The sequence below is a fragment of the Protopterus annectens genome, chromosome 6.part0 (assembly GCF_019279795.1).
Source record: "Protopterus annectens isolate FY-2018-M chromosome 6.part0, PAN1.0, whole genome shotgun sequence".
NCBI classification, from domain to species: domain Eukaryota; kingdom Metazoa; phylum Chordata; order Ceratodontiformes; family Protopteridae; genus Protopterus; species Protopterus annectens.
In genome coordinates, this window is record NC_056737.1 from 1,489,373,176 (window position 1) to 1,489,445,264 (window position 72,089).

Sequence of the window (72,089 nt, forward strand, 5' to 3'; positions counted from 1 at the left end):
TCCCAGCCCCCTTCAATAAAAACATCACACCGAATGACATTTGGCAACCTTTATTAAACTTCCATAAACATGATTGTTAAACAATATTCATTAATTTCAACCAAGCATGATTATAGGTGAAAATACCATCCATGTAACATTAACATAGGACAACGTGACCCCGTTCATCCTGATCAGTAAGCAGTGTCCATACCTCCACTCACTTACTTATTAAGCAGCGTACCACCACTCACTTCAGTTACCATTTATTGAATTACCTCAAACCAAATAAGCAGCTTACCTCCGCTTGTTCATTTACTTATCAAGCAGTGCAACTGCTCACTTGCCTGTCCTTATCAAGCAGCACAACTGCTCACTTGCCTTTGCCAACTTATTGAATTGAACACCACCATGCCCACCTTCTCCACCCACCAGCCTGAACAGGCTGTTCCCCGTCTCTCTGACAAACTTCCAGCAATCTAACCACCATTAAAGCATTAGGCCAAAAATCATTCGGTGTACCTCATCCTCACTAACCAAGCTGGATCCGAGTCATCACCTCCTAAAACCCTATCACATAACTAGTGAAAATATCCAGTTACCTAAACAGCAGAAAAACAAACCTCTGATACCTCTCCTAAGGTAGCAACCTAAGCCTCATAACCAATGTGCATAAACTAAATAATCCTTATCTCAAAACCAGTGAAAGCCTCGCAAAGAATTCAAGGGATTTACCAGCCAACTGGACAACCAAACATTAAGCCCACTGCCACTGAAAACCACGCAGAGGCAATTGCATATCATCATGCCACAGTGAATCCCATTTACCACCCAATTAATGTTACTATTCAATGTTAAATTTGGTACTATGTAAATCTGAATGCTTCTGTATACCCCTTATATTTTGCTTAAAATGTAACTGTGGCTTACTCCCTGGACCTCTGCTTTAAATGGACATTTATCCAGTCAGACTTTCCAAACATGGCCTACTTCTGGAAAATTCCAAAAGCATGCCTCACTTAAACTCTCTATCACTTCCATAACAAAGCACCCTGTTCCCAAAATATACCAAACACACTCTCTTCCCTACAATGCTTCCTAAAATACTACCTGCAAAATTCACTCAAGCATAAGTGAAATGGTTCTTGTGATACTCCATCTACACCTAACCTCATATGTAACATTACCAATAACTACCAGAACCTATAAACACTTTCAGCTTTCCATCAGCAGAGCACATCATGGCCCTCTACCAACACAGTCAACTGAAAGGGTAACTGAAAATGCACCCCAAGAGTTCCGTCCAATTCTGACATGTCTGTGTATCAAAATAAAATTACCTGAAACCTTATTACCCACCACTCCAGTGGCCTAACCCATTCCATCGCAGTTGCATCCATCACTTTTCAAGAGCGCTTCCTTTGGGCCTCCCACTAATGCCCACTCTGCACTCCTCATCTGTAACCTCATTCCAGCAGCAGAAAAAATTCCATCAGCTGATCTGCAAAAGAAAAGACAAATGTAAGCTCTGTACCGTCACAGCCAAAATTTAACTGTAGACACTCCCAGGGGTCCCCTTGCTCAACTGCATAGCCTTTACCCTACATTGTATCCTCTAGTCTCAAAAACCCAGAACCAACTTATTCCCCAACAAGACCTTTGCCATCAGCGAAAGAACTTAATGCAGTAAACAGCTCTAAGACCCAGACAGCAGTAACTGGAGAAATAGGAATAGCTGACTGACCTCATAATTTTCATGCAAAATTCCCAAAATGCACTGTGTGGGTCGACTTAATTTAATGCTCTGCCCCTCCCACAAAACAATCTTAGGAGCCTTTCTGTAACCAGCACTCAAACAATCCTGCATACTCACTTACCCAACTTAACACTAAACAAAAGTACCTCTTCCTGTGGCAGAAGTGAAACCTTTGTCAGCATCTCATGCACTGCTATAATCTACCAAGGCTCAAACCACAACCTGTAGCCAGAAATAAAGTTACGGTGCTTAAACAGGTAAAACACCCCTTGAAGAAGCACCCCTTTAATCCCCCTGATCACCCATTCAAACCTTTCCTCCCTACAAGCTCTATGACCTCTTCCATTTAAAGCTGGTAATCAACCCATTAACCCATGTCTGTGCCCCATCACAATATACTATGGCCATCCCCAACCACCAGCAATAAGTTAGCTCTAAATAATGGAAGGATCCGGCCCTAAATGAACATCAATCACCCATAGCACCTACCAACTTGATAGAATCACAAATCCTATACTGCCATGAATTCTCTGAAGAGTATAAGCCTGCATCTCAAGTGTCAGGCATTATTTTCTGACTTCTTGATGATTTGCTAAGCCAACATTTTCTCTGTTCCACTTTAAGGGACAATGCTCCTCATGATGTAGATTGCTGGAAAAGAAATAATCACAGTTAAAAGAATTTCAAGCCTTTCATATTTCTACCCATAAAACCGATTATTGCCAAGAAATAACAGAAGTAATCTGAGAAACAAGAGAAACCCACAATAAGCCAAGTTCTAAACCCCCCAAACCTGTCTACCTCACTGATACCCCATAGATCCATGGACATATACTGACAACCTCCCTAAATTGCATTTCACTTTTCCAAAACCACTGCTAAATTGATAGTATAATGGGTTTTGAGTACATCGGTGTCCATAGGATATGAGGACTAAACTTGCTGGCAGCCCTATCCATGCCCTCTACACACCTCTTGTATGATAACAGACCAACTTTTGGACATTCTGCAAAGATCTATGCAGTAGAAGGTGCAAGTTAATGTGCGCAGCCCAAATAAGAGTAAAAATCTGGACATTCCACTTAAATCTATCATCCGCAAGTCATAACCAGGAAAGGGACAAGGACCTGGATAACACATCTCTTCAAGGTGAAACACAAATATATGCCACTGCAATGACCTGCCCCCACGAGGAACCACCAAGTGTAAGCCTACAATTTTAATACTTCATTACGGTCCTTCAAACTCCCCAGTTCTCTGTGGTAGAGTGCACCCTCATTTCTGAATGCAAAAAGTTTACCATAATCTTTCTAGTCCCAGTAACATCCTGTCATAAGCCCAATGAAAATAAATGGCAATCCACTGCTCCCACAACCTGCCCATTAGGTTCGCCATAACTGCTTCACTACAGTAATTCCCGAGCAATCTTTTAAACAAACAGCTACTATAAACTTGTCTTGCATGAAGGATGCAGCCACAATGTAAATTAATCCAGGGCTTCTGCACTTTGACTGTGCCAGGTGTGTATCCAAAAGACTATTTACCTGTGTCCTACAATATTTCTTGACCGAGGAGAACTTAAATCAATCAGCTATCATGACTGAGGAAAACCTAAATCCGTGAGATCTGTGTTTAGCTCCCATTGTATTTCATTGTAGAAGTAATAGACTGTAGTTTTCCATTACACCACAAGGTGGAGCTCCTTTTCAGGAATATAAAAGACAATTTCGAATGTGAAAGAAGAGACTGGAAAACTAGCTGAAGGAGGGAAGATTAAAACACCTAGATGAAGGGAAAAGGGCCTTGCAGCATGACTGGATTTTCTTTTCTAGTGCTTTGGGGCAGGGAAGTGAAGTAGTGATTATGTCTGTCTCTTGCTGAAATCCTGGATTATGGTATTTTGTGGAATCAGGAGAGAAGCCTGAAACCAGTAGCTCCACGCCTGCTATGACGCAGCAAGAAAAGGAGTTCCCTTGGGCCTAGTACCGAGAAGTCATAGATGATTACCAGAGTTCTGGTAGGTGATTTTCTGCTTTTCTCATCAGAGGAATAATGGTGTCTGATCACTAGGACATTCTTGACTGAGTGGTGAGAGGCTCTGGCTGTCATTTTATATTTTTATAAGGTTGTGCCCCCCCCCCTCAAATGCTTTGTGGATTACAAATAACTGGGATCCATATGAGCTCCAACTTGGGCCCCATCATGCCGGCAGCAAGACTGTAAGTAGTCATTGGCCAGTGAACAGGGTATAATAGAGTGTCTTATAGTGGGTCTGTTTAGAATTGATCAAGGGGGTAGTGCTACATGGTTAGTACTGCTAAATGACATTGCGTTTTCTCATATTTGTTTTGTTGTATTATAAATTCTCATTGTTCAATGATGATGCATTTTGCCATGTTAGTACTGCTGCCTTAAAGAATCTTTAATGCTCAATGACATTGCATTTTCTCATATTTGCATTGTTGCATTATAAATCCTCATTGTTCAATGACATTGCATTTTTCTCGTGTTAGTACTGCTGCCTTCAAGAATTTTGCTGCTCAATGACATTGCACTTTCTCATATCTGTACTGTTGTATTATGACTCTTTTATTGCTTAATGACATAGCATCATTTTTTCCCGTGTTTGTATTGATGCATTATAAAGCTTTACTGCTCACTGATATTGTCTTCTTTGTGCATGTTTGAATGTCAAGACCTTCTTCTGTTGAGCTCTGGGGAAGAGGGTGAATGTATCTTTGCACTGCATGCATATCACACCTTGCCTTATTGCTAACTGGTACACTGTTGAAATAATTTGTTTATGGGTGTGCTATTGCCTTTTTAAACTAGGAGTGTCACCAGAGTCAGGTAGGAAGGAACCCATATCTCTTCAGCTATACCTGCAGGTGTGCTACATTTGGGGGCTCGTCCGGGATTGCCTGTACTGCCTTGAACTCCACACTATTCCCCTGTATGTGTGGAAAGCAAATCCAGCAGTAACATGAATCCAGAAGCTGCAGCTTCACTGCACAGAAATACTATAGGGCCTGAAGTTTTGAATGCTTTGGGAGGAATTGTAGAAAAATGTTTAAAGCCTACACAGCCATTCACTGGGTTTGGCTACTGCAAATTGCATTTCTTTTCTGGCAAACAACCCACATCTCAGGGAGAGGAAGATTTTTAATCCTGGATGGATCAGGCTTCACAAGTCCTAGAGGAGTGGGATATCCCAGAATCTCTGAAGAAGCAACAGATAGCTGAAAGTCTAAGGGGATTAGCTGTGGATATCTTATGCAACCTAAGGATGGGTAAGCAAGATTGCATGTCCAAAGACTATTTAGGACTACTGCAGGATGTGTTTGGAAGAACCGAGAGGGCTGCTGACCTACTGTATCAGTTTGAACATACATACCAAGAAGTTGGTGAGAAACTATCTGATTACATTAAGTGATTAGATAAAATGCTCCACCAGATCATCCTAAAGAAGGGGGTGGTTCCATAAGTAGCTGACCAAGTACGGATCGGACAAATTTTACAGGGAGCTCAAGCTATGGACCTCGTTGTGTGGAAAATGAGGATGAGAAACAGGGAAGAGACTCTAACTTATTCTCAGTTGGTTAAAGAGGTGAGGTTAGAGGAAGCCCTGTTGGAAGCCAAATCTCAGTGTTCAACAGTAACAAAAACAGTGAGAGAGCACCAACAGGAGCCTATAGCAGTGCTCACTACTCAAACAGGAGTCATGGCCCAGAGAGTCCGCAATGTAGAGGTGTCACAGTTGCAGATGCAGGTGTCTTTCCTGACCGACACCATAGCTCAAGTCACCAAGACAGTTGCAGAATTGCAGAAAGCCATGGCAACTTTAGCTGAAGGGAGGAATACATTAGCTAGAACCTCCATGAAAGGAGTCAGGGAAGAACTGAATCAGTCAATGCTGAGTTCCTACTGAATTTTGTTTTCGCTGTAGAGATGCAGGGCATATAAAGTGACAGTGTCCTAATGCAGAGAACATGAAAAGAGTGAATTAACTATTATTGCCTAGTGCAATGCAAGGAAACTTCAAAGGGCCTCAGTGAAGGAGCCAGCTGAGTACCCAGTTACAAAGAGCTCCATAAAATCTAACATCAAGAGACAGCATCCTGGATTTCCTTTCCACATTAACCCTTGCAATAGGGGAGAGAAACTACCTACTATGTACACTTCTAGTTCATCTGAGGTGAACAACTGAATTGGAAAGCCATCTCAGCCAAAATCTCAGCATCTGAGACTGCAAAGCATTACTAAAAAAGAGTCTTATCCATTAAAATGGCGAGGTCAACCGGTGGTACCTCAACCACATGCTGACTGCCGTACAGCTGAACAACACCGGAAACAGAAACTACCCGAGGGCCTACTGGGACTGTCCCCTGTCATGTCAGTAAAAATAGAAGGAGTGTATAGTAAAGAACTGTTGGATACTGGTGCACAAATCACCATTCTGTACAGAGACTTCTGCCAAAAATACTTAAAGCATTTGCCACTTGAAAAGTTAGAAGATTTGGAGATCTGGGGGCTAAGTGACACAAAGTTCCCTTATGATGGTTATGTCTCACTCAAGTTAGAATTTTCCACTTCAGTTGTTGGGTCAACAGAAGTTTTTGAAACACTTGCTGTTGTATGCCCCAGACCAAAAGAAAAGGATTCAGCATCTATTTCAGTCGGGACAAATACTGGCCTCGTCAGAAGAATGCTAATGCCTCAGTTGACCCAGGAACACCCAACACTACATCCACTCCTGAGACCAGTTTTCTGTGCCCTTCAAAAGGAGAAGGATAGTAAGAAAGATGAAACTGGTCATGTGTGGACCCTATCTGGGAAAGAGCATATAATTCATCCTGGTCAGGTCACCTGCTTGAGAGCCAAAGTGAGGATGTGTGGACAAACAGTTTCCTCTCATCTCATGATGGAAACAGATCCAGAAAGTGACTTGCCACCGGGGCTGGAACTAGTCCCAGAAGTTTGGCCTGTAGATAAGTTAAAGCATCCTTATAACACTTTGCCTGTGGGGTTGAAAAATAAAGGAAGTACTCCCATTGTCCTGTGTTCACAAGTGCATTTGGGAAATGTTTATGCTGCCACTCCCTTACCTGCTTCTGCATTGACAAGGAATGAGAGCAACGCATTAAAGCTAGAAGATACAATGTTTAATATGCCACAGTACACACAGTAACCAAATGACTAAGTGCTTTCACCAGGCTCTAACCACTGGCTTCTTCAGAGTCATTTGGTAAAACACTTACATCTCTTTAAATATAGAAACAGCTAATTGTTAAATTAATAAATAATTAATTAATTGTTTACTATCCAATCAAAAGTTAAATTAGTAAAAAACATCAGTGACACACAAAAATCCACCTGATTTTAAAACTTCTTAAACTTTGGGGTCTTTAACGTTCCATTAAATCTTACTTAACATAGTTTATAGGCAGGTTAACCAAACTAAGCACATTTGTTAGAAAAATTAAAATTTAACCAGCCAATATAAAACACTTGATATACATATGAAAACCTACTGTTTTAAACTATATATTGTTCAACACCATAAATTCAATGAAGCCATTTCCAAGTTAAATACAGTTTGCCTTAAGTTTTAAAATAGGCTTCAAGGAAATTGCATCATTAAGACCGGGTGACTGTAAGGCATTAAGTCTAAGTTGCCAAGTTGTTTCCAAGACTCCAACTTTGTTATTAATGTCACAGCCCCTTTTCACCCATAACTACTCGATCAATGATAAAAAATACAAACTTTTTAAAATTCTTGCATTTACTTGAATGTAAATAAAGTGCATTGTGCTCATCTTTTCTATTAATACTTCTCAAATGATCAGAAATCCTGTCACGTAATCTACGAATGGTTTTACCCACATAGAATCCTTCACATGAGGTACATAAAGCAACATAAACAATGTGTTTAGTGTTACAGTTACATGACCCTGGATATGGAATAGTGTATTTATAATCATGTACACAAATATATGGACTTTCATGAATATATCTACAATATTTACACATCCCACATTTCTACATAGAAGACTTTCTCCCAGTTTTAACTTCATTTTCAAGGATGTCTTTTAAGTTGTTTCCTCTACTATATACAATCAATGGTTCAGCTCCAGGAATTGACTTAATGTTGTCACTAAAGCAAAATTTCCATGCATTCCTCAGACTTTCTACCAAGTCATGGGCCCTGTCATTATATTTTAATATAAATGCAGCTCCTAATTTTTCCAAATTCTTTTCACTGTATGTAACCGGAGTCACTTTCCTTAATATAGGAGTGTAAAATGTTTCTCTTTTTCTCATAATCTCCCTTTTGATGTTTAATAATAATTTTAAAGGATAGCCCCTTTCTAGGAACATCCCTATCAACTTAAACATTTCATCCTTAAATGTTAAGTTGTCACTAACCAACCTAGATGTCCTTACCATCTGTTCCTTTATAATCCCTTTCCTTTGATGGTAGAGGTGACAACTATTGAAGTGTAGAAGTGAATTAGAATATGATTCCTGTCTATAAATATTACTGCATAAACCTTGTGGTGTTTTCTTAATAGTAATGTCAAGGAAATTAATCTCTTCTTGATGAAAAAATGTGTAAATTTAAAGAATCCCATAGTATTATTCAAATAATCAATAAACTCCCCAATACATGTCTCACCCCCTTTCCACAAAATTAATACGTCATCTAAAAATCTATTGTATAACAAAATATTATCTTTGTAAACAGATGAAAAAATGAATAGATTTTCCCATGCTAATAAAACCAAGTTAGAAAAAATTGGAGCACATTTTGCTCCCATTGCTACTCCAGATAAAAAAATCCAAACAGTGTTATTAATGAAGTTGAATATAACTATCTATCAGTAAAATTTCCAACTTTGCCAGTTATGTTTGGTATTCCCAAGGTCCACTAAGAAGTTAGTAACCCACCATTTAGACCGATTGTGGCAGCTAGGGGTTCTAAGGCTGAACCCCTTGCTTCCTTTGTGGACAATTGGTCAAAGACAGTAGTAGAAGAAGATGGACATATTCTGAGAGATTCATGGCACTGCCTTAGAGAGGCTAAGACAAGTCAAAAACAACAATGACTTTATTATTTTTTTATATATTTTTTTAACAGTGGATGTAGTTAATTTAGTCACAATTATTCCCTATGAACAAGAATTGGCTATGTTCCTTGAGAGTCTTATAAAAAGTAAAAAGGTAGATAAAAACAAAATAAATTTGTTAATAGACCTGGTGGAAATTATATTGAAAAACAACTTCATTAACTTTGAAGGGGAAATATACCAGCAGGTATCTGGAGTAGCAATGGGAGCAAAATGTGCTCCCGTTTTTTCTAACTTGGTTTTATTAGCATGGGAAAAATCTATTCATTTTTTCTTCTGTTTACAAAGATAATATTTTGTTATACAATAGATTTTTAGATGACGTGTTAATTTTGTGGAAAGGGGATGAGACATCTATTAGGGAGTTTATTGATTATTTGAATAATACTACGGGAGTCTTTAAATTTACACATTTTTTTAATCAAGAAGAGATTAATTTCCTTGACATTACTATTAAGAAAACAGCACAAGGTCTATGCAGTAATATTTATAGAAAGGAATCATATTCTAATTCACTTCTACACTTCAATAGTTGTCACCTCTACCATCAAAGGAAAGGGATTATAAAGGGACAGATGGTAAGGACATCTAGGTTGGTTAGTGACAACTTAACATTTAAGGATGAAATGTTTAAGTTGATAGTAATGTTCCTAGAAAGGGGCTATCCTTTAAAATTATTATTAAACATCAAAAGGGAGATTATGAGAAAAAGAGAAATATTTTACACTCCTATATTAAGGAAAGTGACTCCGGTTACATACAGTGAAAAGAATTTGGAAAAATTAAGAGTTGCATTTATATTAAAATATAATGACGTGGCCCATGACTTGGTAGAAAGTCTGAGGAATGCATGGAAATTTTGCTTTAGTGACAACATTAAGTCAATTCCTGGAGCTGAACCATTGATTGAATATAGTAGAGGAAACAACTTAAAAGACATCCTTGAAAAAGAAGTTAAAACTGGGAGAAAGTCTTCTATGAAGAAATGTGGGATGTGTAAATATTGTAGATATATTCATGAAAGTCCATATATTTGTGTACATGATTATAAATACACTATTCCATGTCCAGGGTTATGTAACTGTAACACTAAACACATTGTTTATGTTGCTTTATGTACCTCATGTGAAGGATTCTACATGGGTAAAACCATTCATAGATTACGTGACAGGATTTCTGAACATTTGAGAAGTATTAATAGAAAAGATGAGCACAATGCACTTTATTTACATTCAAGTAAATGCAAGAATTTTAAAAAGTTTGTATTTTTTATCATTGATCGAGTAGTTATGGGTGAAAGGGGCTGTGACATTAATAACAAAGTTGGAGTCTTGGAAACAACCTGGCAACTTAGACTTAATGCCTTACAGTCACCCGGTCTTAATGATGCAATTTCCTTGAAGCCTATTTTAAAACTTAAGGCAAACTGTATTTAACTTGGAAATGGCTTCATAGAATTTATGGTGTTGAACAATATATAGTTAACAACAGTAGGTTTTCATATGTATATCAAGTGTTTTATATTGGCTGGTTAAATTTTAATTTTTCTAACAAATGTGCTTAGTTTGGTTAACCTGCCTATAAACTATGTTAAGTAAGATTTAATGGAACGTTAAAGACCCCAAAGTTTAAGAAGTTTTAAAATGAGGTGGATTTTTGTGTGTCATTGATGTTTTTTACTAATTTAACTTTTGATTGGATAGTAAATAATTAATTAATTAATTATTAATTTAACAATTAGCTGTTTGTATATTTAAAGAGATGTGAGTGTTTTACCAAATGACTCTGAAGAAGCCAGTGGTTAAAGCCTGGTGAAAGCACTTAGTCGTTTGGTTACTGTGTGTACTGTGGCATATTAAACATTGTGTCTTTTGTTTAGTCCTGTGTGGCTGTTTTTATTTTTTGATTTTGTTTTACAAGTTTGGTTATATCCGTTTGGATTTTTCTACTTTTAAAGCTGGAAGATATTGAGATAGGAGGTGGTCTCTTGCCCCCTGAGTGGCTAACCAGCGTTAAAGAGCTACTAATGAAAAAGAAAAATTGGTTTTCTACTAGTGAACTAGATGTGGGCTGTGCAAAAAGTGCAGAACACTGAAAAAGAGTAAAAGAGGACCGGCCCTTCAGGGAACATTCCAGAAGAGTAGCCCCAGGAGACCTGGAGGACTTAAGAAAACATTTGGAAGAACTAAAAGCCACAGGAATAATTCGAGGGTCAAGAAGCCCATATGCCACTCCCATTGTCATTGTCAGGAAAAAGAATGGGTCAATTCGCATATGTGTTGACTATCATGCTCTGAATCAGCGAACCATTCCAGACCAGTAAACAACTCCCCGGATTGAAGAGGCTCTAAATTGTCTGGTGGGCAGTAAGTGGTTCAATGTGCTAGACTTAAGGAGTGGATACTATCAAATCCCTATGCACCCAGAAGATAAAGAGAAGACTGCTTTCATCACCGCTTTGGGATTTTTTAAATTTGATCACTTACCTCAAGGTTTATCAAATTCACCGGCAACTTTCCAGAGAATCATAGAAAGAATAGTTGGAGACATGCATCTCTTGGAAGTCTTAGTCTACCTGGATGACATCATTGTCTTTGGCAGGACCCTAGAAGAGCACGAAGAAAGACTGATGAAGGTATTGGACAGGATTGAGAAGGAAGGCCTGAAGTTGTCATTGGACAAATGCAAGTTCTTACAACCTTCAGTGACATATGTGGGATATGTAATGTCTGCAAATGGAATATCCACAGATCCCAGCAAAGTTGATGCAGTGATATCTTGGCCCAGACCCAAAACTATCACAGAGCTGAGATCCTTCCTGGGGTTCTGCAGTTACTATAGAAGGTCTGTGGAAGGACTTTCAAAGATAGCAAGACCTCTCAACCATTTGCTCTGAAATGATGAGAAAGCAGATGAAACAGATGAAGATATCCTTGTGAAAAAACCTAAGGGACTGAGAGGTTCTAAAGAACTCATCGAGAGTCATCGGGCTCCTGAGTACAAAGAGTCATTTGAACAGCTTAAGTATTGCCTCACACATGCCCCTGTGCTGGCATATACTGACAAAACAAAGCCATACACTTTACATGTGGATGCTAGCAGAGATGGCTTAGGAGGAGTCCTTTACCAGGAGTATGACAAGAAGCTGAGACCTGTGGCTTTTAACAGTCGGAGTTTATCCCCCACAGAAAGAAACTATCCTGCATACAAGTTGGAATTCCTTGCCCTAAAGTGGGCGGTAGTGCACAAGCTGCATGACTATCTCTATGGGGCTCAATTTGAAGTGCAGACTGACAACAATCCTCTGACATACATCCAGACCACTGCAAAGCTAGATGCTGCTGGCCACAGATGGATGGCAGTTCTATGCAACTATAATTTCAGTTTGAAATACCGCCTAGGACACGAAAATGGAGATGCTGATGGTCTGTCCAGAGACCTCAGGGAGATATACACCCTGATGATGAATGGGTGGAAATTACAGTGCCAGGGGTGAGAGCTGTGTGTCAGATTGCAACCTGCTATCAACACATTGAATGTTGGGCCCAGAAGTTGGGTCTGTCTGCAGCAAACATACCCCAAGCTTACTGTAATCTGGTCACTTTGCAGGCTTCATTGCTACCAGCTTTGAGTAACAGTGACCTCAGGAGAGATCAAAGTGAAGACCCCTTAGGTCAGCTGGTGGTAGCTGCTTTAGAGAAGAAACAAGTTAATATGCTTCACATGGATATTCATCCTCTGGCAAGACTTTTGGCCAAAGAATGGGACAGACTCTAGATACAGAATGGACTAGTGTATAGGAGATCTCCTAGAAGACTCAGCAATGAAAATGGCAATTGTTGCTTCCTCAGAAGTATAGAGAAGTAGTACTCCAGTCATTGCATGATGAACATGGTCATCTTGGTTATGACAGAACTATGGGTCTGGTACAAGACAGGTTCTACTGGCCATGCATGAAACAAGATGTTGAGGATTATTGTCGTACATGTCTTTGCTGCATTCAGAGAAAGACTCTGCCAACCAGAGCTGCCTCATTGGGTCAAATAGAAAGTAGTGGACCCATGGAACTGGTCTGTATAGATTTTCTGTGCATTGAACCGGATGAAGGTGGGATCAGTAATGTGCTGGTGGTGACAGACCACTATACCAGGTACGCTCAAGCATTTCCCACTCGCGATCAGAAAGTTATTACAGTAGCGAAATTACTAGTTGAGAAGTTCTTTGTACACTATAGCCTACCAAAAAGGATACACGCTCATCAAGGACATGATTTTGAGAGCAAGCTTGTCCATGAGCTACTCACTCTGTTGGGAGTTCAAAAAGCCGCACCACTCCTTATCATCCTCAAGGGAATCCTCAGCCTTGTTTCAACAGAACTTTACTAGACATGTTAGGGACACTATCTGCTGAGAAGAAGAGTCAGTGGAGTAGACATGTAGCCACAGTGGTGCATGCTTACAACAGTACTAAAAATGATGCTACAGGATTCTCGCCTTACTTCCTCATGTTTGGAAGAGAAGCTCATCTTCCTGTTGACATCACCTTTGGAGTCACAGCTCATGATACACCAGTGTGATCTCACAGCAGTTATGTGAAGAAACTCAAGAAAAACCTCAGAAAGGCGTATGAGCTTGCTGAAAAATCAACAGGACAAAGACATCAGCGAAACAAGGCTCACTATGACAAATAAGTAAAGATGCATGACTTGCAGCCAGGGGACAGAGTTCTTTTGAGAGATTTGGGACTACAAGGAAAGCATAAACTAGCTGACCACTGGGGATCTAAGATTTACATAATTTGTTCTCAGCTACCTAATATCCCTGTCTACCAAGTTTGCCCTGAGGGGAAAGAAGGACCAATTAAAACCTGGCACCGAAACAACTTAATGCAGTTGGCAAAATCAGTGAGACTCATGAATCCGGAACCCAGAATGGCTCAGTGGAAGCTTAACTCAAGGTGATCCAGAAGGCTAAGGCAGAGATGAACTATCCTCTCCAATATTCAAGAGCCTATGCTTCTTCCTGCTGAAGGATAGGAGGACAGTGATGATGACTGGGGTTTCAGTGGGCTTTTTTATGAGGATGTTCAAGACCCTGTGGGCTGTAATCTCAATGTAAATGCACTGGAATTCGTTCCTTGTCATTTTGAGCAGCCCAGACCTAACAATAGACTAAGTAATTTTTATGTGCCTCTTACAGATACTGCGTTCCCTGCTATGCAAACCTCAGAAAATAGTGCTGAGGATAGTCATACCGTTATGGAAAATGAAAGTGAAGTTATACAAGAGGAGATCTTAGAAGTAGACAATATGCCTACTGAAGAACTAGACATTGAATGTGATGTGAGTGACAAAACTTCCGAGCAAAATTCCTTAGCTGTCTCTTCCAAACCAAAACTGCAGAGACTGATTCGGCCCCCACAGAGACTTACCTATGACAGTTTGGGACATAGTACACAGGAACCTCTGACCACAGCTCATCTGAGGGTCTGTGCTCATAATCCCTATGCATCCTACTCCAGTGGTGACACCCCATCTCAAGTTAAGCATAAGGCTGATTACCCTTGGTGGAATGTATCTTTTGAATGCAAAAATAGTGTTCAGTTGATGATGCATTAGTGTTTGTAAATATTTTCTGCTAATCTACTTTTGACTTGGGGGGACCCAAGATTTTCAAGTGGGGGAGACTGTAGCTCTCACTGTATTTCATTGTAGAAGTAATAGACGGTAGTTTTCCATTACACCACAAGGTGGAGCTCCTTTTCAGGAATATAAAAGACAATTTTGAATGTAAAAGAAGAGACTGGAACACTAGCTGAAGGAGGGAAGACTGAAACACATAGCTGAAGGGAAAAGGGCCTTGCAGCATGACTGGATTTTCTTTTCTAGTGCTTTTGGACAGGGAAGTGAAGTAGCGGATTGTGTCTGTCTCTTGCTGAAATCCTGGATGATGGTATTTTGTGGAATCAGGAGAGAAGCCTGAAACCAGTAGTTCCATGCCTGCTATGACTCAGCAAGAAAAGGAGTTCCCTTGGGCCTAGTACCGAGAAGTCATAGATGATTACCAGAGTTCTGGTAGGTGATTTTCTGCTTTTCTCATCAGAGGAATAACGGTGCCTGGTCACTAGGACATTCTTGACTGAGTGGTGAGAGGCTCAGGTTGTCATTTTATATTTTTATAAGATTGTGCCCCCCCCCCAAATGCTTTGTGGATTACAAATAACTGGGATCCATATGAGCTCCAACATGGGCCCCATCATGCCGGCAGCAAGACTGTAAGTAGTCACTGGCCAGTGAACAGTGTATAATAGAGTGTTTCATAGTGGGTCTGTTTAGAATTGATCAAGGGGGTAGAGGGTGTTAGTACTGCTAAATGGCATTGCATTTTCTCATATTTGTATTGTTGCAATATAAATCCTCATTGTTCAATGATGATGCATTTTGCCATTTTAGTACTGCTGCCTTAAAGAATCTTTACTGCTCAATGACATTGCATTTTCTCATATTTGTATTGTTGCATTATAAATCATTGTTCAGTGACATTGCATTTTGCTCGTGTTAGGACTGCTGCCTTCAAGAATTGTGCTGCTCAATGACATTGCATTTTCTCATATCTGTATTGTTGTATTATAACTCTTCTATTGCCTAATGACATTGCATTTTTTCCCGTGTTTGTATTGCTGCATTATAAAGCTTTACTGCTCATTGATATTGCCTTCTTTGTGCATGTTTGAATGTCAAGATCTTCTTCTGTTGAGCTCTGGGGAAGAGGGTGAATGTATGTTTTCAGTGCATGCATATCTCACCTTGCCTTATTGATAACTGGTACACTGCAGAAATAATTTGTTTATGGGTGTGCTATTGCCTTTTTAAACTAGGGGTGTCACCAAAGTCAGGTAGGAAGGAACCCATATCTCTTCAGCTACACCTGCGGGTATGCTACATGTGGGAATTTTGTTTTCCATTAATTACTCTGGGAGCCTTACAAATGTATTTAATGTGCTCTTTGGCAGAAACTCATTGCTAAATACATGCCTACATAATATGGATAACCTCCCCCCTCAAATTGCTAGCCCAAACTAATGAAAGCATTACTTGCCATGGCATACAACTGTTTTTTTTTTTTTTTAGGAATGACAGCAGATCAGCATTATCCTTTAAACCATTGCATTAACTAATGAAGATGTTATACTTTTAACAAGTGGATTTCCCCTTTATGTCCAAAGGTCACCAACAAAACATTGCCGTTACTATATGCAGCGGCATCAGCATATCAAGTTTAATTTTGCAGTCAGCCTCCACATTTTTCATTGACATACTTTGAAGAGAAGACCTGTACTTGTTATAGCTCCTCTCTACTCAAGCACTTTTGTATGGTTGAAAGGGGAGTAATCACACAGTCCTTTCAAATCTACAGGGTTTCCACTTTCACCCGTAAAGGGTTGAGATTCACTAACTACCTACACCAGGAACTCAAAACTTCCCCCTCCCCCTTTTCAGGTGTTGCTCAACCCGCACATCTAACACCTGCCCGTTATTTGTCTCAATCCCCAGCCAGCGAAGAGAATAAAAAAAAGTCACTTACTCTTTGCAAGGAGTGGCCCATAGCTCTCTAGTTCCTAGAGCAAGAAATCTGAAAGTGAGAAATATGTATGTTTGAGAAGTGTGAAGCAAGCACTCCCCCTGAAATCTACGCCACTAACCGTCAGCACCGCATTTTTTTTTAATATGTATTATTACTCCCTCCCTAGTCAATAGTTTCATCAGCCATTCAAAATGAGGGGTTCTTTTCGCTGCATATTGGAACGTAACAGTGGCATGAGCCCATCCACAAGAACTGCAGTACTGTCATTTGATTTGTACTGGCTAAATGCATTCGAGGGTCATTCTAAGTCTAGCTGAGCTCCTCTTGTGAGAGGAAAACCCTGCACCTTGTGTTAGTCAAGGTAAACACTCTAATCCCCTAAAATTTAGAGGGTATCTGCTATTTATTATTTGCCAGTTACAAGGAACAGAACATTTTGCATATGGGTGTAGCAACTTTTAAAGAATTCCAAGAAGAAAATTAAAGAAAGTTGATCTACAGTGTGAAAGAGTTCCATGTGTTAACCCACCCTATCATCTGAGGCCTTGGTAGCACTTTTGACCTGTCCAAATTGTGGAAGGACACCCATAAATATTCTTAACTTTGCTTCATCCCTCCCAAAACTGGAAATTATTTGGAGAACTTCTAATAGTGCTATCATTTAAAAACAACAACAAAAAAAGTCGCAAATTTGGGTTCTTTTCCATAACTGTATTGTGCTTTGCCCACAATGATTGCTCCAGATCATTCAAGTTTATCTAGTTTATGGTGTAAGATTGTTTGACAGCACCAAATCACAATAATATCTTCAAATTAACTTCCATGGTCATGCTTTGTTTGTACAATGGCAGTAAATTAAACTCGTAGAGCAGAAAAGTGCACAAAACAAAACGTGATCTGTTTACTGCACCATTTACAGTTGCAAAGACAGCTATCAGTAGTGTAATTAGAAAAATAGAAATATTTCAAAATGGGACAGCCAGTGGGCTGCTCTTCTCAGAATTTAGTCTGTCAGTGCTTGGCATTCATTCAAAACCAGTAACGTGATGTTTGGGTCACATTCAGTGAGTGAGAAACTCCGAACCTGCTTAAATTATGAAATCTGGGCAAATCCACAAGTAGTGGGGAAACCAAGGTCCAAACACATTGGGCATTCTGCGAAAGTCGAATGTATTTATTTATTATTATTATTATTATAATTATTATTATTATTGTTATTATTTTTTTATTTATATATAGTAGTACAAATGAAACACACCAACCAGTAAAAAACAAAGAATAACCACGAAACTGGAACCACACCAATGTATTTTAATTTAGCTCTTTCGTCTTGACAATGCAAAAGACTTTATCAGAATAAAACATAATTGGAACAGCCACCTTATATAGCATTCAAAAACACCTGATTGGACAACTACAAACTTTCATTCTTCATTTAAAGATATAGTACAGTAAAACCCTACATGACATTATCTATACAAGGAGTTAAAAATACATAACATATAATCAAATATGAAAATATAAAAATTTCAAAATAATATCAAAAGCCTTGCTCAGGTTAAGATAAGTAGTATGCACAGAGTGACCACTGTCCTTTGTCTCTGTAACCCTTTCAAAGAAGCTTACTATGTTCAGAAGGCAGGACCTGTCCTTCATAAAACCAAAATGACTGGAGTCTAGTTCAGTAAAGATGCCTTTGTCTGCATAAATAAGTTCTGCTATAAGTTCCATGGCTCTTCATATAAGGCTGATGAGGCTGATTGGTCTATAATTACCTGGATTTCTTGATATAAGACATACCTCCAAACTGTCCCGAATTGCTCGGTTTTTACCGAGTTTTGGGGTCCAAATAATGGGGTGCCACGATTCCCGAGTAGCACCCCTTCATTCCCGATTTTTTTAAACATTTTTTTCTTTCACGTTTTTGGAGCTGAAGTCATCATGTGCGCGATGACGTCAGCTCCATCAGCCTGTCAGAATTGAGCTAGGGCACGTAGGGAACACATGGGAAATGACTGCTTTGCTTGGAGCTTGCACGCATGGAGTGAAACTACTCAGGTATTCTTTGGACAAGTTTCTATCCTATTTAAGTTTCTGCAGGTAGTTTGTGACGATATTTCTTTGAGCTGCTGCTTTGCTTTTAATATTTTCTTTTTGAACTGGTATGACAATTTTTTTGAACTGGTAGTTTCTGGTACAACATAGTTAGCTTAGCTATTTGGAGCTCAGGTATGACAATTTATTTGAACTGGTAGTTACTAGGAATCTTATTGCGTTATGAAGCAGAAAAGTGAAAATTTAATACTTTTCTGTGTTAGGTATTTTCCCCAGGCAGGTGGAAATTCACAGTAGTTAGTGCTCGTTTTAAAAAGAGGCATGTGGTTTGAGGGGAAAATGATGGGCATATCTCATTTGTCATCATTTGCTGGACTGTGAGAGGAACTGATTTATTTTTGCAAGCTAGAGGAGTACATTTTTGGGAAAAGAGTTGAATTTAATGCTATTAAAGTGGTCCCAGTGCATAGTAAACAATCATGAAATTTGGTCTTTGTGTTCCTAACAAACTTTTTTATTTTGATCAGTTTGCTCCCCAGTATTTTATCTAATTGTGGTACTGATGCACATGCATTTGATGAGTTTCTGTCCATTTAGAGGAATAGGAATTCTGCATAATGACGTATGGTGTTGTTTCTGCCTGTGGCTGGGGTTGTCAAGTTGTTTCCTATGGCATTCTCTTGACACCTAAAATGTTTGTCTATTAGCAGTTATGAGACCTATGTGCATACAACAAGATATTTTTTTTTTCAGAGATGTAATTTAGTTTTCATTTGTGGTGTCTTTGTGGTAGAATCCTCTTTTAGCAGGCTTACAAAATTATTTGTGTGGCATGTAGTAGCAGCTTAGAGAGTTTAAGTGTTAATAGCTTCTGCTGTCTCTTAACTCACTTCATGCTAAATTTGAAGGAGGCTTCACATTCTTGTTACACCATTTTAGATGTTGCAACATTCAGTTTAGTCACTCAGCAACTTAATTTCGCACAACCCCATAGTCAGTCTTTTGTAGAATTCACATAACTCCCAAGTACAGTTCTCAGGAAAACTGTGAATAAGATCCTGTCAGCACACACAAAACCTTTCCAGTTTGCAGTAGTTATTGAAGAGGGAAACAGCAATCGCAGCAAATTCATTAAAAGTAATTTGCACTATATGTGACAAAGTTCAGTTACTTTAGTGCTTATGATTGCATGTGTTCAGTAGTTGAATAGCATAGATGTAATTTAATTATCAGCTAAAGCATAAAATGAAATACTTTGGCCTGGTATACTACCTTACTTGCCTGGGCTGAGAGTTGTACAGGGGTTTCATAAAGTAACCTTTGCGAATGGACAGTAAAAGCATTGTGATAGGGCTGTCTATAAATTCAGAAAGGTTACATTGAAGTGTACACCTGTTGGTAACCAAAATTAAAATCCCTCAGGGAGGACTTCAGTTCTTTCTTGTGTTATCAGGATCATCCCTGGTGAGTTAAAAACAAATCCATGCATAACCCTTATGCCAGGTAGATATTATTATATACTAGTTAGAGGTTAGAGTTGCTGCTTTGCTTTTCAGTTTTTCTTAGAGGTTAGACATTAGTTTTATGTTTCCAATGCTTTAAGCTTTTGCTCTCAGGTCAGGTATTCTTACCCGCTACTTTGGAGCTTGTTTTGAACTGTAATGAATGTTTCCGCTGCTTTCTGAAAGAACCTTAGGTATTGCATTGCTCCGTAATGAATGTTTTCCACTGCTTTGTGTAGGCATTGCTTTAGTTATTAAGTGTGTGTGTATGTGTGTGCACGATGTCAGGGTAATCCCATGGTCTAGGTCTATAAAGGCTCCAGGGCCATTAGCCTAGTACACACCTATGAACCTATGAACCTATGAGTTAAAATGCCCCCATCTGAATACACCTGGTGGCTAGATGTACTCAGTCTCAAACCCTGTACCTTGGGTACAGGTAAAAAGAGCCTAAAGTCCCTAGCCACCAACACTTGTGAATTTGTGTCTCATATTTTTGTTCTATTCCTCATTAAATCTGTGTTTTTTCAGGAATTTTGTGGCAAATCACTGAAGGATTGAATTCACTAAATGACAGGCATTTGAATTTCAGACTTCATATTATTTTGGTAACACAAAACCTTTTATTCTAGCAATATTCTAAGTTTATAAGATCAGTATTTGAAATTTGTCCCTATTTTGGGGTGTATACCACATTATTAGCTTTGTCCAGTTTTTTTGTGCTAAGATGTTGAGAGCTATGGTGAGAAGTGAAAACTGAATTCTGTATTTCCCCCATTATTGGGTTTGTCTGAGATTTTTGTGTTAAGAGGTTGACAGCTATGATGAAAAGTGAGAACTGAATTCACTAAATGACAGCCATTTAAGTTTGTCTTTCTGGAAACTGCTGATTTGTCATAGTGGTATGTTGCTCTGAATGTAGTGTACAGGATCCTGTGTTCAATACTCACTTCAGACAGGAATAAACTGTCTAATTATGGGTGGACTGATGGTTCACAGGAAGCAGAGAATGGTAATGTCAGAGGCACAAGAGATAATATACTCAAATAAAAAAATCGAATCTAAAAGCAGTGCAAAAACTAAAGAAACGCAAAATGGCACAAACAGTGAAAACAAAAGCTGTCTTAAAAGCAAATAAAAAAGACAATAATAAGTGGTCAGAGCTTTTGTTCTTTAATAATGATTAAAATAATGTTTTCACACCAACCCAGGCATGAATACATTTAAATGTGTGCAGCACATGCATCTAGCATACTCACATTTGATGCAGAAGGGTATGGGTTCTATTCTCACATCAGGTAGATCAATTGCTGATACCAGAATGCAACATAAGGGAGTGCTGCACTCCTGGGTGTGTCACCCTGCTGATGAACATTAACCTGTGATCCAATCAGCTTTAGTTGGTGGTTGCTCAGGTGGATCTAAAAGACCTCACAACACCTATTGAAAAGAGTAGCGGTCATTTATATACAAATGAGCTCTTATTTACAACATATTTACTAATGTGCTAATTTATAGATATATAAATATATTTAAGCATAATCTCCTTTACAATAATACTAAATGTTCATCCATATTAGACCCCCTCCACTCCTTTCTCCATAGCCATCATCTGATTTTACTAAATATTGTTGTGAAAATCTGTTTACCATTAAACATAATTTAAATTATTCTTTCATTCCATCTAACCCATATGACATAAAATAACTTTGTATCTATTCTTTCAATATAGTCTTTAATTCTAGTTTTATATCTAGATTTAATCATACCCATGTTTATTTTATCCACTTCTTTTATATATTCAAAAAAATCTTCTTTACATATTTTCCCCATAACTTTTTTACTCATTCAAAAACAAATGCTCTGTAGTTTCTTCTTTTTCTTGACAATATAAACATATTCTATCCATTTTCCTTTTGTATGGCCTATTTCCTTTTAATGGTAATTTGCTGATTTCCACAAAAAATCTTGACATTCTGTTTTCTGATTACACCATTTGCTTCTGATTTTTATAACTTTAAATTTTTCATTTGTTAATTTTTCCCACAGTTTTTACACAGTCATGTTTTATCATTACATTCTTATACCATAGATTAGGTTCATAGGTTCATAGGTGTGTACTAGGCTAATGGCCCTGGAGCCTTTATAAGCCTAGCCCATAGGATTCCTGGCATCATGTCACCCGACCTTAGTTCCCAGTGCCTCTGTCAAGTACAGCCACTGGAGTGATCCCCAAGGTGAATTTTCTATTTCCCATCCACTCGTCAAGATTTTTCTTGAAGAGGGCCAATGAGGTGCTCTGTTTGACATCTATGAGAAGTCTATTCCATAGCATGGACAGTCTCTGGGTTATGAACCTGTCCCTCCAGCATGTTCTGTTGATTGTGGTAATGAGGTTGAGTTCTCTGGAGCATGTGGTGTGGAGGGATTGGGATTTCTTTAAATGTAGCATTTCTAACAGAGCTGGGTCAGATATGACTTTGTAAGTCAAGCAGAGATCGCCTCTAAGTAGGCGATGTGAGACAGAGAAGAGCTGGAGTTTTTTGAGTCTGTCCATATAGGACAAGTGTTTAAGGCCTAGGATCCACTTAGTGAGGTACTTTTGTGGCCTCTCTAGTTGTTGCAGGTGTCTAGTGAGGTACATGCCAAATGGGGAATTGTACTTGATTGACCTAATGAGGGAAGAGTAGACGGAGAAAATGACCTCTTTCTTCCTGGATGCAAAACCCTTAGTAATGAGATGTGACACATAGAAGGACATTCTGACCACAGTGGCAATGTGGTGGTCAAAAGAGAGGTTGCTGTCAACCTGTGTTTCTAGATCTCTTATAATGCCTTCTGTGTTCAGTGGACTATCATCGATGTGGTAATTCATGGGAACTGGGTTTTCCCCAAAGGGGATGACAACACATTTTTTGGCATTGATCTTAAGGCCATGGTTCTGACACCAGTTGTTGGTCTCAGTGAGGCCTTTCTGTAGGATGTCAACATCACTCAGAGAGTTAATAATAGCTCCCAACTTGCAATCGTCTGCGAAATTTGTCAGCCAGAGTCCCTTTGTGTTGGCCTGGACTTCAGAGAAGTAGATACCAAACAGGAGAGGACCCCGGACCAAACCCTGTGGGACTCCACTCGTGACTGGGCAGCAGTCTGACTTGGAGTCAGCTACTTTCACATTATGAGTTCTACCTGTGAGCCAGTTTGCAACCCACCTAGTGATATAGGGGTTGATGCCTAGCTTAGTGAGGTTTTGTATGATTCCTGAGTGGAGAATGGCCAGATCAATGTAGGCTGTATGAACCACCTTGCCTTCATCCACACCTCTGGTGACTGATTCAAAGAAGTTGACCAAGTTGAGCAGGCATGATATACCCTTCACAAAACCAAACTGTGTGGGATCCAGAGCTTGGAGATTCTGTATATCCTTGTTTATTAGGTCCATGATGATGTGGTCCATAGCTTTGCATATCAGACTCATCAGGCTGATGGGGCAATAGTTCTCAAGGTCTGTAGTCATTCCTCCTTTGTGGAGAGGGATGACTGTAGCAGTACGCCATTCAGTAGGGACAAAGTCTGAGGTGAGGCTGTGGTTGAACGGGGCACATAAGTGAGTTGTCAGTTCACTCTGTAGTTCATGTAGAACACAACCAGGGATATTTTCAGGTCCCATAGAAGCTGTATTGTTGGCATTGGATAGTGCTGTTTTACCTGTGCAGCAGTAATACTGGGTGCCTGGCAATCTACTGGTATTGTGACTGGTCCCTTGGGAGGGGGGGGGGGGTAAAGTTGGCACTGAATCTGTCAGCCATTATATTGGCAATATCTGTTGGCTCAGTATAGGAAGTACCATTGTGCAGTAGCTCAGAGCAAATCTGGGTATTGCCATGGAGATTCTTTACATAACTATAGAAAGCCTTGTGGTTATCTTTACTATCTGCTGTAATTCTGTTTTCATAGCTAGCTTTAGAAGATTTGATGAGGGATCTCAACTTTTTGTTGAAGCTGATAAGGGAGTTTTTCCAGTCTTGGGACTTTACCTTATTCTGCATCAGTTTCCTCCTTCTATTGTAGAGTTTGTTTCTGGCAGGGGACCACCCGATTGGCGTCCTTTTTTTGGAGGAGAGTGTCTTGGTTCTATTGGGTATGGCAATATCCATGCATTTGTGTATGTGTTTGTACAGTGCATTGGTGTATGATTCAGCAGTCATGCAACTGATGACCATTTGCATGGGTGCTGTGAAGTTAGCCACCTCTGTTTTTAGGAGCCCAAAGTTAGTTTGGAGTTTTTTTATGGTGGTTACCTTTGCAGGGGGGGGGGGGGATTTCCAAGGTGATTAGTTTGCGGTCGGATCTAACCATGGAGGAGTTGACTATTGGTGTAGGGCAACAGTCACCCATGTTAGTAATGACCAGGTCAAGGATGTTGCTACCTCTAGTGGGGGTAAGAACGACCTGGTCCAGGGCATTGGAATTAATGAATTCCAGGAAATGATGGGCAAGTGTATTGGTACATGAGTAGTTTTCCCACTTAATGGAGAGGTAATTGAAGTTGCCCAGTATAAGAGTGTTAGGTTGGACCCTAATATTCTCCAGGGTGCTTAGGAACATGGAGTGTGAGTCTTGGGACATGGTTCAGGATCTATAGCAAGCTACGACCTGAATTGCTGTCTTACCCAATGTTAGCTGCAGCTGAAGTATCTCAGATGCATTATTTTGGGCTACCAGTTTGGAGGTGTGCGCATCCTTTATGAATACCACTGTCTGTGGAGCTTTGATCCAAGTTCTGGGGCCGAAAGGTGTGGAATGAGTTATAGCCTGGTAGTGCAGGGGTGCTTTCAGCTGCCTTGAACCAGGTCTCTGTTACATCACAAATGTTGATGTTTTCCATTTTAAGGAGTGCTTCGAGCGAGTGCATTTTGAGATTTAGACTTCTAGTGTTAAGCAGCATGACCCTCAGATTGCATTTGTTTGTAGCTGTTATGGTGGTAATTTGGTCTTTGGAACACCACCTAAAAAGGCACTATAGGGGTAGCAAGAGCCTTAGGCAGTATCCAGACGCCCAGGGTTTACAGACACAGGCCATCTCTGGAAAAGCACCGAGGTCTGTCAATCATGTCATCCCAGGCAGACAGATTCTGGATCCCCTTAGAATGACACCAGAAACTTAGCCAATTGTTGAAATCAATTATTTTCTGCTTGTACTGTGATATTATTCTGGGTGATGGTAGGATGCTGCTCAGGACTAGGGTCATAATAAGAGTGGTATCAGTACACTGGTGGGTCTGAAAAGAAGACAAAATTGATCAAAAAAGTCATGTGTCCTAAGATAAGAATCAAGTTGTACACAACTTCTCCACAACCTTTCCAATAAATGGTAGGTTTGAGTCAGGATGGTAACTATCCAGATAATCAGAATCTGTTGAAGACTTTTTGAAAGCTGGTGTTATTAATGCCATCTCATAATAGGATAAAATACACCTGATTCAAGAGAGAATGTAATGATCCTAAGTAGCTTCACACATAAAAGCTTCAAATTTAACTATAACCACCCATGCTGGATAAAGGCCAATATGACTTCTTGTCAGTTGTGAACTTAAAACTAATGAAATTATAGATAAGTATTAGGCTGTTTTCTCTTGTAGAACATTTTAATCCTAAACAACTTCTCCAAAGTTTGAATCAAACCATGCACTTTTGTTTCTGTTAGATAGACACCTGAACCATTATGCCATCGCTAACAGTTAATCCAATGCTATCACTTAAAGTGAAATAAAGTAACAAAACAAGCTATAAATGTTGAGCAGATCATTGTATTCATTAGGATGGGAATAAAGCCCTTACCCACCCTAAGAGAAGCAACTGGCAATAACAACCTAAGAAACGAGTTCAAATTCTAAAGAAAATGTGTGGCAAGTGTCAAACACGTTAGACTGTTCAGCGTATCAAACAGTCATAACACCACAGCAAGTTAGTTAGACATGGCACACAGTAAGTTGGTTAAACATGGCAGCAATCCCTTGTGACAAAAAGAGCCTTACTGTAGGAAAATAAGCGTAAATTCAAACAAAGCCTGTCTCCAAAACATGAATATTGAACCCTATAGCTAAATCTCTGTGAGTGAATAAGTAATGCTTAATAATATAGTATGGCTAATTACTTGGTAAAATACCTTGTGTTGGGTGTCTGTGCACCTGGAGCTCTGATGTTATTGACAAAAGTGTGGTTATGCTTGTAAACTAAACCAATCCACACACTAACGCAGTATGCATGTGAAGATATACCAGCCTGGGGAATTTCCAACAGATATTAGGGGTGCTGAGGAAGTACCCTACCTAGAGCCAGGATTCCGCCATGGATTGTGGAAGCTTCTGGATCTCAATGTAGAGGACAGGAACTCCTCTATCTCTATTAAAGTGGTTAGGCAGTGAGCCAACTCTACACTCCTCTGCTTCTTTTATAGCTGGGCAACCGGAGCTTTCAACCATTTATCATTTCAGTGACCCAATGTCTAAATTGCTCATGACTCCTTCCTTTGCCACTGATAACACTGGCATCATTAACCACATCATGTAGAGCGGAGAAAAGGATAGCCTAATTTCTCATGGTTGATCATCTCCTGATCATGGAGATGGATGAACTGGAGCAAAATCTCATTCTCTGCATGTGAGAACTTGCATTAATGTTGCTTCCTCATACTGACATTTTGCTATGGAATAAAAAATATATATGTGTGAATATTCACATCCCTAACTGAAATATGCCTACACTGTCTGTAAACTGTAGAATGCCTGCATGCTATAAGATATGTAGCCTTGTTCATTCTATGCAGGAAATATCACATACACATAATGAATATGCATGGATAGATGTTGTATCCTACTCTGACACTCCCCCAAAAAACAGGAAAAGTATTTCAAATGTGAACTCCACATGATGACTAGATGTAATGGCACCTGTCAGCATTTCACCGTTGAGTAGCATTCATGTCATTCCTGCCACTGGTTGGCCATAAACAGGTCATGTGTATGACTGCATACAGTCATTCACAGATATTTCTTTACTATACAGACTGAAAGGCACAACACAGTAATATACTGCTGGACCCTCCCAAGGTGAGGAATGCATCCAAGAACAGCAGATAATTTCTTAAGTAACAGGGACATGTCAGTTCCTGCCTATGTGTTGTGCAGCTATACAAACATAAATACATGGTGGTCTGGATCCATCCCTTCGGTCAAGCGTTCAGAATATCGAACATTTAATGCTGGCAAAAGTGACAGCATAGTCATATAATTGCAGAATGCCTGCATTACTTATAAGTTCATATGTTCATAGGTAGGTACTAGGCTATTGACCCTAGGGCCTATATAAGCCTAGCCATACAGTACCCTGGCTTTTGCCACCCGAGAAAATTATTTTCCTCTGCCCCTGTCAAGCAGAGCCACAGAAGTGATCCCAGGGGTGAATTTCCTATCTCCCATCCAATCATCTTGAAGAGTGCTAATGAGGAGCTTTGTTTGATAAAGATAGGTAGTTGGTTCCAGAGTATGGGAAGTCTCTGGGACAGGAATCTATCCCTCCAGCATGTTCTGTTTATTGTGGTGACAAGGTTTAGGGCCCTAGAGCTTGTAGCTCGGAGGGATTGGGATTTCTTTAAGTGGAGCATGTCCAACAGCTCTGAGTTTGACATAGCTTTGTATGTTAGGCAGAGATCACCTCTGAGTAGGCAATATGCGACAGAGTAAAGCTGGAGTGTTTTGAGATGGTCTGCGTAGGGCATCTGTTTGAGGCTGGTAATCCTCTTTGTGAGGTATTTCTGAGGCCTTTCCAGTTGTTGTAGATGTCTTGTGAGGTGCATACCAAAAGGGGCATTGTACTCTATAATGGGTCTAATGAGTGATGAGTAGAGGGGAACAATGACCTCTTTTTTCCTGGATGAGAAACCTTTTGTGATGAGGTGTGCCACGTAGAAGGATTTCCTGACTACTGTGGCGATGTGATTATCAAAGGAGAGACTACTGTCCACCTGTGTCCCAAGGCCTCTTATCACACTTTCGGTGTTAAGTAGACTATCACCTATGTGGTAGTTCATGGGTACAGAGTTTTTACCAAAAGGGATGACAATGCACTTTTTGGCATTGAGCTTGAGGCTATTACATTTGACACTAGGCATCTGTCTCAGTGAAGCCCTTTTGTAGGATGTCCACAACATTAGGAGTTTTGATTATGGCTCCTAGTTTGCAGTCATCTGCGAACTTTGTTAGCCAAAGAACTTCTGTGTTAGCCTGCACTTCAGAGATGTAGATATCAAACAGGAGAGGATCCAGAACTGAACCCTGTGGTACTCCACTTGTCACTGGTCTGAAGTTGGATTTTGAGTCTTCTACTTTCACAGTGTGGGTTCTGTCAGTGAGCCAGTTGACAACCCATCTTGTGGCATAGGGAGTTATACCTAGTTTAGTGAGTGTATCTATAATTCCAGAGTGGGGGATGGTGTTGAAAGCCTTGGCGAGATCTAGATAGGCTGTGTGAACCACCTTACCCTCATCTATGGCTTTGGTGACCGCTTCAAAGAAGTCTATCAGGTTTAGGAGACATGATCTGCCTTTTACAAACCCAAATTGGGTAGGGTCCAGAGTTTGGAGATTACCAATGTCATTGTTTAGAAGTTCCATGATGATACGTTCCATAGCCTTGCAGACCAGGCTCATCAAGCTGATGGGGCGGTAGTTCCCAGGGTCCGTGGTGGCTCCCCCTTTGTGGAGTGGGATAACCGTTGCTGTGCGCCATTCAGTGGGCACAAAGCCTCAGGTGAGGCTATGGCTGAACATGGTACTTAGATGGGGTACCAGTTCGTTCTGTAGTTCATGTAGAACACAGCCTGGGATGTTGTCAGGTCCCATGGATGCTGTGTTCTTGGCTTTGGAGAGTGTGTTTTTTACCTGTGTAGCCATGATTACAGGAACTTTGCATTCTTCTGGTATAGAGATGGGCCCTTTAGGGGGTGAGAGAGGGGTAAAGTTAGCACTGAACCTATCTGCCAGGATGTTGGCAATATCAGTTAGTTCTGTATATTTAGTGCCATTGTGCTGTAACTCAGAGCAGATCTGAGTGTTGCCATTGTGATTCTTGACATAGCTATAGAATGCTTTGTGGTTGTCTTTAGAATCAGTGGCAATTTTGTTTTTGTAACTAGCTTTGGAGGATTTTATGAGGGATCTCAGCTTCTTACTGATGCTGACCACAGAGTTCCTCCAATCATAGGAATTTACTCTTTTTTGCAACACTTTCTTTCTTCTGTTGTAGAGTTTGTTTATGGCAGGGGACCACCAGATTGGCTTCCTTTTTTTAGAGGATAGCATCTTGGTTCTGTTAGGGATTGCATGATCCATGCACTCATGTAAGTGCTTATAAAGTGTGTTTGTATAGGATTCAGCAGTCGTACCTCTATTGTCCATCAGCATGGGTGTCATGAAGTTTGCCACTTCTGTCTTAAGAAGCGTGAAGTTGGCTTTGGAGAATGTTTTTATGGTGGTTTCCCCTAATGGGGGGTGGGGGTGGAAGAGGGGGACATGGAACAGCAGGGATTGGGAAGTTGCCCTTTTCCCACTGCTGTGCAACCTTAGAGTTGGTATATATAAGTAGTGAGGTGTGGGGTGCAGGAGGCTTGCCCACTGTCCCAGTGCAAAAAAGTTTTGTTTTTTTCTTTCTTTTGTTTATACTCATTATTTTGACATTGACTATTTACAAATTGATTTAGGTTGGATTTTGTGCATTTTGACTATGGTAGTGTACTTGGACTTGCATGTGATCTACTGCTGCTGGATACACAGATTCTCTACCAGGCCTATATAAAAATGTAGTGTGCTGACAAGGGAGCCCGCAGGATTTTTTGCAGGGGGGTGTAAACCCAGAGCCCCACCCACATAGCTCACCCCGCCCCCTGCCAACACAGCCCCGCCCAAGTCCACCCACCCAAGCCCCGCCCACACAGACATTCCAGTGTCCCATTACTTGGTTATTTCTCCCCATTTACTGTAGACACTGTTCAAATCTGTGTGCATACTGTTTTATGCTTTAGTTCTACAATGATTACAGGCAGTTGGATTTAATTTACAACTTTTATTTCAAACATTATAGCCCAAACACTGAGACATTTACTAAACCTAAACAAAGCAATAGTCTTACAGTGAAAACAGACTTGGCATTAAAGCTTCTCTACTTTTGAAACTCACATTCAATGAAACAGCATTGAAACCCACATTCAAAGAAAATGCATCTGGCCAGTGGCAGGTTATTTACCTTTGAACTGTTTTCAAGCAATAGGCTCCTTACACACAGTTAGGGCCATGCAAAAGTTATTTGATTTACCTGATTGTATTAATTATAATATATAATTGAATTATATCCCTTGTATTATACATCAGCACTTGTTTGAGTGTCTCTGCTGAAGTAAAAGTAATCTGAATAATTCCACATTAAAGATATCTGAAACTAATGAAGATGTTGTTGCTAGAAAACAACTGTATATTTCAGTGTTTCATCTACAAATTCAGTGCCTGCTGCCGTCAAAGAATAAATTGCCTATGTTAAATTAAAAAAATGGTAAGCTGGTATATTGCAATAGAAAATGGATGACAAGCTGAAAAACAGGTTCATAGTTATTAGGCATCTCATCCAAAGGAGAACATCCTGAGGACTGCAGCATACAAATGAATATGCTGTAGGAATAGAACCTCAAGCCTTTACATTAAGATGCAAGTATTCTACTTGTGGTGCCACTAACATAGCTTTAAAACTTTATACCACAATAGAAATACCATTTGCTAAACAAAACAGTTGCACATTGTAAATAGACTTGGCATGAGCAGCAGTGAACTTAGCTTCCCTTAAAACTCACAGTTCCTTGAAAATGCACTTGAAAATTCCACCTGTTAACTCTAACTTGGGCATTTCACTTTCTCTCTCACAAACATACCATACCCCTCAAGGCCTCAACCTTAGTGCAAGAAATCTGGACAAAGCCTAAAATAAATAGGGATAGATTATAAATATGGCTCTCAGAAACTTAGAAAATTGCAAGAGTAACAGGATTTGTGTTAGTATGCATTTTTCTAAATGACATGACATCTAAAACTGAAATGTCTCATTTAGCAACTTCAATCCTTTTTAGGAGGAATATGGGGCAAAAATCTGGGTAGCTGAGGGGTATGCTACCTCCCTCTTATACACACACCAAATAATTCTGGTCAGACTTGAATTAGTTCTGGGAAGGTTGCACTGAACGGCACAGTGCTTGAGCTGAAGTGGGTGAAATCCTGGTAGCCAGTGATAACTGATCTGCAGCTCAGCAATGTGAAGCATTAAAGCATTTTTAGCAGAGCATTGTTTCATCACTACGTATTGTGTTTGCACATAAGCTGTAGTTATTTTAAACATTTGCCTTTTTTGATTACTACAGAGTACATTTACCCACCAGAGCTATTGTGTTTTGACTTCAGTGTGGAGCTAGTTGTTGCAGGGCTTGGCTTTTAAGGAAGGTAGCAATGCTTATTTACCATATACCATTAAAGCCACCCAACTACAAGTGTACTAACACACAGACACTGCTATAAGACACTGGTCTGCAATAAAATGTAATGAGCTTCTGAAAATACTGTAATCCTGTCCTTTTATTACAATGAATATAAAATACTTCGAAATAAGGTAAAAAAGCTCATAATCTTCGACCGACAAAACTACTTTTCCACACTTCAAAGCAATAATAAAATCAAACCCTCAGAAATTTTGGAAAGGTATCTCTACTCTACTTAACCCCAGCAAACCAGATACCCCTACCCCAGACCCAAACGCTCCTGACCAAGACTTGGCTACCCAATTTAACTCTTTTCATTGAATCCATTTCCAAATTAACGTCATCTTTCTCTAACACCACTACATTCTCCAAAACTCCCTTACCATCCCCAACCATCTCTTTACCCTACTCTGCTACTACTTCCTCATTCCCATCTACTAACTCCCATCCCTCCACTCCTCCTACTCCTACTACTTCATCAGCTTCATCTGCCCCTAATTCTCCCTCTTCACGCTCCTTTTTTCTCATTTAAACCTATACCCACTTCTACTATAAATAAACTCCTTTTGAAACTGAAGCCAAGCAACAATGCTCCTGATAACATCCCTTCTTACTTTCTTAGCAAAGCTGCTGAAGCAATTGCTTACCCTATTAGCATTTTAATCAACCGCTCTATCCAAGAATGTATAGTACCCCAAGTCTGGAAAAGGGCCTTTATCATACCTCTACATAAAGGTGGCAACAACAACAATGTTACTAATTTCCGCCCCATCGCTATTCTGTCCCCCATCTCTAAACTCCTAGAAAAGCGTATCCAACTACAACTCCTTCCACATCTCTTAGATAATCACCTACTAACTCCCACACATGGATTCAGACCACACCATAGCACTATGACCGCCCTCCTCTCCTTCCTTGAAACTGTAAATAAAGCCCGCAACTCTGGCCAAATTGTTTCTACCCTACTACTCGACCTCTCTAAGGCCTTTGACACTCTCTCACAGCGTGCTACTAACTAAACTTTACCTATCTCCTTCCTCCTTGAACTGGTTCTCCAGCTACTTATCTAACAGATCTCAAGCAGTCAAATGGAAAAAGGCCACCTCCTCATTTCTAAATACTCCTACTGGGGTACCCCAGGGCTCTATACAGAGTCCCCTTCTCTTCAATATATTTATAAATGATTTCCGCAACTCTATCTCATTCTCAGACATCATCCAATATGCCGATGATTCTGCTATTATCTGCTGCCACCTCTATCCCTCACTCCTAAAACTGACTCAAGATGCTTTTACAACAACTGAGCAATGGATGAAAAGGAATCACCTAGCACTCAATGCCTCTAAAACCAAATTAATGTTATTCACCCCCTCTAAGGCAACTTCTTTCAATATAAACACATTCCACATCTCTAGACAAAATAATCTACCCCTGGAACTGGTGTCCGAGACCAAGTTACTTGGGGTCCAAATTGATAACCAGCTCAAATTCAACTCCCACCTACAGTTAAATATCAAGAAAACCCATCAGAAACTAGGTATGCTTTACAGACAAAATCATTACCTTACACCTGCTACCAAAATCACCCTCTCTACCTCATTTCTTATCCCCTCCCTTCTCTATGGAGCTCCACTCCTAACTAATCTACAGACCTCTCTAAAAACACAACTTTCCTCTTGCTACAACAAAATTGCCAAGTTCCCTACCAACCACAAGTCCTCCACCCACCACTGTTCCTCTCTCCAAAAACTAAAATGCCTAGAGCTACCCAGTTATCTCACATATACCCAACTAAATCTTGCACATAAGCTCATTTTCAACCCCTCCCTTTGTCCCTCCCTTTCATCAGCCTTTAAAATGCACCTTCCTGCTAGAGTATTAAGGTCCAACAATCAAAATCTATTAGAAGTATATAAACCAACTCGTCCCCAGGCAAAAATCTTCTGTCTTATGGCCTTGCATGCCTTTGGAACTCCCTACCACCTTCCATTCGCACCACCCCCAACCATTTTATATTTAAAAGATCTCTTCACTCACATCTAGTATCCCAGTGGGAATGCTCTTGCTCCCACCCCACATAACTAACTTGCAAACTCTATCTTCTTTCTTCCTCTGTTTCCTCCTGCAACTTTCCTAATTACCCACCCTAATTCATACATATTATTATTCCTACAATAAATCTGAAAGAATATACTAGGCCACACTTCCTAAGTATTGCTTCCCTAATACGTTATTGCTTCTCAGTACTTTTGTGCATTGCTTCCTAATATGTTATTATTCCTCAATATTGTCATGAAATGCTTCCAAATATGTTATTTCTCAGTGCTTTTGTGCTAAATTTCCCTTTAGTCTGTTTTACCTATTAATTTCATCACTAGATTGTACTCGCTCTAGTTTTTGTTGTATTATTTGCAAATTGTTATTTCTTGTATGATTAACTTCTGTGTAATTGTATAATTTGTATATCTATCAATAACCTACTTAGTTTTGGAGCTTTTCTCCCCAGGACTCCATTGAAAACGGGTTCATTTGGCCCAATGGACTATCCTGGCAAACCAACTGCAAATAAAATAAATAAATAAAATACTGTCATATGCATTTCAATACCCAAGGCTTATACATTATCTAGTCATGTAAATATTCTCTGCATGGCAACAACGAAAAGGCTTTCAATGCTGGTAATTCTTTAACAATATACTTACTAAAGCTTACTTGCATCTTACAATGTCCGACAAGCTTACTAAAGCTTATTTGCATCTTACAATCTCCAACAAGCTTACCTGATGTTCATTAAACCATGGCTACTTAAACAGAGCAACAGGGCACTGTGACAGCATACAGTTCCTGAATAAGAAGCATAAATCAACAGTACAAAAATCTGATAGAAAACCAGAACATTTTGCAAAATCAAGGACCGATGAAAAGCCATGGTCGTATTTGTGATCTACTTTGGATGGGGGAATACTCTGCACACTTACACTGCATAACTGCTCCTTGCCTTCCATGGACACATCCAGAGCCACTACAATGGGGAGTGGGGTGCAATAAGTATGTCACAATTTGAAATGTATCTGGCTGACAGTGATGGATCTGACACTCATACCTCTCAACTTCAGAGCAAGAAATCTGGACAAAGCCATACATAGAACTAGAAGTGGGACACAAGCCCAAAAATAAGGCCAATTTTTAAATATTGCTCTTATAACTTAAATAGAACAGGTAGATCTTGCATTAGTACAAATTTTCTGAAGGGTATGAAATCTGAAACTCAAATGTCTGCCATTATTTTCTAACTTCAATCTTTAATGACTTGCCACTAATTTGCCAGAAAACCACAATTTTATGAAAAACGGACCAAAATGTGATGCAAAATACCTGTCAAAAAGGGACACCTTTTTAATATTAACAGTTAACTTGAAGCAGCTAACAAAATAAGAGCATCCACATGCATTTCTGAAATAAAGGTAATCTATAAGTGATCATTACAATTATATATAATTGTAAACCCTCCACATTTTCTTCCAAAATTCCCATTTTGGAGGAGGGATTATTAGGGGAGAGCAAAATTTTGAGCCAGAATTGGGGACAATTGAGATGTTTGGATATTCCTAATCTACAAAGTGATTTGCACGTACCTCTCAACCTCTTAATGCAGGAAATCTGAACAAGGCCAAATATATTGGGGAACATACAAACACTACGAAAAATTGCTCTTGTATAAACTTAAAGACAGTCTTGCATTAGCATGCATTTTCTGAAGGTTATGACATCTGAAACTCAATGTCTGTCATTTAATGGCTTCATTCCTAAATGATTTGCTAGAAAACCACAAATTTGAGGAACAAACCAAAAATAAGCAGCAAATATCTATTCATTCTGCAAAGATATGGACAACTGAGAGGTATAGTTCAACCGGGGCTGTTTGAGCTTGCTACCCCCCTCACAAAATCATAGTCAAATGGAGCCTCCCCCCTGCAGCCATTCCAATGTCCCATTCCTTGGTTATTTTGCCCCATTTATCATAAATACTAATGTGCATACTGCTTTACTTGTGCGATGATTTAGGATTTCATTTGAAAGTTTTATTTTGCATTTTACAGCACAAACCCTAATACATATCTGTTAAAGCAATGCAGTCTCACAATGAAAATAGACTATCATTAAAACTTATCTGCTCTTGAAACTTGCATGCATTGAAACAGCACTGAAACCCACTTTCAGAGAAAATACATTTTGCCAATGGCAAATATTAACTCTGAGCTGTCTTCAAAGTCATAGGCCCCTCGAACATAATGTGCTCTTTGATACACCTTCCTGACCGTATTACATTATATTCCTTGTACAATACAGTACAGTTGTTATAGGGCATTTTAAATTTATTGTTTTGAACATTTTTCCAGTAAACAATGAAACAAAAAGCATCCACCAATGACAAAACTGCCCAATTCAGAACATTTCCATCATAAAAAGTCTACTCAAGTCCACCAGTATCAGTAAAAAATACACAATCTCTGAAGTAGTAAACTCCACATTGAAAAAAATTGTAACTAATAAAGAGGTTGCTGCTAGCAAACACTTTATATGTCATTGCTTAATCTACAAATAAAGTGCCTGTTACCCTTGAAGAATAAATTGCTTTTGTTGCATGCAATAAAAATGAAAAGCTAGTAATACCGCAATAGGGAATGGATAGCAAACTGTTAACAGGTTCATAGTTACTAGGTATCTTTGCCAAAAGACTGCAGCATCCACCCCTTTACAACACAATACAGCATCAGCAATGCATTTACCTACTGTGGGAGTAGAACCCACAGCCTTCAGCATCTAAAGCAAGTACACTATCTGTTGTGCTATTAACAATGCAAGCAGAATAAACATAAGCAGCACTAAACTTTTGCTCCCCTGCAGCTCTCAGCTCCTTGTAAAATCTACTCGACACTCAGCTGTATCTCTGAACTTTTCAGCACAAGAAATCTGGAAAAAGCCAAAATTTATTGGGGGACAAAGGCCAAAAACCAGGGTCACATTTTAAACATTGCTTGTATAATGTTTGAAAGTTGCTAGAATAAAATGCTGCATTACCACCATACATTTCACTGCCACGTCTTGAACCCAGGGGACCCCGTGCAAAACAGTCAGAGCAACATACCACTACGCCAAATCAAGGGTTTTGCGGAAGAGGAAGACTGAAACTTAAATAGCTACCATTTAGTGAATTCAGTTCTCACCATAGCACAGCTGTCAACCTCTTAGCACAAAATACCTGAACAAAGCCAATAATGGGTGACTACAACCACCAAACATTCAGTGAATTCAGTTCTCACCATAGCTCTCAACCACTTAGCAAATAACACCGGACAAAGCCAGTAATGGGAGAATATAGCCCCAAACATATTCAGTGAAATCAGTTCTTACCATAGCTCTCAACATTAGCAAAAACCTGGATGAAGCCAATAAATACCTGAAAAAGCCAATACTGGGTGAATACAGCCCCAAACATATTCAGTGAATTCAGTTCTTACCATAACTCTCAACCCTAGCACAAAACCTGGACGAAGCCAATAATGGGGGGAATACAGTCCCAAACACAGGGATACATTTCAAATATCCATCTTGTACACTTAGAAAATTGCTAGAATAAAAGCTTTTGTTACCATACACTTTCTGAAGAATATGAAGTCTGATATTGAAGTGTGTCTATTTTTTTTAACTTTTGTTAACCAGGAAAGTCTGACTTTGAAAAAAAAAAAAGCTAATTTTTAGCAGAGGCCCAGGGAGAAACACTCCAGACAGCAAAGAATAAAACCAGAGAACATGTAGCTGTCAGGCAACAAGGACACAAATGCAGAAACCACAGATTTTATGAGGAACAGAAAAAGTATGAAGGAAAATCCTGCAACATTTTTACAAATGGTGGTGGGTAGGGAATTCAGGCTCTTGCCAGTTGGGCCCAAGGTACAGGGTTCAAGCCTTATTCTCTACCCACTACCATGTACACCTGGGGCATTTTACACACACACACACACACACCTCTACCGTGCCCCACATCTTCCGTTCGTTTCGCTCCTGGCTGCTTGTAAACCCGTCTGTGTGAGTTCCCACTCACAAACTGCTATCAGGTCCTGCTTGTAAACCCGTCTGTTCCCGCTCACAAACTTAGCGACGATGATGTCAGCACACCCGCGACTGTCCTGTTAGGACTTCTTTCTTCTTAAAGAAGAACGCTCATTTAGAAGGTCTCACAGCCAAGTTTGAATTTTAAAGAAGAGGGACACATTACTATTCCCTCTCCTGCTCAGGCTACACTACTTGAAAAGTTATCATAATATTTGCATAGACTACAGGCAAGTATTTTGATAACTGGTCAACCTAGAGTAACAGATCTCCTACCTTAGGACCAATAGACTGAGTAAAGGAACACTAATGTCTTGGCATGTCCACTGTAGAGGACCAAAAGGGGCAGTTACAGCTTCAGGGAGGGTGATGACAGTAAAGTATTTCTTAATGGTCATTTGATACCATGGACAAGAGGAGGCAAAGCCTTTAACATTACCATGGCTCTAAAGCCAAAGACATGTTGACCTCAGACAGGAAAGTCCTTTGACTCCTGTTACGCAGCAGTTAGTGAACAGACATATCAAAGAGCACTAATTAGTTTTGGAGAACAAGATAAGATTGCATTTTGTTATGCACAGTTTGAATTTATCCCTTCTGTGATGAGACAGTACTAACACAGGGCTTGCAGAACAGCAGACATGCTACAACTGCAGTCCCTGTCTTTGGAGACAATCTCAGACCTAATGGCAGTACTATAGTTTAGAAAAGAAGACAAAACACTTACCCACGAGTGGAGCCAGCAGCCTACGCAGTACAGAATAGGAAGGGATTGGGAAATATTTAAAAATGGTGCCACAAAAGCTGACATACTTTTATAGATTCAGATACATGTTCGATACATTATATCTAACATTGAAATGGGATGACTCACAGGTACAATAGTTCTTGATCTAAGAAGAATTTGAGAATGTTGATTGTTAATTTACTGCTTCAGATGACTGAACTGCTTCACAAGGTCAGTGTTCAGAGACAAAATAAACAGAAAGTAATATAGTAATTAGTAATAAAATGTAAATAGTACAGTAGTTAAGTCAATAAATCAGTAAATACTATGTATTTAATGAAGTTTAATGGAATATAAAGTGTGTTTAATGAAGCTTAATGGACTACAGATATTGTTGGTGTTCTACTGAGTATATGTTTGGTATATAGGACAAAAACAGTGGCAATCTTGTTTTTAAGGAATGCTTTCCATGCTTAATAACGAAACAATATATGGGAAGGAATGTATATGGTGGTGGAGTGAATCCTATGGTCTGGGATGGAAGGCTTCTTTACATATTCTCAAGGAGCATGTGTAAGAGGCAGCTTCAGATGCTTTCTGTACCATTAGGCACAGTGTTAAACTCTTGAAATCACTCGAAAATTTATTTCAGGAAGTCAGCATTTCATAGTAGAACTGGAATGGAATCCAGTGAAGGTATTATTAAGAGTTTGAACTTTGGAGTGAAGCACTAACAGGATTAATGAAGAAGAAGCTGAGAAGCAAAGAGTTTTACATAGCTAACTGAAATGAAGGTAATGGAGAACAGACTAACATAAGTTTAAATATACGATATTGCAGATAGTACTGATGAAAATATTGGTAAAACTGAGGTAAACCACCAATAATTGTAAGAAATAAAGTGCTCAAACTCAAACCACTTCAAAATATGCAAAACTGTAAAACGGCAAGCATATACATGGACTTATTAAAGATTTGTATATGTGTTTGTCATTTTACTGTTTTTTACTGTGGACTTATTAAAGATTTTCAGTTCAAGAGTTTGTTGGTGGCCTTCCAAAGTGCTCTTTTTGTATACTTTGAACTGAGGTAAAGACAAAGGGAATGAGTTCTATTTAGTGCAGCATGGAGTCTGAGACATTAACTGAACTCAGATCTCCTGGGTAGTAATCAGAGTTTTATTTCTCTACACTACTGGCGAGGCTTGAATAGAAGGGTCTATTTATGTTAGGAAGTTAGATGCAGAATAGATGGGTTTACTTTTGCACACCAGCAGCAACAACAAACTATCAGATGCTCTGGTTACGAACCACACTGTCTTGCTTCCTCAAAAGACTACCACAAAGGACTGCAGCATGGGCTTTATTTTTAACCTCCCATATGGGGGCTCTGCTCCATGCCTCTGTTCTGTAAACAAGTTACCCCCTGATGACTCAGGCAAAAGGAAATATCTGTAACCTGCAAAAGCCACACCTATACCCCAAGAAGCCCTAAGTTCAACAAAACCAGAATCTGGTACATATAACATATTACACAGATGCCCAACTGACCACAGAAAATGAAGCATATAGAGTCATCATGCTATGGTAATGGAGAGATAATCCATAACAACAAAATACCTTGGGTTAAAAACCTATCAAGTGAGACAAGAAAGCACATAAGACCTGGCAGTCTCAAATACGTTTTAGTAATTGGTTACTCGGGCATCTGCATGGGTATTTGTATGTGTGAATGTTACATATGTATTTTACACACATGCGCAAACACAAACACACATGCATAACAATGCGCAAACACACACACACACACCTCTACCTGAAAGTGTCCCACATCTTCCGTTCATTTACTCGTGCGTGCTATTCCTGGCTGCTTGTAAACTCGTCTGTTCCCACTCACAAACTTAGCGACGATGATGTCAGCACACCCGCGACTGTCCTGTTAGGACTTCTTTCTTCTTAAAGAAGAAAGCACGTAAAAAAAAAAAAAAAAAAAAATTTCTTTGAAATTATCTAGCCGATTCCAGGGGGGTGCAAGTGCACCCCCTTGCACCTGCCTGCGGGCGCCCTTGTGTGCTGACCATCAGGCACACAAACACATGCGCTCACAAACACACGGCTATATATATCATTATTAGGTAATGCAGCTAGATGAGACATTAATTTGTGTGCTAGACAATGCTGGCACCAAGACTTGACTGATGTTGTGTGTCACATGCAGAAAAAGTAAACATCGTTGATTGTGGGAAGGTTACCATAGTACTCTTGAATGTGACTTAGTGAATGGCCATGGCTTCTAAAGGCACTGATGTTGTCAGGGCTACCCAGTGGTGCATCAAAGAAAGTAAAATCTTTTGTGTATTTGTTTCAAAGACACTGCTGGGAGCACCTGATTGATGACTCTACTGAGGGATGCCTGTCACAGTCTTATTATAGCCCTGTCTGATACCACTGGCATACCCTAGTCTGGATAGCAGTACTTGTATGACTAGTGACCTGAGGAGGTGCTATCCTGACCTTCTTAGCTGGTGGGAAAAAAAAGGTCAGAGCAAGGACACCTGCAATGTATTATAAGTGCTTATATTAGTTGACTTCTCATTGAATTGTATATTATTCTTAATAGATGATGATTTTAGTAATATAATTTATGATTTTTTTATGTTCTTTTATTTTTTAGCTTGTTAGGCAATTAGTAAGAACTTAGTGGAGAGACTCTCCAGGCAAAGGGGTGCATAGGGTTGTTCCTTGTAATAATAGGTAGCTACCAGCATGTGTGAAAGTTGCCAAAGTGATTCTCACGTGCCCCTGTAGAGATTTTACTTGTACACATAAACACACTCATACGTTCACAAACACACACACACACACACACACACACACACACACACACACACACACACACACACACATAAACACACACACACACACACACACACACACACACACACACACACACACACACACACACACACACACACACACACACACACACACACATACATACACACACACGTGGAATGTGGAATTCATTCATCTTATAAAGTGATGAAGTCCATTTGAAAGCTGCATTGAATGAAAGCACTTAACTCCTTAATTTTAATATAAGGCATATCATACCTGACTCCACTACGACATTTTCATTTTTCTGTTTACATTTTATAATGCAGCATTACTGTCAGTTACTTTCATTTATAGGGTCAGTTTTTGTCTAATATATATATATATATATATATATATATATATATATATATATATATATATATATATATATATGTATATGTGTGTGTGTGTGTGTGTGTAGATATATATATATATATATATATGTATATGTGTGTGTGTGTGTGTGTATACACACATATATATATATATATATATATATATATATATATAGGTCTACTTTACATGGTCGACTTTTCAAAAAGTCGACTTTCATATGGCCGAGAACATATGATCGACTTTCAGAAAGCCGACCATGTAAAATAAACACATATAACACAACAAACACTTACCTTAAACTGTTAGCAGGGGGCTCAGCTCCTACACCCTCCATAACTTTAATATACCAACTCCGAGATAGCACTACAGTGCAGAAGACGAAAGTTATTCCATTCCGCACTGTACGGAGATCACGGTTCCCCATGGTCGGTTTTTCAAAAGTCAATCATATGGTCTCGGCCATATTAAAATCGACTGTCCGAAAAGTCGACCATGTGAAGGGGACCCATATATATATATATATATATATATATATATATATATATATATATATATACACACACACACACACACACACACACACACACACACACACACACACACACACACACACACACACATCATCATGATCTGCATGGAATTAGGATATCACGTCAACTGTCACTATCTTTCTCAATTCAATGCCACTCTCTTACCTTCTTCAACAATCATCCTTGACCATCACCGATCTTCTCTCACAGCGGTTCATCTCCCATATTACTTTCCACTACTCAGCATATTCATTTATCAATCATTCTCTCCAGAACTTTTATGCAGCGTGATGGGAGTTTGATATCTCTGTAATGCCCACAGTTGTGAATGTCCCCTTTCTTCTCATACACTGACACTAGAATGCTTATTTCTCCAGTCATCTAGGATATGCCTTTCTCTCCAGACTGCTATGAGTGCCTTCAGGAACCATTTTTCCCCTATCTCACCCAACATCTTAATCATATCTGTTCTGACATCATCTGAGCCTGCTGATTTCCATGACATCATTTTCCTTAGTGCTGTTCCTACTTCTTCAAGGATGAGCTCTTCTTCTTCTTCTTTCATCATCGACTGCGTTTGGTGCAGTACAGTTTCTGTGGGGTCTTTTCATTCAAAGCTGCTGGAAGTACTCCTTCCATCTGTCTTTCATGCCTTATGGAATGTGTGCAGGTTGCTGTTTGCATGCCTTATGATGACTATTTTTATTTTTCTGTCTTTGCCTTGCAACCTTAAAGAGTTTGTTTGCACCATCTTATGAGTGCCTTTCCAGAAGCTGGCAGAGTGCCTCTGATGCTTTATTCTTCATTATTGCAACTGATCTCTTAGACTTTTTTCTATCTCCCACTTTTTCCTGCACTCCTTCTTAAACACTTCCTAGACTTGTGCATTTCAGCACCGTGTTTCCATATGTTCCTTATTTTCTTACCTGCTTCTAATACATTTTTGTTCTGTAGTCCTCATAATAGTGCTTTGAGGTGTTGCCATTTTTCTTCAATGCTACCTATTTCCTGTTATTCAGAGATGCTACAGCTTTAGATAATTCCTTGAACTCTTGTGCTTTCTCATCAGTAACCTGTGTTGACCTTAGGACTTCTTCTGACCACTGCTTACAGCTGAGTCTAGCAACCAGTGGTTTATGCAGTTGGCCAACTGTTTCACTGGGGATGACTTTGCAATATCTGATTCTACCCAATGCCCTTTTCTTACTAGGTGGAATTCTACCTGGGTTGCATGTTCAACACTCTTGTATTTCATTTTGTGACATTCTCTCTTACTGAACCAGGTCTTGGCCACCATCAAACCATTTGCCATACACAAGTTTTCAATGGCCACTACCTCTTTACTCCTATTGGCCCACTTATGCAGGCCCAGGCAATCCTCATATCCTATTTTGTCTGTCTCAGTATGTGCATTCAGTAACCCCATTATCAACGCCAATTCATGTCACTCTGCTTTATGTAGTAGACCCTACAACTTCAACTTTCCTCCCTATCTCAAACCCACTTTGGGGCATAGGCAGAGATTATCAAAACTGCTCTTCCCTTACACTGGAGTTTGATTGCCATGAGTCTGTTACTGATTCTGATGACATCCCTCATTTTTTTTTCCTGAAGCTCCTGTCTCACCACAATTCCAACACCATTTCTAGTCTGTCCTTCCCCTGAGTAGACTCTGGATCCCAAACCAAGTAACTTTGCTGCACTGCCCTTCCATCTTATCTAAAGAATACAGAGGATGTCTAGCCTCCTCCTTACCATCATGTCATTCACATCCAAGCTGCATCCTGTCGGTGAACCTATAGTGAGTGTAGCAATTCTTAGTTCATGTTTGGAAGGCTGATTGGTTTTACATCCAGCTTTCACTCAACAGAGCTATACCAGGTAACCCTAGCTAGGCAACTGGACACTGACCAATAGCTTATTAACTAAGGGCTGCTGAGCTTTATTGTGTGCACACATTGGCCAATAGGGGCACATAGACCCCTCCCACCATTACCATGGGTCCCTGGCCAGGTTTTCAACTTACTTATCACCAGCAAATAACCATCTCCATTTTTGGTGACATTAGTCAATGCAACCATATCACCTAGAGGCAATTTTTGCACCATCAAGTGGCTAGCCCTGAAACAACATGCAGTCTGTGATCCATGTTCTCCTATCTAGTGGCTACTGTGCTCCACAGCTGATGTCCAAAGCAGTTGGTTTGTACAACTCTTCCCCTGATAGGCACCATCTAGAGTACATGCTGCTGCCCACAACTCCATTCTTAAGTGAGTTTGAGGTGAAAACATCCATCATGTGTTCAGGAGATGGGATGAATCTCACAGAGACACAGAGAGAACATGCAAGCTTCCTGCAATAGGGAAACTACTATAGAAGTTAGTATTCAACCAAGTCTTCTTCTATCTGCACCAATATGGCCTCCTTCTTCAAGGTCAACCTGGCTTCTTGTCAGGTAAAAGCACACTGCTGTTCTCTGGTCTCTGCTCTATGATGTACAGCTTATCATATATAAATGTAACCCTCTTTATTGATCCATCCAATACCTTTTACCTGGTTAACCACAACATTCTTCTGCATCACATGTTAGACATTTTTATCAGCCATACAACTCCAGGCTGGCTCACAAACTTCCTTTACAATCAGTCCATCAGGATCAGGATTGAAACATCATTTTCACTGGAAGTACCAATACACAAAAGAGAATCACAAGGTTCCAGTCATGTCTCACTCCTGTTCTTCATGTTTATTAATAAACTTCTCAGTGACCTTCCACAGCTGTCTATCACATTGTGTACTGATGATATGGTTATACATATAATCAACCCATCTCACACTCACATCCAACAGCAACTCCAATATGGCATCTTGGCTCTTTCCTCTTGGCTTAACACCAACAAATTAATGCTTGACCCACGAAAACCAAAGCCATGGTCTTCAATACCTCAAAAAATAGCAAATACCTCTACAGACATTCAATTAAAGGTGAAAACAATCATGCAATTGAAGCAATAACCACCAAATACAAAGGTACCTGCCTAGATCAGACTCTTAATTTCCAAACCCATATAGAGAAAGCAAGAACCAAAGTCAACAAACTTGTATTCTAGGACAGAAAATATCCCAAAAATTCACAACAACATGAACATCCACTGGCAAAGATATCCTGTTTTGCTCAACTGGGGTATGATCTCCTTCTTACTGCCACAACATCTAGCAAAAACATAACCTCCTTCCAATCATTTTCATAGGATCATAGGATCGTAGGAGGTTACTAGGATAATGGTCCCAGGGTCCTTACGAGCCTAGCCAAGTTTAACCCATGTTCCAAAGGGTGTCTGAATCAAGCAGGGAGTAAAATCAGTACCTATTGCTCCTGTCCAAAAGGGACACAGGTAGAAACCGTGGGGTGAATTTCCGATCACCCATCCAATCATCCAAATTACACTTAAATAGGGTCAACAAGGGGCTTTGTTTATCATGAATAGAAAGCTTGTTCCAAAGGTGAGGCAACCTCTGTGAGACAAATCTGTCTCTCTAACAAGATCTGTGGATGTCACATACCAGGTTAAGGTCCTTTGAGCGAGTGACCCGTGTGCCATTTGACTTGCGAATGTGCTGCATTTCCATTAAAGATGGGTCAGAGATTGCTCTATATGCAAGGCACAGGTTGCTTCTGAGCAAGTCCGTATGACACAGAGTAAAGTGACAATAATCTCAGTCTATCCATATAAGACAGATCTTGAAGATTCTGAATTTTCTTTGTAAGGAACCTTTGTGGTCTTTCCAATTGCTGAAGTTGTTTGGAAATAAATTACCAAAGGGAGCACTGTATTCTATTATTGGCGTGATGAAGGAAGAGTACAGGGGGGTTATAACCTCATTTTTTTGGAGGCAATGCCCTAACTTATGAGATAAGCAATATAAAATGTCCTTCTTATGACTGTGGAGACATAGTAATCAAAGTTAAGGTTGTGCCCAGATCTATCACCACTGACTGTGTATTTAGGGTATTGCTATTGATGTGGTAGTTTGCAGGAACATCACCCTTGCCAAAGGGGATGATAATGCATTTTTTTTGCATTAAGTTTAAGACCATGACTTTGGCATCAGTCATTAGTCTGCGTAAGACCTTCTTACAGGATCTTCACATCTTTAGGGGTTTCAATGACTGCTCCCAGTTTGCAATCATTGGCAAACTCTGTCAGCCACAGTCTTTTAGTTTTAGTCTGTACTTCAGAGAAGTAAATTCCAAATAGTAGGGGTCTCAGAACTGATTCCTGTGGAACTCCACTGGTTTCTGGTCTGCTGGAGGAGGTGGAGTCCCCTATTTTGACTGTATGAGTTCTATCAGTGAGCCAGTTTGCAACTCACCTGACAACATATGGGTTGATACCTAGATGGGTGAGTTTGTCAATGATGCCTGAGTGGTGGATTATGTCAAATGCCTTGGCTAAGTCTAGGTAGGCCATATGCACAGATTTGCTGTCATTTGGGGCTTTGGTGACTGTCTCGAAGAAGTCCACCAAGTTTAACAGGCATTAACTCCCCTTGACAAAGCCAAACTGGGTGGGGTTGAGCATTTAAAGATTTCTTATATCTTTGTTAATAAGGGCCATGATGATGCATTCTATGGTCTTGCAGATAAGGCTGGCCAGGCTAATGTGCCTATTGTTCCTGGGGTCCATGTATGCACCCCCTTTGTGCAAAGGGATTACAGTAGCTGTATTCCATTCTGCTGGGATGAAGCCAGTGCTTAGGCTGTGATTGAAAATGGTGCGCAATGGTGATGCTAATTCCTGTTTTAACCCATTAAGAACACAGCCCAGGATGTTGTCTGGTGCCATAGTGGCTGGGTTTTTCGCCTTGGAGAGGATGTTTGAGACCTGCTCCTTGGAGATACTAGGTATTGTGAGAGGTGTTAGGGATGCCTTGGGATACATGTGGTGGGGACAGGGGAGGGAAGTTTTCACTGGACCTGTCATCCAGAAGGTTTGCTATATCCACAGGTTCTGTATATGTAGTACTATTAACTATTTGTTCAATGCAGATCTGGGCCTTACCTTAAAGGTTATGGATGTAACTAAAGAATACCTTGTGGTTATCCTTAGTTAGAGAAGACAATTTGGATTCATAGTTAGCTTTGGAGGACTTCACAAGGAGTCTTATTTGCTTGTTTAAGTTGTAGAGGGAGCGTTTCCAGTTTTTAGACCATTCCTTCCTACTCTTAGACAGCAATTGTATATCTTATTAATGGCAGTTGTCCACCAGACAGGTTTGTTTTTCCTGAAAGATCTTGCTTTGGTTCTATCAGGTACAGCAGAGTCAATACAATTGTGGAGGTGCTCCTATAAAGCATTGTTGTATAACTCAGCATAAGTGCCTGTTCCATCAGTGGGGGAGAGGCTATTTAGCTATTTATGCTGTCATGTAAGAGGTTATAATTGACCTTGGAGAAGTTTTTTAGTCTGGTTGTTGCTAAGAAGGGGGGGGGTCTTGTGTTATCTAGTGAGACTGATTTGTGGTCAGATCTCACCAGGGATGGCCACACACTGGGAGTGGTGCAGCAGTCCCCCATGTTGGTGAGCACCAGACCCAGGATGTGTGAGCCCTTTGTGGGTATGTCAACCAGCTGGTCCATGACATTGGAGTTAATGAAGTCCAGGATCCTTTGAGTAAGTGAGTTAGAGCATGCATAATTTATCCAGTCAATGGAAGTGTAATTAAAGTCACCCAAAAACAGGGTGCTGGTTCTTCAACAAAATCTGAAGGATTGTCACTTAGCCCCTTTGGTCTGAACATCACCGTGTCACCATCACAAAAGCTAACCAGCTTCCAGTCAAACAAAGAGTTGAGCTCCTAGGCTCACTTCTTTTCAAATTCCTTCACATGAAAACATATGCCATACCCTGCATAGCTAGTCCATGCCAACACTACGTTTTCACTTAGACCCACTGTCGACCAGGTTCCATATTTGAAATAGCTGGAACAAAGCTGCAATGTACTAATCATAACTTCTCCCTCCTAGCTCTCAAGATCTAGCAATCTCTACCAAATCACTTGAAAGCCCTTACTAACTCCTCCAGTTTCAGTCATCAACTGAAAGCTTTTCTTGTCAGACAAAGCCAGTGAAGATGCTATCACTCTGACCACATCACGTAAGGCTTCTTACACCTAGTTTATTTAACCAGAAATAATGTATCCACTAACCTATGGCAATGTCGTCCCTCTGTTTGTACCTGTATACTATATATTTTGTAAATAGTTTACCTATATACTGTCATTCTTGTTTTATGCTTAGTGAACATTCATTCTTCTTTGAATCTCCTCACTATGTATATGGTATTAGTAATCATTATTACAAGTGTATGTCTTATAATTTTGAGTTGTACTATGTTCTTCTCTCTCTGGTATCTCTGTAGCATTCAGCTGGGCCTGAATTTAATGCTCTACACTAGTAAACAAACTTAAATAAATAAACAAATAAAAAGTTGAATACCTAAACAGTTCCCACATATACAGACAGATAGATGAATATAGATATAGATACCTACAGATATAGATAGATGTAGATATAGATATCTGTCTAGTTTTATGTTTGTGTGTGTGTGTGTGTGTGTGTGTGTGTGTGTGTGTGTGTGTGTGTGTGTGTGTGTGTGTGTGTGTGTGTGTGTGTGTGTGTGTGTGTGTGTGTGTGTATGTATATATATATATATATATATATATATATATATATATATATATATACACACATACATAAATAAAAAAAAAAATATATATATATATATATATATATATATATATCGTAGTTCACTTAGTCAAAACTCTTTTGTGTGATGCAAGCAAACTGTGTTTTTCATAGGTTCATAGGTGTGTACTAGGCTATTGGCCTTGGTGCCTTTACACGTTTAGCCCATAGAAGTGCCCTGGCATCATGCTGCCCAACGTTAGTTCCCAATGCCTCTATCTAGTAAAGCCACTGGAATGATCCGTGGGGTGAACATTCTATTTCCCATCCACTCATCAAGATTTCTCTTGAAGAGGGACAGCAAGATGCTCTGCTTGACATCTATAGAAAGTCTATTCCAGAACATGGGCAGTCTATGGGTGAGGAACCTGTCCCTCCAGCATGTTCTGTTTATTGTGGTAATGAGGTTGAGGTCTTTGGAGCATGTGGTGTGGAGACACTGGAATTTTTCTAGATGTAGCATTTCTAACAGAGCTGGTTCAGACATGGCTTTGTAAGTCAAGCAGAGATTGCCTCTAAGTAGGCGATATGAGACAGAGAATAGCTGGAGTCTTTTGAGTCTGTCCGTGTAGGATATGTGTTTAATGCCTAGGATCCTCTTCATGAGGAACTTCTGTGGCCTCTCCAGCTGTTGCAGGTGTTTGGTGACGTACATGCCAAATGGGGCATTATACTTGAAGATTGGTCTAATGAGAGAAGAGTAGAGAGAGAGAGAGAGATGATGACCTCTTTCTTCCTGGATGCAAAACTCTTGGTAATGAGATGTGCCACATAGAAGAACTTTCTGACCACACTGGCAATGTATCTTACATTTCTAAGAAACAGTCCTTTACTCATCCAGAAGGCATTTTTAAGTTTGTACCTTCCAATTATTGTAATTGTGATAGTACAAATCTTATATACCTTGCAACATGTGACAACTGTGATGCATTCTACGTTGGCTTAACAAAGCGCAGGTTAAGAGACAGGGTCTACAACCATCTCTACGACATTAGAAAGGGCAATGAGCAAAACGCGCTAGCGAAACACTTATTAGAACACATAACACATAGATTCAGTTTTAAAGCCCTACAATTGGTCACCATTAATTCAAGAGGAGGTGACAACATTAATCAATTGGCTTGTATTGAACTTAAATGGATATTCACTTTAAAAGCCCACATTAATCCAGGTATCAATCAGTTTGTCTCTATTAAACCCATACTAAACAATAGGAAGCTTTGAAGTTATTGTACACTTTATTTACTACTTTCCATTTTTCTGTTTTTTGGTTATTGATGTTTTAATAGATTTATAATTCGTTCTTGGCTGTTTAATTAGTATTTATTATTCAGATGGTATGAAATACAGTTGATAGATACTGTTATACATAATATTCTGTATATTGTTATAGTTGCACATCAATTTCACATTTATTACATTAGTAATTCATTTTTAACTCTAAATTCATTGCATCAAATTATTGTTTTATACATATATATACAAATATTTATATTAAGTAACATTTTTATTAATATTAATTATTACTATTGTATTTTAAAAAAAAATTTTCATTTTTTATTCTTTGTTTTGAAGCATAATACAGAAATGTAAACAAAATTTTCTGTAAAATAATTTTTAACAAACTCCATTGATTATAGCTTGCCTATTGGGGGATATGATGAAGTATAATTCCTATTTGTCTCCACCATCATTTGCTGCTTTTTGCCGAAATAATGTGATTTTTATTCCTACAGTGACCCCTTTAATTGGTTCTTCATGGTAGCCCATCTTGTTATTCTAATACTTATACATTAGACATCTTTTACTAGTTTTGCACAATGGATTTTTTTAAACTCCTTTCATCAAATTTTAGCGCACGATATATTGTGATTTTAGTTGCGCATGGTGTATTGCTTGTGCACTTTAATTAAGTAATTAGAATTATGGCAAGTAAAGCTTTTTTTGTATATATATTTCTTTGTTTCTTAAATTGTTTTTATTGATATTAATTCTTGTAACAAACAGTAGCGCACGATACATTGTCATTTTAGTTGCGCACGATGTTTTGTTATTGTGTACCGTTAATAAGTAATCAGAACTATGCTATGGAAAGTTTCCATATATATTTCCAACCTTTCACAAATTACCTCTCAAGTTTACTTAACTTGAATTAACATAATTTTTAAAACTTAATTACTCAACAAAATAAAACATTCTATATTTTCTTAATTCAGTTTTATATAATGATCTAGAAATCATGATGAACCAAATAGAAATGTTTGGTTCTAAATATTTTAAATATAATAAACAATTGCAGTAGATGGCGATTGGATTAGTAACACCCTAAGCGGCAACACTGCGTTTTGAGCTGACAAACTGAAACGCATTATTTATTCATCAGCAACTTTTTTGTCAATAGAAGTTTACTGACACTTATCAAAGTAATGTAGTTATACATGGATATTTCTCTATCAAACTCGAAACTTGATCTTTCTATGAAATATGATTAGGAATATGTAAGACATTGGACATGTGACATGTCCGGTGAACCTTTACTAGGTTCCTAACTTTGCATTGCTAAAATGTAGTCACTTTAAGAGCTTGATTTCTCAACTGGTGTGTTGATTGATTTATTGCTTCTATTATTGTTATATTTGCCCGCCAAAATTTTATATAAATAGATGTGCATTTTTTACTGTTAATTGTATCTGATGAAGCGTAGTCAACCTACGTGAAAGCGCTCATTCCTTGTTTCCAATAAAGATGTTTTTGACCTGAAGACGGAGTTTTTCCTGTGGTGATTCCTTCTGTTCTCAACGCTATATATATATATATATATATATATATATATATATATATATATATATATATATATATCGTAGTTCACTTAGTCAAAACTCTTTTGTGTGATGCAAGCAAACTGTGTTTTTCATAGGTTCATAGGTGTGTACTAGGCTATTGGCCTTGGTGCCTTTACACGTTTAGCCCATAGAAGTGCCCTGGCATCATGCTGCCCAACGTTAGTTCCCAATGCCTCTATCTAGTAAAGCCACTGGAGTGATCCGTGGGGTGAACATTCTATTTCCCATCCACTCATCAAGATTTCTCTTGAAGAGGGACAGCAAGATGCTCTGCTTGACATCTATAGAAAGTCTATTCCAGAACATGGGCAGTCTATGGGTGAGGAACCTGTCCCTCCAGCATGTTCTGTTTATTGTGGTAATGAGGTTGAGGTCTTTGGAGCATGTGGTGTGGAGAGACTGGAATTTTTCTAGATGTAGCATTTCTAACAGAGCTGGTTCAGACATGGCTTTGTAAGTCAAGCAGAGATTGCCTCTAAGTAGGCGATATGAGACAGAGAATAGCTGGAGTCTTTTGAGTCTGTCCGTGTAGGATATGTGTTTAATGCCTAGGATCCTCTTCATGAGGAACTTCTGTGGCCTCTCCAGCTGTTGCAGGTGTTTGGTGACGTACATGCCAAATGGGGCATTATACTTGAAGATTGGTCTAATGAGAGAAGAGTAGAGAGAGAGAGAGAGAGAGAGAGATGATGACCTCTTTCTTCCTGGATGCAAAACTCTTGGTAATGAGATGTGCCACATAGAAGGACTTTCTGACCACACTGGCAATGTGGTGGTCGAAGGAGAGGTTGCTGTCAACCTGCGTACCCAGATCTCTTATAACACCTTCAGTGGTCAGTGGTCTCTCATCAATGTGGTAATTAGTGGGAACTGAGTTTTTACCAAAGGGGTTGACAATGCATTTTTTGGAATTAAGCTTAAGGCCTTGGTTTCAACACCAGTCATTGGTCTCATTGAGTCCTTTCTGTAGGATGTCTGCATCACTTGGGGAGTTAATAATGGCTCCCAACTTGCAGTTTTCTGTGAACTTGGTCAGCCAGAGTCCCTTTGAGTTAGCCTGGACTTCTGAGAAGTAGATGCCAAACAGAAGACCCAGGACTGATCCCCGTGGGACACCACTCATGACTGGTCATCAGTCTGACTTGGAGTTCGCTACTTTCACACTGTGTGTTCTGTCTGTGAGCCAATTTGCAACCCACTTAGTGATATAGGGTTGATGATTAGTTTGGTGAGTTTATCAATAATTCCCCAGTGCTGAATGGTATCAAAGGGCTTGGTCAGATGGAGTTAGACTGTATGCGCTACCTTACCTTCATCCACAGCCCTGGTGACTGACTCAAAGAAATCAACCAGGTTAAGCAGGCATGATCTCCCTTTCACAAAGCCAAATTGCATGGTGTCCAGAGTTTGGAGATTTCCTATATCTTTGTTTATCAGGTCCATGATGATGTGCTCCATAGCTTTACACATCAGACTCATCAGTGTAATGGGGCGATAATTCCCAGGGTCTGTAGTTGCTCCCCCTTTATAGAGAGAGATGACTGTAGCAGAGCGCCATTTGGTAGGGACAAAGCCTGAGGTGAGGCTGTGACTGAACAGGGCACAAAGATGTGGTGCAAGTTCACTTTGTAGTTCATGTAGAACACAGCCAGGGATATTATCAGGTCTCATGGAAGCTGTATTCTTGGCCTTGGACAATGCAGCTTTAACCTGTGCTGCACTAATGCTGGATGCCTGGTATTCTTCCAGTATTGTGATTGGCCCTTTGGGGAGAGGGGTAAAGTTGGCACATAATCTGTCAGCCAGTATGTTGGCAATATCTGCAGGCTCAGTATAGGAGGTACCATTGTGCAGTAACTCAGAGCAAATCATGGTATTGCCGTGGAGGTTCTTGATATAACTATAGAAGGCTTTGTGATTATTTCTAGGGTCTGCCGCAATTCTGCCTTTGTAGCTAGCTTTAGAGGATTTGAGGAGGGATCTCAACTTTTTGCTGAAGCTAATAAGGAAGTTTTTGTAGTCTTGGGACCTCACCTTTTTTGCAATAGTTTCTTCCTTCTGTTGCAGAGTTTATTAATGGCTGGGGGGCACTAGATTGGCTTCCTTTTTTTGGAGGAGAGCATCTTGGTTCTGTTGAGTATGGCTAGTTCCATGCATTTATGTACATGTTCATACAGTGCATTGGTGTATGATTCAACAGTCATGCAGCTATTTTCCATTGACATGGGTGCCGTGAAGTTAGCCACCTCTGTTTTTAGGAGTCCAAAGTCAGCTTTGGAGAAGTTTTTCAAGGTGGTTACATTTGTGGGGGGTGTGGGTGACATGTAGATTTCCATGGTGATTAGTTTATGGTCCGATCTGACCAGGGAGGGATTGACTATTGGTGCAGAGCAACAGTCACCCATGTTAGTAATAACCAGGTCAAGAATGTTGCTTCCTCTAGTGAGGGTCAGAATGAGCTGGTCCAAGGCATTGGAACTGATGAATTCCAGGAAGCGTTTGGCCACTGTCTTGATGCTTGAGTAGTTTTCCCAGTTGATGGAGGGGTACTTGAAGGTTCCTAGTATGAGAGTGTTGGATTGGACTTTGATAGATTCCAGGGTGCTTAGGAACATGGAGTGAGAGTCAAGGGACATGGTTGGGGACCTATAGCATGCTAGGACCTGGATTGCCGTCTTAGCCAAGGTTAGTTGTACCTGAAGTATCTCAGATGCGTTATGCAGGGCTACTAGTCTGGAGGTGTGCATATCCTTTATGCATATGGAGACACCACAGCCTTTGGAGCTTTAGTCCATGTTTTGGGGCTATAAGGTGTGGAATGAGTTATAGCCTGGTAGTGCAGGGGTGCTTTCTGATGCTTTAAACCAGGTCTACGTTACAGTACAAATGTCGATGTTCTCAATTTTAGAAGTGCTTTGAGCGAGTGCATCTTGAGATTTAGACTTTTTTTACTGACAGGCCTTTTATGCAAGGGCTACATTGGGTGACTTCCGTTCTGGTCGACAAAGATTAAGTCGGGAGTTTGTATGTGAGTGTTTTAGAGTTAGGGTCAGGGTTAAATGAGGGAATAGGTTTAGTGTATGTGTGTGTGTGTGTGTGTGTGTGTGTGTGTGTGTGTGTGTGTGTGTGTGTGTGTGTGTGTGTGTGTGTGTGTGTGTGTGTGTGTGTGTGTGTGTGTGTGTGTGTGTGTGTGTGTGTGTGTGTGTGTGCATGTTCATGTTTCTGTTTATACCATGAGTGTTTGAGCTGTCATGCATAGTGGTAGTGTTATGGGAAGGGCTTTTTAAAGGTACATTAGGTTTAAGGCTAGGGTTAGCAATCTCAGATCAATTTACAGCAATGAAAGACCAAACATCTATAAAATACTAACAATAATACCCAGACTTCACTGACACACATTGTCCTAGAAACGTACATTAAAAAAGAAATTGCTGGCACATTCCAATAAAGTGTGCAGTATTGTTGCATACTAATACCTTCAACTGATAGTGATATAACATAGCTTATTACTGTGTCCTCAGCCTTCTAAATGGAAACTTAAAGCATACACACAAAACACAGAAGTGTGTGTATGTGTGTGTGTGTGTGTGTGTGTGTGTGTGTGTGTGTGTGTGTGTGTGTGTGTGTGTGTGTGTGTGTGTGTGTGTGTGTGTGTGTGTGTACATATATATATATATATATATATATATATATATATATATATATATATATATATATATATATATATATTATATATATATATATATATATATATATATAATATATATATATATATGTATATATATACATAGATAGATAGATATAGCGATATAGATATATAGATATAAATATAAAGCAAAAATCTCTGCAACACAGCAGAAAGCACAGAGGACCAAAACCAAAAAGAACATGAAAAAACAGAGTTTCATCCATGAAAAATAAATTATAAATCCCATCATGAGGAATCGTAAGAGACATATAAATTACCCCTTAAGGACATACAAGTGTTCTATGACACAGGCTTTTGAATGCATAATGACTCACAAGCAAGCAAGCAGTAGTGCCCAATAGAGCATGCATTACTGAGGAATAGTGGATCATCCAGGGGTCTTGTGAGACTTGATTGAGATTTCTCTACAAATGCTCAGTTAAATATTGCGATCCTCAAACAGCAGTCTCTGCATTGTTTTAAATCTAAATAGTGATATAGCTTGCATTTTTAGCAATTGATTTTGGCATGCACTACTTGATCTACAAAAAGAACTGCTAGACCTACAAAAAAAAAAAAAAACATGCTGCAAGCATGCAACTGCAGTTGTAATAATCCTGGTCATTATGGTTACATTTTGTCCATACAGCTCTGCTAAGCATATTTCCATTTTTCCATCCATGTTTTGGCATTGTAAACTGTTTCTGTAACTAAATGTAGCATATTCTTGCATCTGTAATTCTATCTCGTGTGTGTGTGTGTGTGTGTGTGTGTGTGTGTGTGTGTGTGTGTGTGTGTGTGTGTGTGTGTGTGTGTGTGTGTGTGTGGTTTTAGTATATCCTTGTATCTGTAAATATATTTTGTTAATTTCTTATGTGATCTGTTCACTAAGGCTGTGCCTTTAAATGGTCCACTGAGATTAGTACACTAGCCCAGTAAACAAATATTAATTAATAAATAAATAAATAAACAAATTGACTATAAAACTACAGGAGACAAAGACATCAAAACTTTTTCTCTCTTCAAACAAATAGTAAAGGAACTGGCTGCATATATCTGAGTGAAAAGTATTCCTCAGTCTGCGGACATCTATTATTACACTTAGTCATTTCCCATGTTAACATTATCTGCTTGGTGTACAAATTTACAACCACCAAATGTAATATTTTTTTTAAACAAAACAAAATCAGAGGTTTAGCACTTTCTTTCTTTCTTTCTATAGACATATCATGAAGGGTTTCATCAGAACGGGAAATAAAAGTTTGAACTGAGCTTATATAACTTCTTTAAGGTCACTGGATGTACTTAACAAAAATGTAAAATGAAACGTACTAGTAAGGAAACCCAACTAGGTACCATCAAGTGTGGATGCTATAAACAGTGTTCTGACATTTTAGAGAATGGAAGTTTACATTTGGACAACAACTTTGGTTCTATTCTGAAACTACAAGGTGGCACTTGTTCTAGCACAGGGTTGTCTATGCTGCTGAATGTGTATTGTTCCCAGTGTTTTATATAGGCAAAACTGAATGACCCCTCAGGAAAAGGCTATACAAGCACTGCTATGACATTTTAAAGAAGAATTAAAGTAATGTATTAGCCAAGAACTCTGAAGTTTGTCCAGGTTTTAAAACATTCTTATTTGTCATAATAAAAATAATTCCTGTGAATCCACAAGGGGTGAGTGGGAGACAAAATTAGAATATAAAGAACTATTATGGCAACTTAAGCTTATTGCCACCACCAGGAATAAATTACATTCCTTTTTTACCAGTGATTAGGTTACATGCAGCCAAATAATAAAATGTTATGTACTTATTTATTTGTTCACTAAGCATTCACACATTTAAATATTTAGTAAAATCAATCAAGTCTTTATGGAGTTTTTTTTTTTTTTTTTACATATGTATTAATAGGAGCTGTGTATTTATGTATTTCAGTATTAATTTATATAAATGCAATATGTTTACTTTCATCAAAGGTTGATTTGTTTTAATATTACCTATGTATCAACTTGTTATACTCTGTGTACTGTTTTCTATATCCTTAGAACTGATATCTTGTGTCTTAGAAGGTTTTTTAGGTATATTATTTTTAATGAGCTTCGGTATTGAGAAACTACCCCTTTAAATTTTTGTAAGTTTCAATGACCTAAAGGAAGTTACATAAGTTCAGGTCAAACGTATATTTTCTGTTCAGATGAATTCCTTCATGATACATCTATAAGAGATTTATTTCATTGTTTTGACTTCAGTTAACTTTATTAGAATGCTCCTGCTTCATTTTTGTTTTATTTACTGACAGTGCACTTTAAATCATTGTAAAGTACCCTAATATTGTACTGTTTGCAGATTGCTGAGATCTGCACTTTTGAGAAGACTTCCAGGCAATGTTACTGTGTTATTTACTACTTCATACTCGTTGCTGGCCCCTAATTGCTGAATTCCTGCATGTTTTGCCCCAGCTAAAGAGATTCTACATCAACAGGGATTAAGTCTGCCTTCCAGCAGCTGTAGAAGGTATCTTGATCTGTCTCCAAGCTGGGAATCACTTTGGCCGCCCTGTAGTGCAATTTGGTGATTGGCCACAGGGCCATATAGTAGTTTTCTGTACTGCTATAAAGTTTGAATGTTTGCACCACTCTGAGCTCACTTTCATAGAGCTCCCATCCGCTTGGCACACTTGCCCACTCGGAGAGGGTCCTGAACCAAATTGTCCATATACTAGACTACCTCGGAGATATCCCCACTTCCTAGTTGTCCAAAGAGCAACTGGTTTTCATATTAAGGAGCACAGCCCTGCAAAGACAAGTAACAACCTAGTAGCCATCAGTTAATCCCTTTCATACCATACTCTGGTAAAAAAATCATAATTAACGATCTATAACCATGAATTTGCAGTTTTCTGCTATCCCTATAGCCAACTAGGTTGATTTGGGCATGCTGAGATAAAGTAGCAATTGTCTCATGACATTACACAATGTCACTGAAGGCAAGGCTGTTACTTATCAACACAAACAACAAAAAAAGGTTGTCAATAACACACACGCACTGCACCCACAACACATAGTATGGAACAGTGTCATAGACCCACATATGTAAGGTTCTTAAATGTAAACTTTCAAAATTTCAATGCCCTCTCAGACATTATACACAGATCACGTATCCTCAGCAACCTCTAGAGCACCCTCCTAAGACAACATGCAACAAGACACATTCATTGCCTTCACAACGTGCCTCAAGCTCTATGTCCATAGGGCAAACCACCACACAAAGCATTATCTTAGTGATAGGAGCCCCTATTATAAGACAAACAGATGTCCCATTCACCAGGCTGAGCAAGGAGTGAGTCACGACTAGCTACCTATCAGCAACCATGATCCACAAGATCATGGATGCACTCAAGTCACTGTACCACAAGTGACAGTATGACTCCGTCACAGTCCATGTGGGTTTTAAATGACCTGAGGTATACATCCCTGGACTATATCAAAAGAGATATAATAGAGTGATTGGACTATGTGTACTAGGCTGGTATGAGCCTATTAATGAGTACCATTCTACCATCCAAGGATGATGCCATAGTACCAACAGAAGACAATTGAGTTTAATAATTAGCTTAGGTTTTGGTGTCACTCCAAGAGGTCACGATATTTGACAACCTGGGAGGATATGGTAAATAGACTATGCTCATTTGCCAGGGATGGCCTGCAATCCCCTCCCCCAAGGTTTTCAGATAATGGCTAAAACCTTGTCCTCCACCACAGTGCCTTTTTTAGGCAATGCCAACCTGATAAAAATAACTAATATAACTAAACCACCTCAAAATACTGTAAAGGTGTTACTACTCAATGCCAAGAGTCTAAACAAGAAATTCAACTTCCTGGAAGCTCTCCTCATCCTGGAGAAAATAGACAGCTGTGCAGTTACTAATACATAGTTTAAATTTGTAGAGGGTACCCTGTAATGGTTGAAACATTTGTAGCTACATTATACAGGGTGACTTTTTTAAATTAGGGCAAATTATGGTCAAACTGAATGGATACCAGACTTGTAGGTCAAATGGAGAAGTATATGTAGCTTTATGCCACACTTGTTTGGCCTTTTATCTAGGAAAAAAGGAGAGGACAGTAAGGGAATATGTACTTGAGCACATACATGAAAACAAATTATGTTAAGAACACCTAGTACAAATATTCTATTAACTGTTCTGGTTTCAAAAGGTTTAATTTTATTATTTTGGACAGAATAGAACTTAAGGAACTTTCATGGCAGCTAAAACTAGATGCCTGTCGCCCTCTGGGCATCAATGAGAATGTGTTTCTTTTGTGTTATTTGAAAATGAAGGGGGCCAAATTGTGATTTTAAATACAGCTTTATATATATATATATATATATATATATATATATATATATATATATATATACATTTTTTTCACATTTCACTTTAATTATTCACCGTAATGATTTTACATATGGATGTGCTACTTAGTATTCTGTGACTTCAATGTATTTATTTTTTATCTAATGTATATTTATTCAATTTATTTTTTTTGTTCATTGTACCTTTAAATGATCTATGGTCTGTTCAGTAGTCACATGATTAATGTATGTCATGTTATACAACAGCTTAAACAGAACAGCTAACATTGTGTTTCTGAAGAAGTTTGTATATTTTGTGAAAGACAAAAGCGGCTAACATTTAACATTTTTTTTTATTACTACTTCTGTGGTTGCTTACCCAAGGTTGTGCTGACAACTAATTCTGAGTTTGCTAACTTTGTATGGTTTTTCAACACACCTGAAGTGTCTGGGTGTGGAAATAAAATTCATTTTTGATATTATTTGCCATTCATTTAATCATAAAACCTGTAATGCATAACCTCCTATTTAACCCACTAATACTGAAACTTAAGTTGTTTTAGAGAGACAACTTATCATCACCAGTGTACTAAAAACTCCAAATTATCTGAATAACGGACATATTTGAAATACTTTAACTATAACCAGCCTTCTTCTAAAGCCACATAAAAATAAAGTCATGCAAATGTAAAACAGCAAAACTGGCAACTGATTAAATAATTCCTATTCGAGTCCTGCATGTATAATAAAATATACCCCGATCTGCTAAATTAACATGTTTTTAGTTTAAAACATTTTAAAAAGTGTAGACTTCAAACCTGTATTTGAATAATAATTCCCTCATAGATGCCACCAGCAATCCAGTTAATGGTGCAAGCTATTGTCCTATACATGTAGTAAAACCTGCCGTTTAACAGCTTAGTACGCATATTTCTTGCCTTGCAACACAATCTTCTTTCTTGTTAAAATACAAACATAAAAAGTACATGCTAGATAATTAAAGCAATGCCCAAGTTAAACAGTCCGTGCCACAAAATGCATATGCACTGAAAAAGTGCATTTACCTGCTTAATCGAGTAGCTGTTGTAATTTTGCAGATGTAACTACATTCCATTTCCACAGAATGGCAAAAATGTTGCAGTATGGCATATATAATAAGCAGGGGTGCAGGGTAGGGGTAGCTTTCCACATCAGAGGGTGTGGATGGGAGTAACCCACTCTATACCACTTTAATGCCATTGTAGCAAATGTTGCTGCATAGAAGAGTAAATGACCACCTCAACCCATCTCTATTATACCTGTCCAGTGGCTCCACATTCTTTACCCAACTGACCCATTCATTCTGGCAGGAGTGGGAGGAAGGCATCCCTAGACTAGGCAAGACTTCTCCACCACATTGATTCCTACCTATTTATTCCCTCAAGACAGTTGTCAGAAATTTGGGAACTGGTTATATTCCATGTATAATGTCATGTTCTATCATCCCCCATAGAGCTCCTCCATCCCTGTGGGCTCCAACAGGTTCCACTAAGTATTACCTAAAGTGGGAAATGTGCCTCTCTATGTCAACTTCCTCAGCCAGTGTGCTTAAATGTAAGCAGCACGTGATTGACAGTTCCAAGTTCTACAGGTGTAACTCCCAGTAATTCCTCTAGGTGTCACCCACGCAGTGAAGCTAAGCCACCTCCCCACTCAGAGGTGGGGAAGCCAGAAGCAGACACTCACTCCCATCATCTGTGCAGTAGATTAGATCTTCAAACATCCAAGATGCTCATCAGCTCAAGTCATCTGGGTCATAGTCAAGGTTTCATCTCTGACGTACAGCCAGGAAATCACAGTCTGTTTTTATAATTGCAGAACTCATAATATTGGCTCACAGACTTTTAATAAGGAACCACTTAATAGTGTGAAACTATGTAAGTAAATCTGCTATCCATTTAAACATTGCAGGCCCCAACACTGCATATGCAGTAAAATTGACATGCAGTAAAATATCTCTCGCCTATCTCCTTATTATACCATGACCCCCCATTAATATTCCAAAACGTGCACGCTGATTGGCCAGCGTGCACGTTGTAAATCGACTTATACTAATGGAAAAGGTCCGTCGCCCGGACTTTTCCATTAGTATAAGTCTTTAAAACACTGTCTCGCTATGTTAAAGAGTTTAACATAGCGACACGTTTAAAAAGCAACGGAGATCTCCGTTGCTTTTTTAAAGCTGTCACACTATGTTAAACTCCTTTAACATAGTGACACAGTGTAAAAAGCAACGGAGATCTTGCTTTCTCCGTTGCTTTTTAAACCTGTCTCGCTATGTTAAATGGGTTTAACATAGCGAGACTTTAAAATAAGCAACGGAGATCTCCGTTGCTTATTTTAAAGCTGTCTCGCTATGTTAAACCCATTTAACATAGCGAATCAGTAAAAAAGCAACGGAGATCTTGCTTTCTCCGTTGCTTTTGGCCACAGCTCTGATGTACTGCGTAGGCATGCGCAGTACATCAGAACTGCCGCGGATACCAGACAGCTGCAGAAGGGCAGCAAAGAGGCATTATACAATTCCATTATTTAAGAAAAGTAATTGTTTCTTTTCTTAAATAATGTCATAGTATAATAGCAATAACCCATGCCTGGGTGTGGGTAATGCAGGATTTACCCACGGTTGTCTTTGTTTGGGTTTACCATGGGTAAATCCCACATTACCCACACCCAGGCGTGGGTTATTGCTATAATAAACCACATTTCAGATGCTTTAACTTAGTTAAACATAATGAAAATGGCATTTTGTTTTGACACCACCAGCCTTATAGTAAAAGCTGTCAAAACAAAAGATGTAAAAAACATCACCAAAGAGATAACAAACAATCTGACTAAACGGTGTTGGGCCCACCCTTGCATATATACTAAAATGCATTGTAATAGACTCTCCCATTTATCAATGAAACTTCTTAATAATTTAATAAACATTTGAAATATTTTGAAATATTTTCAACAAAGCAAAACCCCGGCCATGTAGTGCTGAGTCAGTAAGGCTAACTAATTTGCCTGTATGTTGTTTAATGGATTAAGGAAGTATATTACATTAGTATAATAAAAAGCAGGTTACGGACAAGGGAGCATTACCTCTTAACCAGCACATGAATATAAAGTTATACTTCAGTGTGTTCCTGGTAAAAAAAGAAAAGCCATGTGACCATGGCAATACCATGACCTACAAGGGATTTCTGCATGTAAAATTTATCAGTCCTGTTCCAGTACTGTAAGGTGTTTAAAAGAAATCCAGTTAAGCAGAGACTAGAGCATAATGATGTATGTCAAGACATTTATCATGTATGTATCATCTGAGAAAGTACACCAAAAGTTGCATAACATTCTTGAGTCTTGGGCCATTTCAGGAGAAGATCCTAAACACTAATGGCAGATAGCTTGATATCCACTTAGTTGAAAAAAAAACATTAACCACTCAAACAGTTGACACATCAAGACTCTACCTAATGCATTTTCATGAAATAAAACTTATAGATACCACATATGCTCACCAGTCACACCCAAACACAGAAAATGCATTTCCTACATGAGGGGAGCAACTCAACCTCAACTTATATATTCCATTCCAAGATCACACTATCAACTGGGTATGTGTCACTCAGGTCATAGAATTACTCTAAAATCTATTTTGCACAAGTATTCCACAGACTACACTCACCTTCTATGTAATTCAGACCAATTGCACACACTGCATCTCCTCACCTTCTCAAACTCATCACTAAACGCAAAATACAGACACACCACAAATGCCTACCACAAAAACAGAAACATCATTCATTTACTAACTTTCCATCATGTACATGCATTCAAGCAAGTGTGCAGACTCACATACGCAAATGTTGGCAACCACATACACACACACACACACACACACACACACACACACACACACACACACACACACACACACACACACACACACACACACACACACACACACACACACACGCATGCACGCATGCACATGTACAGACACACACACACAAATAAATGCAGGCAGACACACAAGCACACACATGCACATATACACACCACAGGTATCAAACCACACACACCCACGTCAGAAATCTGCATATACATTGCTACCATTATACCACTCACAAAAACAAAACCTTTGCATACTCTACAATCCAGACCATAAAATACAGACCTTAACCCTTTTTAATGCTTACATTGTCTGAATCTGGCAATCCAGTGGATTAAAGTTATTATAGCAATAACCCACGCCTGGGTGTGGGTAATGCTAAGATCCCCATCCATGGTGGGGTTGGGTTTTAAAGGAGGGACCGAGGGACAAAGCCACCAACTGTGGGTAAATTACATTACCCACCATGAGTTAGTTTATTATTTTATATATTTAAGAAACATTATTAGAAACTTGCTTAAATTAATAAATGAATATAATATATAACCTTGCCTCTAAACGCTTCGCATGTCTTCTGCCGCGGCAGTTCTGATGTCCTGCGGCGCCTGCGCGGAGGTACAGCAGGCTGTGTGCCAAAAAGCTGCTGGTGTCTCGAGCTTTTTGATGTCTGAGTTATGTTAAATGAGTTTAACATAGTTACACAAACAAAAAACAACAAAAATAAACAGCGGTAATCTCAAACTTTAAACTTAACTTAATATCTTCTCATTATAAAACTTTATTTACTGGGAATTTTGTCTTTCGAGATCTTCTCCGTTGCTTTCACACTTGCTGCTACAAAACTATGGGTTTTAACAATAAAATAAGCTAACCACTGTATTTAACACAAAATACTTAGCTAAGCATTTTATTGCTCGCTATGTTAAAAACCAAACTATACTAATGGAAAAAGTCCGGGCGAAAAACTCGAAAAAAGGTATAACTCAAGTCGAGCTGACTGGTGCTTTTCCATTTATTAACAACCTTCTTCATCTAGTGTAGGGTTAAATTCCTCTCAGCCTTCATCTGTCGACTATATAACTCTGAGTAAGTCACTTATCCAGCCAACAGTTTCCAGGTCACCCCAGAAATGGGGAGCTTGTCTCCAGTGGACTTGCTTGATTAGCAAAAATGTAAACAAAAATAAAATAGCAACTCTTTAGTTTTCTTCCTAAACCCTTATTATTATGTGATATCCTGTGGGATTATAACAGTTTACTAAAACATTAATATTTTTTTTCAATTCCTGTACAGATTTGTCTCATTGAAGAACTTCATATCTGGTTTATAAAAACACATTGAAACATATTGCATATAAATAATGCATCACTTCTCTTGATCTATTCTTTATTTTATCTAGACATATGTTAATAGGAATTTGTGTCTCATTTCCTGAAAGTTTTTTTTTTCTGTACTATCTAAGGTAAGGTTTCATGATTCTACCCAAAATACTTCATAATACATTTTTCTTGAATCACATAAAATGCTTGTGTGGCCAAAACTGTTAGGTATGGTATCTAACAAATATCCATAATAATCCAATTTAAGTTGTATATCTTAAGCAATCAGCACTACAGTAAGTACAATGTTCGTTAGTTGTAAATGTTGTCTTCTTTAATCATGTCCTAAACAAATTAAAAAAAAAAATAATAATATTTCCATGACATATTCCAAAAGTCATTTTAGGTAAGGAAATTCAGGATTGTCAGATTCCACAGCCAAGAATTATACATCAAATAAAAATAAAAATACTCTGCCTTCCTGTATATTAAAAATCCCTAATACAGTTCTCTAATCCTACTCTTAAAAGATCAGGAGATATTGTATAAAAAGAAAATGAAGTCAAGTGCTGCCTTCTTATGAACATTGAAGAAAAAGTGTTAACTTCTACAGAGAATAAAAAATATGTCCTATCAAAAAAGGTGACATTATGGAAGAAAAGTAATTAATGAGTTTATGGAGTTCACAGGAGAAGTTAAAATGTAGTAATGCACTATGTTTTATGTAAAGGTTTCACAAGACAAATCTTAACTGTGTTTTAATTGCATGTGACCCACGTAGTTCCACTCTGAAATGAAGTGCCGTAAAATTAAAGATGACAGACATTCAGAAGCCATCTTATGATCTTAATCAAACTACAAAGACTGTACTTTCTCTCTGCAGCAGCAGAGATACGATGTCCCTTTTCATTTGTGGAACTGGTTCATTAAAGCTTCCTTTGAGAAGACATGTTTATTATGAAAATACTGAACATAGTGCAATTAAGCATAACTAAATAAAGTCCAGAAGGCAAGCAATAAATAGCTTTAAATAACCATGTGTATATACCTAATTCTTTCTACTATTCAAATGCTTTCATTCTTCAAAGAAATAAAAAAGGACACTACAGATGTGTTTAACATGCACAGTATTAATAATGGTTTTATACTTTAAAAACTGAAGAAGGCAGCCTTTAAAAAAAATTAGTCTATCAGACAGTGATCCCAGAATCTGCAGCCCAGCTATTTGTTTGTATCTCAAACATGTCTGGATATATTCACAGTTTTGTACTATGGAAAATGCCCATAACATGGATCCAAGATAAAATAAACTGTGTAATGTAACTTCATTGCAGTCAAATAAACGTTATGAATGCTTAATGCAAACATAGGTAGAAATACAAAAATAATAATTACAATTCCATACCTTTTTGGCCAACTAAAAATGAATAAGATTTTATAACTTTTACAATCAATTTCATGAATACAGTTTACACATAAAAGAAACTGGCTTATTAAATTTCAGTTAACTGGTGTTAACTTTTCTCATCAGATCATCTGTCTATCCTTAACCTCCTTTTTTTTCCATTTCTGCACATGGTTGTTGGCGTGTCACATCAACAGTGACCATAATCTAGAGCCAGTCTTCATACTGCCGGGTGTCTAGCCCTGTCATGATTGTTCTTTCATACCTCACACATGCACATACAAACTCACAACTGCAGACAATTTAGAGTGTCTGATCCAATTACTGCATATCTTTGGAATGTGGGAGGAAACCAAAGCACCGGCAGAAAACTAATGTGAAAAGAGAGAACATGCACACTCCACAAAGAAGGTACCCCAGCTCAAAATTAAGCCAGAGAACAACTTATTGTGAGGTGACAGCACTATCTGCTGTGCCATTGTGCTGCTCATGGTCTAGTTCTTTAAACTTCAAGCACATGATACTCAACTTTATGGTATGGATCCCTTTAGTTTTCAGTTCAGACATAAAGTATTCACGGCTAATGACCTGCATCCAACAAGGATTCCTTAGCCTTTGCAATGATGGGGTTTACACAAAATCATATAAACAGGCAATAGCAAGGTTCACCATGCAGAGACCATTGCTTGAGCCTAGGTCTAGGGAAATATACTAGCTGGTCTCAAAACTAAACAAACATCTTTGAGAAGGAAAATAAACAGGAAGAAGAAAGCCTGCTCATGGCCTTTACAGATTTTTGAACCTAAGAGGTAATTGATGCAGAGGGATAAGGCTGTGAGTGGTAGTTCCTGTGGTGCAGGGGTTTGATTACCACAGCCCTCATTTGTCTCCTGTGTGATGTTGAGCAAGTCACTTAGCCAGACATAGAGGAAACTGGGAATTTGGGCTAGACATCTCAATAAATATGTAGCTTTTCCAAGTACAAGAATTTTAATAATACATATACTAAACAGAGTACATAAATATAAAAGTAGCTTGACCTAGCAATGACTTTTCCAAGTCACTCATTGGAATTTGACATTGACTATGCTGTTGCAATAAACAAAAGTATGTCAGACTCATCAGTAAAGCATTCTTTTAGTTACTCAAAAACAGACTGCACTAAGATTCAAACTGATATTTTATCTAGTGTGTAGTGCCCTTGCAATGTCTGTGCAAAAAAATGATTTGTCATTTCATTAATTACTGTAATCCATATACCAAATGATAAAAACTTTACTTATACCGAAAAGAATACTTGATATGCTGAGTGACATTTGGATATCATCTATTTATATAAGGCACAGCAACATAAAAACAAGTAAGACTGATGTGCTTCAGCTAAGAAAGTAAGAATAATATTTTTAATATCAGGATTATTTAATTGCAAAAGAGGCCATTCTGGACTTATGTCCCTCAAATCACTTGATGGTGACATGGGTCACCAAAAGGGACAGTCACAAGAGTGGTCAACTTACTCAGGTAGACTTCCTCTTAGTAAGGAAAGGACACTGAGGTAGAATCAGAGACTACAAAGTTATCCCCATTGAAACAGTTGTTCCCCAGCATAAACCACCAATCAGTTGCAAGCAGTGGTCAAAGAGTTAACAGATACTATGTTGAAGACCTAGAAGGTGACAGGGTGACAGTACAACAGTTTAAGGAAATACTCATGTACTCAGCATGTGTGAAGACTACAGAATAAATTTCCCACCAAGCCGGGCATGACAATATGATACATAAGGAATGGTAGTGTTGGAATGCAGAAGTCCAGGAGGTCATCAAAAGAAAGATATGCAGAAAACGTGGAAAACAGAAAAGATGGACCAGGCTAAGATGGAATACTGGTTGGCAAACAAAGAGGCTAAGAGAACTGTCATGGTAGTAAAGAACAATGCATCAGATAAACTCTACCATCTTCTGGAAAGCAATTCAGCAGATAGCAGGAAGAAACTGTACCAGTTCAAAAGGCAAAGACAAAAACTAAAGAAGGTAGTCATCAGACACCATTCATAATGGATGACAGAAACAAATCTGCTCACCAGTCTACAGGATAACAAAGACAAAAAGAAGACGTATTTCCAGCAACCACTGAAAGAAGAAAACCCACAGAAAAGCTGTATTGCCCTATGAACAGCCTATAATGAAAGAGGAAGGATCCACTATAGAATAAATAGGAAAAGTACTAATAAGAATGAAGTCAGAAAAAGCAGAAAACTCAGATGATGTCACAGCAGATATGATCAAGATTTTAGTTGCACTGGGGGACAGATAGTTTCTGAGCATACTCATAGAGATCTGGAGAGAGGCATATCCCAGTTAACTAAAGAATAAACATTCAAATGCCAGTATATAAAAGAGCAAAGGGGGCATTCACAACTGTAGGCAGTACAGAGGTATTAAACTCCTGTCACACTGCAAAAACGTTCTAGAGAGGGGGACTGACAAATTAATACAAAGTATAGCAGAAAGTAAGATGGGAGATGAGCAGTTTGGATTCAGATCAGGCTGAGCAACAGCCGTCCCAATGTTTACAGTGAGACAGCCAAGAAAAAGCTGGAGATAGGAAAGAGTCCAACAGAGCATTCTACACTTGGAGAAAGCATATGACAAGGCCCTAGGAAAGCTGAGTTGAACTGTCCTGTGATGGTTCGATGTCTCAAAAATTGGTTGAATTAGTGCATACAATGCACAAGAACCCAATGTCACAAGGACAAATAATGTTTCCCTGTCAGAGAGGGTGTGCATGAAGGCTCATAAAGAAAAATCCATGATATCCCTCAAAGTCTCAGGAAAAACCCAATATGCAACCTATACTGGGTCCAAAAAAAACCAAGAAGAAACTTTGCAGTATGGAGGGTGTGATGTTTACATTTTGAATTATGTTAACTTCCTGAATTATGCTAAGCACCTAGTTCATTAATAAAAACTGAACTGTAAAGTACATGCAACAAAATAATAAAATAGAAAATAGTAGGCAGTCCACAGCTGACTGAGTCCGGCCACAGTCTCACATCCAGGTAGTGGTATGTCAGGCAGCTCACAAGAGCTGCTGCTCAAACTCAAGTACATCTCTAAGCAAAAGGTACAGGAGCTGTGATGGGAGCATTGGCTGCTGCCTGAACACATAGTCACGTTTTAGCAAGGTAATTGTGGCAGTCGAGAGGAAGCAATGAGACTTCATCAGTTAGGTTTACATGATGAGTGGAGGATTTAGGTTTAGGGTTATGGAGTAAGGATTATGAATACAGTTAGGGAGTGACTTAGAGAGTGGTCATGAAATTTAAGTTTTTGAAACATGGGTTGGGATGAGGTTTATGAATGTGACTGGAAGTTTTAGGGTTAAAGTTCAAAGTTAGGGAGTAGGAGAGAGTTTTAGGGTTAGAAATCAATGAAGAGTTTTAGATTTAGGGAGTGATTAGAGGTTTTAGGGTTTAAGTTAGGGAATAAGAGAATTTTAAGGTTAGGGCATAGCAGTAAGTTTTAGACTTAAAGAGCAGTGAAGAGTTTTAGGTTTAGGGAATTATGAGAAGTTGTAGGTTTAGGTTGAAGGGTTTGTGATTATGGCTTGAAAGTGACTGTGACTTTTAGAGAATTTTAGCAATAAAGTTAGTGTTCTGGATAGGCTGTGAACATGAAAATAGGACTGAACTAGTGGATGGTCAGCCACTTGCTTTTTTGAGCAAGTAGTGATGGGCCATAACTTAATGACATGGGAACACTTGTAGGAGACTCCTGATCTGTCTCACAGATGTACACTGTATTCATCTATGCAATGTAATGTGCATCACATGCTGCAGAAACAGGAAACAGGGTGGGAAGATCCTGTTTTTTTTGTTTGTTTTTTTTGTTTTTGTTTTTTTTTTTAGTCCTAACTTTGCAAATAAATAAAATACTAATTCAAGGTAGAGAAACTGAGCTGCACAAAACAGAAATACAGATAGAGATGGCATAGATATTTTAAGACAGCAGAGAGCTATCACATGCCAATAAATATGCCAATAAATAATCTTTTGTACATTAAATTATGGTTATATGTTTTTTATGATGGTGCTAAGGTAGTGGCATAGCAAGAAAAATACACATTTTAACTTTAAAATAACACTTAAGAATGTGGTCATAGATCAAATATTTTTACACAACTCTACTATGGAAAATGTCTGATAAAGATGCAAGTTTCTGAATGATGTATCACACTGTCATGTTCCTTCTAGGACACAAGTGATAAAGTGAGTATTACTAGTTAAGCAATGATTCACTAAAAGATGTAATGTCAGATTGTGCCTTCAAATCAAGCACTGACCAACTTTTGGAAACAAAATGCACGTTTATATTTTGGGGTGTGTTACAACCCTGGAGTTTGTTAGTTTGGGAGGCAAAGGTGGTATGTGGAAGTACAAAACTATCTAATCTACTCTGTGATACCCTACAATTTTTTTTTTATATATGGATGACAGTTTTATGTGACTAATTATTTGAGGATCAAGGTTTCAGTGAACTTTTGGAAATCAATGACAAATATTCATGTGTGTGTGTGTGTGTGTGTGTGTGTGTGTGTGTGTGTGTGTGTGTGTGTGCGTGTGTGTGTGTGTGCATGTGTGTTATAGTCCTGTTGTCATGTTTCAAAATAATGTTAGATGTTCCACTAATGAATCTACAGTGTTTGCACAATGAACAAGGAAAGGTGCCCAAAACTGAATCACAAGTGGGTTTGGAATCTCTTGTTCCCCTCTCTAGAATCATCTTAATGTTACTTACTTTTTTGTAACTAAAAGTTGGAAGGTCCCCTACAATCTTAACTAGTTCAGAATTACCCAACACTACATTCCAATTGTTAAGAATAATATCTTTAATAATTGTCATTTCATTAGTGATGGGTAAAGCAAAAGACAGATTTTATTTGTTCACAGTATTGATACTACATTCTATGGAGTTTGTGTTGGTGACATCTAAAACTCTCAGAATTGGACTAGCTTTGTTCTGTCATAAATTTGAAACTTCACTTATAATTTTGTTCAACCAGCTAACTGTGTATCCCCTATCAAGGAAAAAATGTTTTAACTTAATACTCTCCTCGAAAAAGATGTCATCTCCACTGGTTAAATGACTTAACCGTATAAACTGTCCTTTTACTACACCTTGTTTCATGTGTGTAGGGTGTAGACTGTCAAAATGTAAATACTGGTTTACAAAGGTGGATTTCCTGTAAATACTACTTTGAAAATTATGATCACTATAGTTGATAGTCAAATGTAAATCTAAAAAATCTATACTACTACCAAAATTCCCTAATGTAAATTTTAAAAAATTGGTAGTGTGATTTAAATCTTGAAAAAAGATGGAAAAAGAACTGATGTCACCTCTCCATAAAAAAATCAAATCATCAATATACCGTCTATAAAATATGATGTTACTAGCCATGTGTAACCAAAAATTTGTTCTCCCAAGTTGTCATAACAAGATTCACAAAACTGGGCGCTACACGTGAACCCATGGCAACCCCTGATGTTTGTTGAAACAATTCACCTTCAAACTTAAAAAAGTTATTATCTAACACCAACTCCATCAAAGTACAACAGGTGTAAACTCAAGTGTTGTTGAAGTTGGCTT